This window comes from Sabethes cyaneus, chromosome 3, assembly GCF_943734655.1.
Source record: "Sabethes cyaneus chromosome 3, idSabCyanKW18_F2, whole genome shotgun sequence".
Classification (NCBI taxonomy): Eukaryota; Metazoa; Arthropoda; class Insecta; order Diptera; family Culicidae; genus Sabethes; species Sabethes cyaneus.
The window spans coordinates 22,357,376-22,415,862 of NC_071355.1; the positions used below are offsets into that span (position 1 = coordinate 22,357,376).

The 58,487-nt window shown below is 40.9% G+C and overlaps 1 protein-coding gene across 2 annotated transcripts; it reads right to left on the reverse strand.

Annotated features, from left to right (window-relative positions):
- Positions 1-343: 343 nt before the first annotated feature.
- LOC128742569 (ATP-dependent Clp protease ATP-binding subunit clpX-like, mitochondrial) lies at positions 344-58,196 on the reverse strand. Of its 2 annotated transcripts, none has more exons than XM_053838969.1 (7): positions 57,921-58,196; positions 40,157-40,383; positions 8,922-9,885; positions 8,580-8,856; positions 8,355-8,504; positions 1,391-1,612; positions 344-1,321 (listed from the first exon to the last, which is right to left on the reverse strand). In XM_053838969.1, the coding sequence occupies exons 2-7, from the start codon at positions 40,227-40,229 to the stop codon at positions 1,106-1,108; spliced, it is 1,902 nt and encodes a 633-aa protein (XP_053694944.1). In that variant the 5' UTR covers positions 40,230-40,383; positions 57,921-58,196; the 3' UTR covers positions 344-1,105. The 2 variants fall into 2 exon arrangements, with proteins under 2 accessions (XP_053694944.1, XP_053694945.1); XM_053838970.1 differs by lacking the exon at positions 57,921-58,196 and adding an exon at positions 40,983-41,022.
- Positions 58,197-58,487: the final 291 nt, after the last annotated feature.

Genomic DNA, 58,487 nt, shown 5'->3' on the forward strand with positions numbered 1-58,487 from the left:
TTTGTTTGCAATTCTTTTTATAAATTTATCACATGTTTTATCACATTTTTCACATCAATAAACGATATTCTTCAAATTTTCGTTTCATTCGTTCGAAAAACAAAGACGGATTACTATAGCAACCACAGCAGATTTGAATCATCGAAGTAGGCTTGGTTGTCCGGAAAAACTATTTTCGATTTTCCCAAATTCGCGATTTCCGCGTTCCCAGTTGGAATGCCGACCATCAATAGGCAGTGTTGCCGATTATTTTTTTAACACAGCCAGCGCGCGGAGTGGCATTTCTCTATTCTTTCTAATCTTAAATCTTAATTCAAAATTTCGAAACATTTCGAATGTATTTGTCAGTTTCAGGGAAATTGTTTCAACCTATACGTTACCGCTAGCCTAATACGTTCACTTTTGTCTATTTTTATGCAGTTTTTAATCTGCTTTTTTTCAAACTTGGAACTTACTAGTATTTACTATTTACAATTTTTATACCTTCTAGAAATTTTTTTGTCTTCTTTTCTATTGTTAAGTAATAATAGGTAAGAGATAATAGATATAGAACTGCATCCGTGTCGCGAGGGAGAGCAATTGTTCGAATGTACAATCAATTACATTTTACGGGTACGGGAGGTTGGAAAATTTTTGCTTTTTCGTACAGGTTTTGCGTTTCTGGCCAACAACAAAGACGGACAGTAGTATCCCGTTTGGAGGGAGGCCGTCAGAGAATTCATCACATTTTCTTTTTCATCGCATGCTCATTAAAAGGATAATGATTTTTACTTCAAACGATTCGCTCAATAATTAAGGAACCTAAACACCACTTGCTTCTTCTCTTCTTACACCTACGAGTGATCATAATTTACTATATTTTTGCTGTCTCGTTTTTTTTTGTTACTCTAAAGTAAAAGCAAGACATTTTTATGTACAATTTTGCACTTTGTTTACGATTCTTCTGTGTCTCAGAACACTATTGCTGAGACAAAATCCATATGCGTTAACATCACCAGCGGATAGGAAGAGGAAAAAATATAAGCTTTATGTTCTAAACTAATACTTCCTACCTGTAGTGATTTTTAGTTGTAGCAGTCGCCCTACGGTTTTATCACACGAAATTTCATTGCTTCACACGGAGCTTGGTGTTTTCCTCCTCTTCCGGTGCCTGAGAACTGTTGTTGCTGTTGGGTGTGTCTGGATCACAGCTCGCTGAATTCGGTTGATTCCGGCGAATGTAGGTCGGTTCCGCGTGACCCCGCACGCAATCCTCATTAATGTGAACGGTCTTGACATCCGAGCCGGGTACCTCGAACATTGGCTCCAACAGAAGTGTTTCCTAAAATGAGAATTGAGTAATTATGTATGCATTTCAATAGCACAGCTTCAAATTTTTGTTTCCCCTCACCATTATGGCCCTCAGACCGCGAGCACCGGTTTGCCTTTCCATTGCCAGACGAGCAATCTGTACGAGTGCATCTTCCGTGAAAGTAAGCTCCACCTGGTCCATACTGAGCAGAGCTTTGTACTGTGGCACGAGAGCATTGCGGGGTTCCGTGAGAATGCGAACCAACATTTCCACGTCCAAACTGTGGAACGGAACCAGAACCGGAAACCGTCCAACAAATTCCTGTGGAGACAGAAAAACATTGTTAGGTACATCGTCGGACGTTTCATTGTTTCTGTTCAAATATTTATAAGCATAGTAAATCATAGCAACCACTGTTATCTAGTTGAATAAAATTTTCACTCTTGCTCAAATGGACTAAACCAAACGGATCTCGCAATTGGTCATAGGCCTAGAACTGGCCATATCCGAAAAAGAAAATATTGTCCCAAGGAGACGGAACCAGTAATGGACGTGCTAGCAGTGCAGTGGAAGCGGTGCAGTTGGACGTATCGATGCAGACCTGAAGGGTCGTAAAAATTACACCACTTGGGCCATCGCCATGGAAGTGACGCTCATCCGAGAAGGATCTTGTATATTTATTCGGGATGAGATAGAGGCAGAAATTTACGAAAAAAGCGAAATCGATGGGCTTCACCATATTCACTTCCAGCTGCTATTACGTGGCAAGCGTGTAAATTGCTATGCGATCTATAGACCGCCGTCGTTCGAAGGGAAACGTTTTCTCTCTGAGTTAGAACGAACTCCAATGCAGCCAATGCTAGTGGCCAAGAAAGTATCTTGGCTGGTAACACTGCAGTAACGAGACCGGCCAGCAACACTATACTGGATCATGTAGTCTGTAGTGAATCGCTGGCCAGTAAAATCGTCAATGAAACCATTTTCAACGACCTAAGTGGTCACTGCTTGATTTCCTCAAGCTTTGAAATACGAGCGAGAGTAAAAGAGTAAAAGAGAGTGGATGACATTTGATTTGTGGAAATTAATACAAATTAAGGAGAACGCACTGAAATCCGAACGACGCAATCCCAACAACCAAGGATTAAACGATCTTTAGACGCACATTTCCAAAAAAGAACACTAAAAAGCTGCCTGTAAAAGGAACTATTACGCCAATCTTCTGTCTAATGCAGATCAAAAGTCAGCCTGGAAACTTATAAATGGTGTTTTGGGAAAGCAGCAGTCGCGCATCTTCCTGAAAGAAAAACACAGGAATGGAAACACCATCTCGAATAGGACTGAAATTCGCCAGGCTTTTAATGATTTTTTCTGCGGAATTAGGCGGAATTGCGGAATTCGTGGAGAGCATCTGCGACCTGTAGGATACCTGTTTATTGATTTGAAAAAGGCCTTTGATACTTAATAGACCTGGGTTTGCTAATTGATAAACTGGATGTTTATGGAATTAGAGGGATCACAAAATCGCTCATTAAAACCTTCCTCACAAAAAGAACTCCTAGTTCGTGTCTGTTGTAGACTGCTCGCTGGGAACGGTGCCTACGGGTGTGCCCCAAGGTAGCAATCTGGGACCAATATTGTTTCTAATATTTATCAACGATCTAGCCAAACTGAACCTCCGCGGAAAGTTGCGTCTCTTTGCCAATGATACATCAATTTTCTACCAAGGAAATGATTGTGCTACAATACAGCTTCAACGATTTTTTTGCAACCAACCTGCTATCGATGAATCTATCGAAAACCAAATATATGCGAATTCATTCACCCCGCCGATCTCTACCATAGCGAGTTCCAATTGTAGTCAATGATGAAGTTATCAAGAAAGTACAGGATTTCCCATTTCTTGGTTTAACGTTAGATAGCAAGATGAACTGGAACGCACACGTTGAATCGCTAAAGCGGAAGTTATCGTCCTTGTGTGGGATTTTGAGGAAGGTTTCCTCCTTCCTGCCCATAACCACGTTAAAAACGCTATATTTTTCACTGATTCACTCCCGACTCCAATATCTGGTTGCCAATTGGGGACTTGCCTGTAAGTCACTACGAGAACTCCAGGTGATACAAAACAGATGCCTAAAAGCTGTTTTCAGAAACCCCATTATGTACCTCACAAGACTGCTATATCAGAATCCTGATGATTCAATGTTACCAATCCGGGCACTACAAGAGTTCTAAATGTTGGTTTACTTGCGGAATACGCTTGCTGAATCCTCTTCGATATCGAGTAGAATGCACGAAAGTCGCTCCAGTAGACAAATGGGCCACCTTTACCTCCAACCGCTGCACGTCGCCAAACATCACCATTCGTCGCCGCCCACCATCAATGACTGAAGGATAGTAAGTCGAAACGTCCGCGGAAAGCATCATAGTTTTTATTTTCACCGAAAAAATCAACTAAAGTGATACATAAAATTCACGGTGATGTACTCTACCAATAGAATAACCAGAATAACTATCAACTATAGTTCGATCCTCGATGCTAAGGGTACTAAGGAAGCCTGGGAGAAGTTAGTTACGTTATGTTTTTCGAGACAACACGGTCAGCTTGCTGGAATTGGTTTCAAGGTCGATGATTCATGGCTTGCGGCGTTGTTGCTTATGGGACTTTCGGAACACTATAAGCTCATGATTATGAGACTTGAAGCATCAGATACTCAGTTGACGTCTGACGCTATGAAGGCTAAAATTCGGCAAGATGTAAACTGCAGCTACTCGCATAACAGTCCCATTTATAAAGGAAACTCCATAGAAAATGGGACTGTTATGCGAGTAGCGGCAGCAAACGTGCACACAATAAGTTTTGAAAAACATACACACGATTTTCAGCATAAAGTTGTATAGCTGTATGTAACTGGTCGCGCTCAATCGGATGCTATCGTATTGAAATACCTATATAAGTGTATCGCTCAAAATTATTCCTCAGTGCGTATATCGCCTCCAAGATGGTACGGATAAGCGGCTTTTGCGCGTCGAATACGATTTTGTTGGATACATATCAGTACGTAACTCTTATTTGCAATCTAATTATACATATGAAAATGCTGACTGGGAACTTGTTTCCTTTCAGAAGTTGCAGTAATTTCCTAGTTGAAGGGTTGCTAGATTTATTGCACCCCTTGAATTCAGTCGGTCCGCTGTAAATGCCTTCTCTAGATGGTAGCCGACTTGTAATGCCTTTTATTGATGGTGCAAGCAGGAAAGTATTTTTGTAGTTTTTAAAAACCCAAAAACCCCCAGGACGAAAGCTAAAAATTCTAAATCTTCGGAGTACGCCAAGTATACACACACCTCAAAGCGTTGATCTCCGCTTCTAGCAATTCTGCCAACCTATCTGGTGATCCAGGTTCAGGACCCTCTCAAGAACTTTCGTATCCGATTGCTCAGGATGTTCTTTCCCTAACAACATTCTAACAGAATGTCCGTAGATTATGAACGAAAACCAAGGATTTCGCATGGCACTCTCCTCTAGCGATTATGACGTCATCGCGCTAACTGAAACCTAGCTTAGCAGTGTTAAACTCTGAGTTCTCGTCCGACTACAAAATTACGGTCTAGACGGAAGATTCCTCTACATCTCAGCTACTGCGGGGCGGTGGGGTGGCGTGCTGATAATCGCATTGGGTGACCACAATCTGCCTACCCGAGTAGGGTTTAGAGCAAATTGAAAACAAAATTTGATATCTTGATGTAACGGATTTTGAATACTCGGTGTGATTTCATTTTGGTCGACTTAGCGGTTAAAATATCAAAATTGATTGCAAAAATTCCACGCCGTGAAATTAAATTGAATACTACTTTTGCTATCAAAAATATCAAACGGAATACTAATCTTGCTGTCACACAATATTAATAGGGAAGCAGAATTAGTTATCATTTTACTATCACATCATCATCATTTTGCTATCGTCATATAATTTGAACCAACCATTTTACTAGAAAAAAAATTAAGTGAAAATAGATTAATTTAAATATTGAAGGTTTATTTACATCATATATAGAATCTGCCAACACATTTTCTTTCAATAAAAATGAAAGCAAAATGATAGCAAAGTATGATACATCATAAGTGCCATTTTGAGTTGGTAACAAAACATGTTTTCTAGTTGATATCAACAGCAAAATATGTAATAATTTTGATAAGCTTTTGTTGTCAATCCTTGCTCGGGCCTATAGGCTTCAGTGGCAATTTGGCGCGGACGTACATTCTTATTTTCCGATCGACGCTTCGTCTGAACAAGAAATGTAGGATGTACATAATGCGAATGATTATGTACTTGACCCGGCTTTCCTAAGCAACACTGACAAGATCGAACTTTTCGAATCACCCTGTGGAATTTTAAATAGTATATCGTCAGTATATAGTAAGAGTATAGAAAGGAGAAGACAGCTAGATGCAATATACATTGACTTCTGAGATGCTTGGGCTTACCAAACTGGACGTCACTGTGGATCCAATCTTATCTTACCGAACGCTCCGCTTTTGTCAGTATCAAAGGGTATCAATTCGTCTTGTTTCAAGATACCATCTGGCGTACCCCAAGGTAGCCATCTAGGGTTTTTAATATTTGTACTTTTCGTTAATAAGCTGGACAGCCTTTGAAGAAGCTGATCTAAGCTGACTTAGCGATGACTTAAAGATATTCCGTGAAATTTAAACCAGACTTGACTGCTGTACTCTCCAATCCTTTGGCCGACTACGTGAGCCCCGGCAAAACGAATACTTTATCGCCGAGTGCAGACCATAAAGGACGTGGGCGTTACTATTGATTCCAAAGTCAGATTTAACGAACACATTTTAACGATCACTGCTAAGGCCTTCGCAATGCTTGGTTTCGTGAAAAGAAACACCAACACATTCCAGGATATCTATTTTGGAGTACGCAGTTGTTGTGTGAGCACCATATTAGGCTATGCTTATCAACAGGACAGAGACCATCCAAAAGAATTTTTTGATATATCTTCTGCCCTGGAAGAATGCCGCAAAGCCATCTGCCTACGAGGAACGTTGCAAGCTTATTGAGCTGCATTCGTTAGCTGCCAGAAGAAAATTACTGCAAAGATTTTTGTCTTCGGATTACAGAGTGTAGATGTCGATTGCAGCTCTCTCTTAGGCCAGGTATAAGCATTCATGTTCCCCGAAGGCAGCTCCGAAATCGTATCCCACTCTAGCGGGTCTTTCAGCGCCCAATGGGAATTGGAGGCTGTACTGGCTTTGAGGAGCAAGGCGATATCAGAACAGATCAACGATACTGGTCGCAGTGATGAGTCCATACAGGAAAAAAGGAAGCTGCCGAAGTAGTTCAGGCGAATCGACTTCCGAGGTGATGATCTTAGTTGCAAAGAGGAGAGCTTGTGCAATAAATTTTCTCCTTTCTCCTTTCGCACTTCAACGAAGTGCGTAGCAAACAAACATGCGATCTCTACATAGTTGCAAGTAGTCGCAATCATCGGTACTGTTAATGATGTTGTATATTTTGACGTCGTCGGCGTAAACCAGGCGGCATCCGGATGGCATTATGACAGAAAGTTCGTTGATAAATAGCGAGAACAAGAGAGGACCAAGATTACTACCCTGGGGGACGCCCGAAACATTCGTAAACACCACAGAGCAGGAAGCTCTGATCTTAACGCAAAGCGTTCGGTTTATCAAATAGGATCTGAACCAGGCATTCAGGTATCTTTGGATTCCAAGTTTCTCTAGTTTGCTTAACAGAATTTCGTGATCCACTCGATCAAATGCTGCCTTGAGATCAGTGAAGACAGCATTAACTCGTCCACCATTGTCCATCGATGCGTTCGCACGATGCGAATTCGGTCAAATTTGTCGCAACAGACCGCTTGGGATAGAATCCATGCTGAGCAATTGAAATGTGAATCTTAGATGAACAGAAAAGCGAGAGATCATTGATAATGATCTCAAAAACTTTTTAACAGCAGCATAAGGAGGTGATGCCTCTGGAATTCCGAGCGTCTCGTCTCTCGTCTCGTCGATAAGTGTTGAACTGGCAGCAGATAAAGTCATTAGGGAGTCGACCTGAAATGTCCCATAATCTTACACCACCGAAGCTGAGGCTGATTATAGTCGCCAAACTGCAGAGCATAATCACTGAGCTCCAAATTGGAGACAACAGCACCGATAGAGTCCACGTGCTCATGAATGCTGCTAATATCGTTACGACGATCCGGGGGCAAATAGATGACACCCACACGCACAACTCAACGAAACCTAGCGATTCTAACCCATAGCTGCTCTACAGCATTCGAAATAGGCGTTGAATCGATATAGCTGTTCCAGCGAGTTGAAACAGCAATCAGAACACCCCCGCCACAGGTTTTTCCACTGTTCGAGGGGTTACGATCGGCGCAATGGACAGCAAAGCCATTGCCGAACAGTTGCGCACTGTATAAACATTCGTCCAGCCATGTAGTCGCACTCGCTTGCAACCAGAAAGAATGGATCTACCATTGTCCGTAATCCTCGCACGTTCTGGTAGTGGGGTAGCGCATGGGGCGGTATCTTCCACATCGCTAGTCACTACAGTTTCATTGTTCAACTCTAACGTTGAGGTACCAGGCCTAGAAGCGCAGAGCCTAACTCCAATCTATTTTGTAACCGATCTGGCGTCCCGCAAGGAAGCAATCTGGGACCTTTGCTGTTTTCAGTATTCTTCAATGCCGTATCAAGACCGCTGTCGTTTGCTGAATATGGACACACTGGGCAGAACGATGAAAGATAGAATGGGTTCTCTTTATCAGCAAGGTTCTAGTGGGCGCATTGGAGTGCCCCCCCCCCCATCCTGGCTCAAATCAACATTAGTGCCATCCCACGCTCTCTACGAAATAGAGAGTTTCTTTGACCGAACTTCAGACGCACCAAGCTCTGCTGCTCTCAAGAGCTTTCAGCTGAGTTATTTATAAATGTTATTTAAGTTTCTATTCATGTAGACAACAGCGTCAGATGAATCTTTGAACAAACAAATAAACAAATTGTTTCGAATCAACTCACCGGAATCATGCCAAATTCAACTAAATCCTTTGCCGTAACTTTCCGCAAGTTAGCATCCCGTTCGATCTGGTCGTTATCCATGGGTGCCGCCGACGCCTGAGCCGCTCGTCGACCCTCGGAAGAAGTGGCTGGCATTCCGAAGCCTAAATACTGCAATTCAAAGGGAAAAAGTATGTTATGTTTTCGCAAAGCGAAAGCTGCTGAAAATTTGCCACTACTATGTACCTTCTCATTCAATCTCCTAGCGATCAATCGATCCAACCCGGTGTAGGCACCGGATGCCACGAACAGAATGTTGGTGGTGTCAACCTGTACCGTTTCGCCGCGCAATTTCCGGGGAGAGTTTCGCTCTGGCACATTCACGACGGTACCCTCCAGCATTTTGAGCATACCTTGCTGGACGCCCTCGCCGCCAACGTCCCGCAGCTGGTGGATTCCGGGCACCGCACCGATTTTGTCTACCTCGTCCAGGAAAACGATTCCCGTCTGGGCACGTTCGATGCTGCAAAACACAAAAAAATGATTAAGTTTTCTGGTATTTTTAAATTTTGATTCGTAAAACCCTACCTATAGTTGGCATCCTGGAGCAACTTTGCGATGACACTCTCGATATCTTCGCCCACGTAGCCGGCCTGCGTCAACGTGGTACAATCACAGATGGCAAATGGAACATCCAAACACTTGGCAATCGTTTGCGCAAGCAGCGTTTTGCCCGATCCGGTCGGGCCGAGCATCAGGATGTTGCTTTTTTCCAGCTTAAGCTCGTGCACTTTTTTGTCCAGCAGATCCGAGCCCGACTGGTTGGCGTGCGAGACGTTGGCCGACGCCGGCGGGGGTCGGGGAACCTCCGACGGAGCGGAGCTCATCATAGTATGGCCGATACCGGATATGTGCAGCAGCTCGCTGCTGCGAGACATTGAATCGATCTGCTGGGACCCCGTCTGTCCGCTGCTGCTGGCTGGAGGCGGCAGGTTGTGGTAGATTCGCTTGTAATGGTTGTAAACGGCCACCGACAGCACCTTTTTCGCCACATCCTGCCCGACCACGTGCCGATCGAGGTATTCCATTATTTTCTTCGGCGGTGGCGGTGGTTTTCGCTGACCTTTGGTGTCCGTATCCTTGATGGTTTTTTTAGAATCTACTTCGCTCAGCACCACGAAAAAGTGATGGCATTTCTCACACTTCACGAACCGTGTCGAACTGACAAACGTTTCCACGTGTGTGCACGGATCGCCACATTTGGGACAGGACAGAACGTTCTTTTTATTGGGTGGTTCATTTCCGTTGCCATCTTTGCCGCTGCCACCGGAGCCGCCGGATGCTGAGGAGCCGCTTCCACCGCTGGATCCTGTGGGTGAATTCGAGCCGCCTTTTGATGATTTCTCGCAAACTGCTGAAACATGGAACCGTCTGTAGCTGTGTTCTTTTAGTTGCGCGTGGCTGCCGGTGCTACCGCAGCATTGGCTGTGATCGACGGAGGCACAATGGAGCTGGTGGTTGTTCTGGTGAGACGCTAACAAGCAGACCAAACCTGCAAAAGGCAGAGAAAAAAAACGCCGAATCAATATAAACTGCGTTTGGACAACAAAAAATTATTCGTCTGGCAGAAATGATTTAACTGAGGATTGACATTTCTTCGAGCATCATTGATTGAACAGCGTACGTGAGCAAACGGAGCAAACCGGCTCAGTAGGTAGCGGACCAAAAATATTCATCAATTTGCACCAGTTCCAGCAGTTAGCACACGGTGGTTGGTGGCTTATCGACCAATCAACCATTCCTTTGACCTTGATCGTGCTAGAGATATGGACCAACCGGAGCAGCTGATTCGAAACCAAAACGGGCGCACGTGTTTATAGATTTTTTCTGACATTCGTACTTACTAACAGTTCCCAACCTTCAAAGAGTTAATTGAACTCTCGGGGCAAGCTCTCACTTTGACGCCTTCTTCGTAGTAGAGAAACCATCCCAACAAACTGCCGCCTGCAGGCAAATTACGCAAATTAGTATCGTCGTGCCTAACGCAGCAGTTTACGCCACTTTACGAGAGAGAGAAAAGAAAGGACGAGACGGGCGGGTATGACCCAAATTAGCCACAAACTTAAGCCAGAGTTAGGCGCAAGAAAACAACAACAACAACTGTACTTCATTATAAGTGCGCTTCTCATTAATCGTATATGATCGTAGATCATAAACTAGATAAGTACCCTTCGGCGGAGAGATCATGATTAAAAACTTTTATGACTGGGCACCAAGCAAAGGGGAAGGCCCATGTTGACTCTTAGTAATGCTTTCGGTCGGTGGGTGAGGTCGGTCGGTACGCGATCATCAGTGCAAGTAAGATTATTATTACATCTTTACTCAATCCAAATTAGTTGCTTCAAGTTAATGTGAACCACGCGATGGTGTAACACACAAAGTGACGCCATAGAATGACATCTGAGAGGCTGGGTTGAAATTAGGAAATTGCAGGTGGGTGACTAGGTAGTGTTAGAGTAGATATTTGGGGACGCCAATGTCATTTTTACTCATTTTACTTTTTGATTTTGGCCAGAAAGAAAATATTTTAATAATTTATTGTCTTAATTGATAAGCAAACTGATTTTTTTTCACTTTTTAGATTGCGCTGACGGCTGTCTGTTTCTTGGAAACCTGTGCCTACTTGATCAGGTTGGTTCTGGCCCAATGCCATGTGATATTGAAAACGTCAGATAATAAGACTTGAACACGAAAAAATGCGGACACTAAAATCCTTTAAGAATAAAATTATCACATTGATTTTCATTTTCCTGTACACAATTCTGGTTTATATATTTACTAGCTGACCCGACAAACTTCGTATTGCCACAAATTAACCTGTGTTGTACATAAATCATGAATCTCGGATGATCTTTGTCACAATCTCGAGTTTTGCAAGCCCCCCAGTGGGCGGCGCTTCCGACGGCGGGTCACCGGCAACACTCGCGACCGTCTCGTCCTGAATGATCTAGTGTTACTATAGATAGTTTTTGTGGTCTTGTATTGACTAATGTTTTATGGAAGAGTCTCGAATTTCTCGAGTTCGATTAGTTTTTGAGTTTCGCAAAAATTTCTGTTTTATTTGTATGAGAGTCCATATCCCCCTACCACAGGGGTGAGAGGTCTCTAACTATCGTAAAATAAATTCAAGACTCCATAATCTCCCACATGCCAAATTTGGTTCCATTTGCTTGATTAGTTCTCAAGTTATAAGGAAATTTGAATTTCATTTGTATGGGAGCTCCCCTCTTAAAAGGGGAAGGGGTCGTAATTCACCATAGAAAAAATTTCTGCCATCTAAAACTCCCACATGTCAAATTTGGTTCCATTTGATTGATTAGTTCTCGAGATAAGAGGAAATTTGCATTTCATTTGTATGGAAGCCCACCCTCTTAAAGGGGAGATGGGCCATAACTCGCTTTCTAAAGAAGAGAGGGGTCTCAATTCACCATAGAAAAAAATCTTGCGTCCAAAACCACTTACATGTCAAATTTGGTTCCATTTGCTTGATTAGTTCTCGAGTTATGAGGAAATTTGTTTTTCATTTGTATAGGAGCCCCCCTCCCTCTTAAAGTGGGGAAATCCATAGAAAATATACCATAGAAAATATTCTTGCCTACAAAAAGACCCACATGATAAATTTGGTTCCAGTTCCTTGATTAGTTCTAGTTATGAGGAAATTTGTATTTCGTTTGTATGAGAGCCCCCCCCCCTCTTAAAAAGGTAAGGGGTCCTAATTCATCATAGAAAATATTTTTGCCTCTAGAAACCTCCACATGCCAAATTTGGTTCTGTTTGCTTGATTAGTTCTCGAGTTATGAGGAAATTTGAATTTCATTTGTATAGGAGCCCCCCCCTCTTAAAGTTGGGAGGGGTCCTAATTCACCATAGAAAATATTCTTGGGGGGGCCCTCCTAAAGTGGGTAGGGGTCTCAATTCATAGAAAAAAATTCCTGCCTCCAAAAACACCCACGTGCCAAATTTGGTTCCATTTGCTTGATTAGTTCTCGAGTTATGAGGAAATTTGTATTTCGTTTGTATAGGAGCCCCCCCCTCTTAAAGTTGGGAGGGGTCCTAATTCACCATAGAAAATATTCTTGCCCTCGAAAACTTTCACATGCCAAATTTGGTTCCATTTGCTTGATTAGCTCTCGAGTTATGAGGAAATTCGTATATCATTTGTATAGGAGCCCCCCCTCCTAAAGTGAGGAGGGGTCCCAGTTCATCATAGAAAAAATTTGTGTCTCCAAAAACACCCACGTGTCAAATTTGGTTCCATTTGTTTGATTAATTCTCGAGTTATGAGGAAATTTGTATTTCGTTTGTATAGGAGCCCCCCTCTTAAAGTGGGGAGGGGTCCTTATTCACCGTAGAAAATATTCTTGCCCTCGAAAACTTTCACATGCCAAATTTGATTCCATTTGCTTGATTAGTTCTCGAGTTATGAGGAAATTTGTATGGAAGCCCCCCCTTTTAAAGAGGAGAGGAATTATAATTCCCCTTATAAAGAGGGGAGGGGTCTCAATTTACCATAGAATAAATTCTTGTCACCGAAAACACCCACATGCCAAATTTTGTTCTATTTGCTTGATTAGTTGTCGAGTTATGCAGAAATTTGTGTTTCATTTGTATGGGAGCCCCTCCTCTTAGTGGGGGAGGGGTTTCTAACCATCACTAAAACCTTTCCTGGCCCCAAAAAACCTCTACATGCATACTTTCATGCCGATTGGTTTAGTAGTTTTCGATTCTATAAGGAACATACGGACAGACAGACAGACAGACAGAAATCCTTCTTTATAGGCATAGATTGAAACACCACTATTTTGCCTTAATGTCTTTACTTTGCTTGCTTTTACGATAACAATTCGATTATCGAATCAGTGACGAATTTAGAAGCTGTCTCTACGTTTGTCGGTCTTGGGCTGCCACTCACCAATCGGCCCTAGCAACCGCTGCACAGTGGCCCAAAAGGGCGAAAAGCGGAACTTCAGCACTTTTGTTCGTATGAATATTCCCCTTAATCTAGAACTGTCAAAAGTTAGTCATTGCTTACTGCAATGAAAATAAAAAAAACTTTTATGTGCTAGGAAATCTAGACATAGTTTCTTCGGCAAAGTTGTAAATAATGTAAAAACAAGCAACTTTGCTGAAGAAATAAAATTTCTATCTTCATCGAGTGTTGAACTACAGGGCATATTCGTTGAAATTTCTTTAAAAATTAGTTTTTCGTTCTTAGCTTTTGTTAGTTGCATTTTACTAGAACATATTGTTCTAGACAATTATCAAAGTTTTCAAAACACACGCTTTTGCAGAAGACCGCTAATCTCTGGATTGTTTACTTTCTAAGTTATCGCATATTCAAGCTTTAGATTTCCATAGCTTCATGAGCCCATACGGTAAAATGGGGCAAGCGGATTTATGAAATCAGCACTTCATCTTAAAGCTTAAGTCGAGTACTGTAAACTTGTATGGAATCCGTTTGTTCCCAACCACCCAAATGAGTGTACGACAAGCATACGTTTTATGTGTTTCGCGTTCGCTAAAGGCTCGATGCACGTCTATTTTTTTTCTGTTAGTAGATAGACACATGGTTTCTTCGGCAAAGTTATAGCAAATATAAAGGTAAACAACTTTGCTAAAAAAATGACATTTCTATTCCTATCGAGTGCAGAGCTATAGAGCATTTTCCTTGGAAATTCTTTAAAAATGAGTTTTTCATACTTAGCTTATGTTGGTTGCATATTACAAGAATATATGGTTCTAGGCGATTCTTGAAGGACTTAAAATACATGTTTTGGTAGAAGATTGCAAACCTCTAGGACCTTTCCTTACAAAGTTATCGCTTTTGGCTCGTGAAGTTAAGGAAAAATAAAGCTTAAATAAGCGATAACTTTGTAATGAAAGGTCCTAGATATTTGCAATCTTTTACAAAAACATGTATTTCGAGTCCTAGAACAATCGCCCAGAACCATATATTCTTGTAAAATGCAACCAACATAAGCTAAGTACGAAAAACTAATTTTTAAAGAATTTCCAAAGAAAATGCTCTATAGCTCTGTACTCGATAGGGATAGAAATGTCATTTCTTTAGCAAATTAGTTTGCCTTTATATTTTCCATAACTTTGCCGAAGAAACCATGTGACTATCTAGTAAACCCAAAAAATAGACGTGTATCGAGCCTTGGCGAACGCGAAACAGATCAAATGTATGCTTGCCGTACTCTCATTTGGGTGGTTGGGGACAAGCGGGACCGATACAAGTTTGTAATACTCGACCTAAGCTTTATGTGAAGTACTGATTTTATAAATCCACTTACCCCATTTCACCCCATAGGCTCGTGAAGCTATGGAAATTTAAAGCTTGAATATGCAATAACTTAGCAGGTAAAGGTTCAAGAGATTTGTGAACTTCTGCAAAAACGTGTGTTTTGAGTGCTTCGATAATTGCTTAGAACATTGTATGCTTGTAAAATGCAACTAAGGAAAGCTAAGTATGAAAAACCAATTTTTAAAGAAGTTTTAAAGAATATGCCCTGTAGTCCAGCACTCGATAAAGATAGAAATTTTATTTCTTCAGCAAAGTTGCTTGTTTTTATATTGTTTACAACTTTGCCAAAGAAACTATGTCTATATTTCCTAACACAAAAAAGTTATTTCTTTATTTTCATTATAGTAAGCAATGACTGACTGGTATTGTTTTCTTTATTTTTTAACGACCTTTGTTCTGTACTTCCACGAGGACCCAGATTGCTGTATGCTAATGATCTTAACATGTTTGTGCTGGTCAATTCTTTTGAAGACTGCTGTTAACTGCAAAAGCTAATCGACATTTTTGCGAGCTGGTGTCGAAAGAATGAATTTTCCATTAGCGTGCGGCGCTAGTGTTCGGTTATCTCTTTTAGTCGCAAGAAAGAACCTAGTGTATGGAACTACCGCATCAGCAACGAAGTACTGGAAAAAGTATACGTAATTAATGACTTGGGAGTGCTTCCTGATACGAGCCTCTGATTTCGGGAACACTACTCTACTGGTGTGTAATGCACCACATGCTCAGTGGACTTCCGACGAACTGAGTTACGACCAAAACGAGCCAGTTAGAGCTATGTGTTGCTTGTCTTTTTGATTTTAATTGTCCTACTGATAGTTTTAGACGCCGCTTACGAAGATTAATTGTACTATGGTTAGCTGTAATGTAATGTTTTATTCATGCAGACGTTATGGTCAGATAAATTAATGTAAATAAATGATGATTCTTATACGCCGCGAAAAATTAACCGCATGTTATTAGAAACATAATTCGCCACAGTTCGTTTTGTTTAACTGAATCGTTCGCCGCCCTAAAATCTATAAACAAATGGTGAGTCTGCAAGTTGAATTGCCCGAATTAATCGGAGATTTGTCGCAAGGTGAGCATTTGGTCCGCCGTGGACCGTTCCTTTCGGAAACCAGCACCGGTTTCCTGCAGCACAGGTCGGCACTATCCGGTTCCTGATTCCGTGGAGCGTTCTAAAGTACCGTGAGTTTGCCATTAATCAGCAGCTGTGATCTTGAATTCCTCATTAGAGCTTGTAGTAGATTGAGAAAGCCTTCGTGATGTTCATTTTGCGCATAGTACTGAAGAGATTCATACTTAGTTAACCCGATCGAATGCACTGCTCAAATCACAGACCATGGCTTTTTTGGGATTTGAAGAATGACTTGAGCTAGTCTTTGACAAGTTTGACCCACCATTCCGTTCACGTCCTTTATTTTTGACATAAGCGAATCAGTATAGGAAAAAAGATGACATAAGGGGAAGATCCAAATAAAGGGGGGTTCAAATAAAAGAAAAAGGTTCTGGTTCTATTCCATTATTTGAACTTTCGGGCCGATAACAGACGTACAAGTCGTTGGGAGACAAGCAGAAGGGGTGTATTTTGACCGGAGCAAAGCAAAGCCACGGGTATAAACGTCCTTAAGAACTTGACCTTTCCTTATCGACAAGAAAATTGCGGGGCTTTGCAATAGATCCTATTGACTTTAACAGCCTCTCCCAGCCGAGATTCGAACATACGGCTGGCTGGCTTGTTAGACCAGCATTGTGCCTCGAAGCCAACTGGGAGGCCGCTGGAAAGAAAATAACTTTAAGTCTCACATCCCACATCCCACATTTATTTGCCGCGCTGAACTGGATTCGATAGTGTTCCTTGCTACGTAAAACCAGCTTACGGTGAAAATAAATAATGTTTGCATATTTTCAATGCTCGAACAATCAAAATCAAAAGCAAAAATATCTAGCCAATTTCAGGTTCAATTATTTACATAGGTTGCCATCACTTCATTTCCATAAGCATTGATTGCCATGGTTACGTGTAAACAAACCGATGCCGGTGGATTCGCGATTTCAATCGAAATGAATTGAAGTTATTCCAATTAATACAAGTGCATACCACCATGAAAAAATCATTATTGTTTCTTTCTAAAAACACTTCAAGCGGTAAGACAGCCTTTTGTGTGCTCTAACCAGATCTTGCAAGCGTTTCGATCAGTGTAAGTGTTGAATAAAACTAAATTATGTTAATAATTGATGGTAAAAAGATAAAACTATAGTGGGGAATTTTAATCGACCACAATTCTTAGTATTTCGTGGAATTTGTGACCCAAACTGCAATGAAACCTATAGTATTAATCACAGAATTATGCGCTCAAAAACCTTAAGCACTCGTCGATCAGCTTCGGGATTTCGGTTGACTACGTAATCCGTAGAAAGCCCAATTCGTCGTTTCACTTTGCGGCTTACATTATTGTCACATGTCACGACCGGTATATGAATTTCTCAACTCCTTCATATCGTTCTCCATCCAGCTCCACCTCGGCACCAACACTATTTGAACTCTCACGTCCCCTACTAGCGACAATGAACTGAACAATGAACAATGAATGAGCAAAACCGTGTTCTAGCATCGGATCTGCGACAGCTCGTTTCGTGTTACTGAATCGTACGCCGCCTTAAAGTCCACAAACAGATGATGAGTCTGCAAGTTGTACTGCCGGAACTTCTGCAGTAACTGACGCAGGGTAAACATCTGATCCGCCGTGGAGCGACCCTCACGGGCTAACGGTCTCAGTACACAGAACAGAATAAGGCAAATGAGACCATCCAACCTCTCCTCCGGCATTTGTTCTTCCTCCCAAATCCTGACAATGATACAATGAATTGCGTCGTATAGCGGCTCGCTTCCCGCTTCTAGAAAGTCAACCGGAATACCGTTTTCCCATCAGCTTTGCCATTTTTCAGCCCACTTTTTTTATTAACCTCAACAGGTAAAATATCATCCCAATAACAGAATTAACTCACTAACGTATTTACAATTCTCGTCTGTATAGATTATTAACATGAAACACGTCTAAAATTACACTTGTATGTTTCTCGAGACACATTAAAGTCAAATACATGGTAACATTGATTGAATAGACGAGACATACTGCGAACTGGTTCATGTAGACCATAATTCGTCCTAGCTGGAGTAATACTGAGAAACGAGTGATATCCAGCATGCTGAGGAGCATTGAACAATCAACGTTACCTTGCAGAAGATCGCCAATAAAGCATACTTTGGCCACATTGCGTCTTTCCTCTAGTAATTCCAGGCCGATCAACATGCAAACTCTCAAATCCTTAACACTGTGGATTCGCGCAGTAAACGTACGCCTGCCAAGGCATAGTCATAGTGGAATAGTGAATATTTTCATCCAAATGAGATTACCGAGTACTTAGACACATTCAGTGACAATCGGTTAATTTGACACCATTCAGTGAAGTTTTTCAACTGCTCCTGCAGAAAACTCATATCCTGTGGTTGCTTTATCGTATGGTACAGCTTTAGATGGTCAGAGCGTATGAGAGTTTCGCGCATTTCAAAATGGAATTAACGTCGTTCATATACAGCAGGAATAAAAAGCGGTTCTAGGTGGCTTCCTTGTGAAACACCAGAACAAACAGGAAATGGCGAAGAAATGTGATCACCAATTTTCACAGACATGCTGCGACCGCATAGGTAAGATTGAAGCCAGAGTAGCAAATGTTCGTTCATGCCAAATCGATACAATTTGGTAATTGCAATTTGATGATTCATTTTATCAAATGCTGCAGATAAGTCTGTGTATATCGCGTCCATTTGATGACCATCCTCAATTTGGCGTTCCCGCAGTATAACTTGCAGACTTATCATCTGTTTGTGGACTTTAAGGCGGCGTACGATTCAGTAACACGAAACGAACTGTGGCAGATAATGCTAGAACACGGTTTTGCTCATTCATTGTTCATTGTTCAGTTCATTGTCGCTGGTAGGGGACGTGAGAGTTCAAGTAGTGTTGGTGCCGAGGTGGCCCGACTCTTTACATTGCTCATTCACGTAGCGCCAAAAACTTTTTGGGTTTGCCTTGAGACGGCGTTGCAGATTGTTCTGGTGGGCGGTATACAGGCGATCATTGAGTTGTTTATAGCTAGTATTTATTTCTACGTATCTTATTCTCGTGGCAGCAGTGCGGTACTTGCTGTGTTGTCTAAGGGCTGCACATAGAATCGTTTTAAGGCGCTTGAGATCAGCGTTCACCCAGGCTGGTTTAGGCGGTACGCGCTTAGACTTGACGGGCACGAACTGGTCGATAGCATATGCAAGAATGCTAGAAATGGTCGATGCAGCGAGACTAGCACAATCGCGGAGAACCTCCTCCCAATCAACGTGACCCAGAAAATCGTTCCTACCGTTGAAATTGGTTTTTACTAAACTCATGTGAGAGGCATTCGGAAAGATCCCGGAAACGTTGCTGTGGCCTGATCTTCAATTGCTTTAGTAGAGGAGGATAATGCCTGCAGATTTTTACGAGTGGTACCGGAGCTTCTGTAACCGTACAGTCTACGCACAGATCCAGCGTCCGATGATTCTCGTTTTCAATCCCATTCATCCAATTCAGTCCAGCGGTGCTATATGTATCAAGCAGTTTTCGCGGGGCTATGCCTATGGACGATCAGGAATAGAGAACCGTGGGAATTACGCTGCCAAGAGATCGTGCTTAAGTTAAAATCACTTAAAATTACGATTTTATCTCTAGGCTTTAAGGACAAGGTCGTCAAAGTCCATTTATGACAGTCAGTATGGCACCGAATATCACCCTTCCCTTCCCTTCTTCAGTGTACCAACATGCTCCCATAGACTCGGGAAACCATCACAAAAAAATAAAATTAGTTCAACTAACCTGCTAGTCGAAATCAGATCTTGCAACTCGAAGCACTAAACATTGCAGTCTATAGATTCTATTACTTTTTGGGACATAACTTACACTAAATACTGAGATTTCTGCCCTATTAAAATTCATCACTATATTTTCACTTTTTCACCCTCGATTTTTCTTTAATTTTTTTCGGCCGTTCCATTCATCACATCACTCGCGAAACTTAACTTGAAACACAGAAAACTTTTATTTACCACCAGAACAGTTATCTGGTAAGATATAATAATGATTTTGCCCAAACTGTTCACTTGAATTGATATGAAAAACTTTACTTCATTTCGATTGCAATTCCGAATCCGCGACCGTCGTTGTTGATACGTTACCAAGGAAACGGGAGTGATGCCATATTTACGTTGAGCGTGAAATTGGCTAATAATTTTCACTATTCAATTAACGGTCGTAAAGTGTCGAAAATATACTTATAAAATTTTCTGATAATAAAATTCACCGTAAACAACATTTTATGTGATAGAATTAATGACGGATCTAGTTCAACAGCAAAAATAGATTCGCGATTCTACGTTTCATAATTGTTTATAACAGATTATTACCTACTACTAGCAACTTAGCATAAACTTAGCATAAGCAAAACGATAGTGGGAACAAGTACTGAAATCAGTAAAAAAGCAGCTTGACCCTGACGACCTTCACCTTAATTGCGACACAACCCAATTGATAGCTTCAAGATGGTTGCCCATCGAGTTTTCGTCGTTGACTCGACTCGAGACTAAGAACTGAGAACGGATCAACAGTGGGGCTGGGATTAGCGATTCCCAACTTGCCTGACAGGCGATTTGGGAAACCCCGTTCCCCGCACCCGCCGTAAGGACCGGAACAACTTGTGGTCGCTGGCTGGAAAGGCTCGACTGCGGCGGGGAGGTAGGGGGCGTCCATAATTCCATTTACAGTGCGTCCCGGTATCACGTTAGGCGATGAGACATGCGATTGTCTGTAGTCACGGTCGTTCTGATGGAATATCCGAAGTCCAGCAGTCGGAGCGTCGTCACTTTCAAATTTCACTTAAATTCAATTGTCACACTGTGTGGTTCTGATTCACAGAACTGATTCGTGCTGATTTCCGCCACGTTTTTCCAACCAATACACGCGATCGCGTGATCCATCACCATCCATCCATCAATCGGTCATTGCGCTTAGAGTTAACGGCAAAAATGCCTCCGATCATTGCCAATGTGCCCACTTGACAGCACAGCCGGTCGGTTGGTTGGGCCCTACGAACGAACGAACGAACCCACATGGTCGGGTGAGCAGACGTGAAAAAATTCTCACCACACTAGCTTTCGCCTTGCAAAAAAAAATAACCCATCGGAGGTCAACGAGAACAAGATCCTTGAATGGCATGTCTGGTCTGGCCTGCTAGCTCCGTTCGTTGTGGCGAAAAGGTGCACTCTTCTGATGCACATAATGCATATATTTGCAGAGTTATCCACACGCAATCGCTTGCTCGGAAAAGGAAAACCGGTTTAGCTGCCTGTTTGCTACTCTGTCCGTCTACAAAGCGTATGATCACTTGCAGTGATGCCTGACCGCTGCCTGCTGCTGTGGTGCATTCATTGGTATTTTCCAGTTTGCATAAAATTCAACGGTCACTTGCACTTCAATCACCAATCAATGTCGATACGGGTTTCCGTCTCACTTGTATATTAATTGAATGTAAAAATATTGCCGCGAGATCATGCGTTGGTTGGTTGGTTCAAATCTCCGCTTGTTGTTGGAGGTTTTTGATAACAAGACAACAAAGCGAGAGAAATTGAGAACATTCGTTTGACCTTTGTTGTTCTGTGATTAAACTTTCAAACTGAACATTTGCAACGCGATTGCTACTTAACATATATTAACCTATTCCTGTCAGATTTTTCTACATCAAAAGGTGACCAGACAACCCCCTGAATGACGAAGTTAATCAATCCTGCTCGATACATTGCCCCCGTGCTGCCCCCTGTTCAAGTCCGCTGATAACTGTCAGTATGTATATTGATTGCACGACATTCATTGCGTAGCAGCCAATGTCAACGATTCAACGGCCCTCAGTCAGCACAAACGAACTGTACCGGCTCGACCGACAATGGGGGCCAATGCAATCAGGAAGCGGACGACATTGACCTGATTTCGCTGCTTTATCTGTGGGAGCAGTTGACCACCACACCACCGTTGGTAATTGATGAAGACGTATTTAAAAGACATGTTCGCTCTGCTGATGCCATTCACTGGTTGCACTCGAACTTCCCAAAAATGATTACCAGCATCCGCCGCTGTGCGGGTTTTGCTGTAAGGAACAAAAGGAGAAAAATTCACTTGATTTTTTAACCATACATTTTTCGTGATTTCCTGGAAGCAGATGTAAAATATTGCACGGTGCTTGAAGTTTGCTTTTTATCACCATTGGCAACCAAAACACGTGTTTTTATTTATTGGTTAATTTCTTCTTCAGCAACTTTTCGATTGTCGTTCCAGTATCTATGGGAGTGTTTTTTTTTGCTCATTTATTATTTTCATTGGCGTCATTTGTCAGTCATGATCGCATCCATCAACAGCAGCAGTCTTCATTACGCAGGTAGGGTGACAAAAACAACGATAGATCGCCTCTGCACCTGGGCTGGGCAGGCTCCGAGCTTATTATTGAGGCTTGCTTGAGGGAGTTCGACGAAGTGTATGGGCATAAGAGCACAAAAGGTAGGTCATCAGATCATCAGCGTTGGTGCGTCGGTTGATGCATCACAGCGGCCGTTTTAGCATTGTTTGTTTACATCGTAGACACGACTCGATTCAGGGGCAGTCGGCTGAAACGACGCGCGGTGAATATATACGTATGCTCAAAAAAACAGTAGCCGTAATATAGGTTGAACGTCGTCGCACCATAAATGGAGCTACCGGCCGACCGGCCGTTTGGGGAGGCCCCCGATATCACGAATCACGATGTGCGATGCTGCTCGATATGAGCTTTGAATATAAATTATTTTCACTCAGTAGGCGGTGGACAGAAGTAATCACGGGCGGTCACGTTGCCGTCTGAATGGGCGTCGTGCCGCCGTCCACTGTCCGTCTTTTGACTACGAAAGGTTAAAGATTATTGTGCATTCGGCGGACTTTTATTTTGCAATCCTACCCCTATGAAGAGTGCCGTTTTAGTGACGCCAGGAGGGACCCTGAACTGCAAACTGCGCGTATCACGTGATACGAGCGAGGCGAGACACAGTAGCGACTAGGTCAAGGATGTGATTATGGTATTTTGGGTGATTGTTTTTTTTATTTTTCGAAGGTATCTCGCCAATTATTCTATCAAATTGTAGCGCTAGGTTGAAAGGAGAGCAGCCATTTCCGTTTGCACCAGTCAGTAAATAAATCAAGCAAATCTTGCAAGCGGCAAACAATATCAGATCATTAGCGTACACTAAAGCCCCAGACACAATGCATACGGATCTTACTACGTTGCGGCAATTTGACAGTTTTCCATGGGTTTTCTGTCCTATTTCCGCGACGTAGGAAAATCCGTATGCATTGTGTCTGGGCCTTAAGGTGAAGGTCGTCAGAGGCCAGCTGCTTTTTTACTGATTTCAGTACTTGTTTCCACTATCGTTTTGTTTATGCTAACTTGCTAGTAGTAGTTAATAATCTGTTATGAACAATTATGAAACGTAGAATCGCGTATCTATTTTTGCTGTTGAACTAGATCCGACAGTGATTCTGTCACATAAAATGTTGTTTACGGTGAATTTTATTATCAGAGAATTTGATTACTATATTTTCGACACTTTACGACCGTTAATTTAATAGTGAAAATTATTGGTCAATTTCACGCTCAACGTAAATATGGCATCACTCCCGTTTCCTTGGTAACGTATCAACAACGACGGTCGCGGATTCGGAATTGCAATCGAAACGAAGTAAAGTTTTTCATATCAATTCAAGTGAACAGTTTGGGCAAAATCATTATAATATCTTACCAGATAACTGTGTTTCAAGTTAAGTTTCGCGAGTGATGTGATGAATGGAACGGCCGAAAAAAATTAAAGAAAAATCGACGGCGAAAAAGTGAAAATATAGTGGTGAATTTTAATTGTGCAGAAATCTCAGTATTTAGTGTAAGTTATGCCCCAAAAAGTAATAGAACCTATAGAATGCAATGTTTAGTGCTTCGAGTTGCAAGATCTTATTAGGGTTAGTAGGTTAGTTGAACTAATTTTATTTTTTTGTGCTGGTTTCCCGAGTCTATGGGAGCATGTTGATACACTGAAGAAGGGAAGGGAAGGGTGATATTTGGTGCCATGCTGACTGCCATAAATGGACTCTGACGACCTTGTCCTTAACTTGCAGCCAGCCACGCAACATCGTTAAAGAACAGGAAGAAAAGCAAAGGTCCCATGTTATTTCCTTGAGGAACTACAGACCTAAATCCGGTTAAATCCGGTGAAACACTGCATCCGAGTTTCACAGGAAGCACCTAACCACTGAGGTATGAGTTCATTTTTTTTAATCAATCTAGTTTCCAAACAGCAGCTGCAGCACAATACATTAGGTTCATACTGGTTAACGACGGTCTCGTTAGAGTTTCGTGAAGTAGTGATAAGGACGTGGAGCAATATATGTGAATTCAACAAAACCGAGTAAATTGCACAACGGGACTTACTCAGGATGTGAAAGTTGAGAATTTAGAAAAAAAATGAAATTTTTGTGACGAGACATTCAATGGAGTTTTTCCAGTGCAGAGATTCGTGATTTTTACGAATTTACATCACAAAAATAAACATTAGGCAGAACCCTGAAATACAACTGTACAGAGGCGAATGCAAAATTAGTCAAAGTCTCTTTAAGAAAACAACTGTAATGTATCGTTTGTTTGTAAACAAAGAGTGAATTTACAACCCGTATCAACGCTCACTTTTTTGTAATATTTCGCGATAATTGTGCTACGTATGTAAATTTTGTTATGTGCTAAGTGTTCCTAAGCCGATTTGACACCAGTGGAATATCGAGTTTTTATTAGTGACCATCCGGATTGGTTAAAATTAACCATGGAGCATCTTTGCAATGCCTGCGCTAATTCCATCTCTGCGGATGATAATATGGTTACTTGTCAAGGTTTCTGCAAGTCAACTTTTCATATCACTTGTTCTAAGCTAACCCCCGCACTGTGGTCAGAAATTAAATCCAGTTCTGCTATTTTCTGGATGTGTCAGGCTTGCAGAAAACTTATGGGCCATGTTCGTTTCCGAGACGCTCTCAGCAACGCGAATGACGAGCTTCAAAGCGTTCTGGGGGAGCAAACCAAAATGCTCAATGAATTAAAGAGTGAGATCAAAAACAATGCAAATATGATTAACCGTATAGCACGAAAAATTCCGTTGACCCCAGTCTGCTCTCAACCACCTCTACCAGTTCCCGTTACCGATAGAAGGCCTTCCAAACGCCCTCGCATTTTAATTGATACTTTACATGACGAAACAAACTCACCGCAAGTGCTTTGTGGAGACAAAGAACCCGAAACGGGAATGTCTCTCCCTATTATACCACCAGTCGCATCGCGTGCGCAAAAATTCTGGCTGTTTCTATCTAGATTTTCGCCACACGCCACTGTGGATGAAATTTCTAGATTAGTGCAACAGAATCTTGAGACTGATGCTCCGGTCGAAGTAGTCAAATTGGTACGTAGGGATGCCGACTTGAACCGTATGACTTTTGTATCGTTCAAAGTCGGTATCGATTTGCAGTTTAAAGAAAAGGCGATGCAGCCCTCGAGCTGGCAAAAAGGGATTTATTTCCGTGAATTTGTGAACGATATTGGAATACAACCTTTTCGACTTAGCGCTAGGGATAATGATTCCAACGCAGACAACTTTCTCACTCCGCCAGCCAGCTTTCCACCAAGACAGTGATTTTGAACCAACGAACGCATCTGGAATCGAAACTGATTGTAATGAAACTGTAACAAACGATGTAAAACATGATAATGTACCTGAAACGACGCCCCATAATAGCGAAATTTCTGTCAATGTACGCTTGTCCACGAAAAACGCTGTGGAAAGGAAAGGAATATTAGACATTTATTATCAGAACATGAACAGCATAAGAGGTAGCGAAAGGCAAAAAAATGTATTTTTATCTTCGCTAGAATTGGACATAGATATATATGCATTTTCGGAAACTCACCTGGACGACACAGTGTTAGATTCATCATTCTTCTCGCCCTGCTTCAACATCTACCGCTCCGACAGAAACACTACGAATAGCGACAAACAATCCGGCGGTGGTGTATTAATTGCCATACACAATCGCTTCAGAAGCACCGAACACGCAAAGGCTGAAAGTAACGAAGCAATTTGTGTGAAATTATCAATAGCTAATGGTGCACTTTTTTTGTGCTGTGGCTATATTCCACCTACCTCCAGTATTGAACGCTATCGCTCGTTCTGCTCATTCGTCGAATCCATCGTCGAATCAGCTGGTCCTGATGATGAAATTATTGTTGCCGGGGATTTGAACCTGCCGAATTTGAAATGGAATCAGTCGAATTTCGATATGAACAATTTATTCTACTTACCCGACCAAGTCAGCTCCCAGCGAGAGATTGCTATTGTTGACGGTTTTCTTTCTGCTGGTCTGCTGCAAGTGTGTAATATTCCAAACAATAACACCTGTTTTCTCGACTTGGTGTTCACTACGGCACCGAACATCTGTCAAGTAACATTAACGGATCCATTGATAAAGAATGAAGTTCATCACAATGCGATGTTATTGACCGTCTACGCAATCGAACCGATAGAGTGCAAACAAGGGATGCTCGAAAATCAACTGGATTTAAATGCAATGGATTTTGAAAACGCCCGTTTGGAACTTGCAAATATCAGTTGGCATGATCTGTTTATATCAGAAGAAATTTTTCACGGCTGCGAGGAATATCAAAGACAAGCGGAAAGAATGCGCGAGTTTCTTCGATCAATGAACATTTTAAATATTGGCTGTGGAAATACGGTGGTTATCGAGAATTCAATTGATTATAATGCACTGCTGTTTTATTATACAATTTTTGAAATATTTTCTCGTCATTCTCCGGTGATGACGAAACGGCAAAAATATTCACACAGTTATCCGGAATGGTTCACACCAGCGCTTATAAATTTAATGAAGGAGAAAAGAGCAGCTCTGAAACGAATGCGTCGGTCTCCTTCAAACGAAAACGTGACAAACTACAAACAAATACTGAGAATGTTTAAGGCTGCTCATCGGGAATCGTATCAGGTTTATATCGCAGACATTCAGTCTCGTTTGAAAAGAGACCCCAAATCGTTTTGGAAATTTGTGAACAGTAGAAGAAAGAGTGCTGGCGTTCCGGATTGTGTTAGTTACAAGGGTGTCACATCTGCTGATGTTCAATCATCGACTGAACTATTCGCAAAGTTTTTCGAAAGTGTTTTTACTGCAGCAACTGGCAGCGTCCCCGGATTGCCCGTTAATACTGACGATGTACCATACCAATTATCCAATACGTGTGTAGAAAACGGTATTGGTGAGCTCGATGTCAATAAGTCTGCAGGACCGGATATGCTGGCAAATAGAATCCTGAAAGAGTTCCGTCTAGAATTTGCGGTGCCTCTTGTGCGCTTGTTCAATGTGTCATTAGCTACTGGCCATTTTCCGGGAATCTGGAAAATCTCGCACATCACTCCAATACATAAGAAAGGGGCCAGAGACGATGTGGAAAATTATCGTGGAGTTGCTATCCAGTCAGCTATTCCGAAGCTTTTCGAGTCGTTAGTTTACAGTCGCCTTTACGACAATGTAGTCAACCGTATTTCTCCTGTGCAACATGGATTCCTGAAGAAAAAATCAGTTGTTACAAACCTCTGTGAATTCAGCTCTACAGTTACAGATCACATTTCTAAGGGATTTCAGGTGGATTGCATATATACAGATATGAGCAAAGCATTTGATGCAGTCGACATTAATAGTATCTTGGAGGCTGTTAAAGATTTCGGCATTCGTGGCTCGTTGTACAACTGGTTAAAATCTTATCTCAAGTACAGAGTACAATTTGTAAAAATTCGTGGCTACAAATCTCGTTCGTTTACTGTGCACTCAGGAGTACCACAAGGCAGTCACTTAGGACCATTGCTATTCGTGCTTCTGATGAACAAATTGCCAGATGTTCTCTCCCATGCAACTATGCTGATTTATGCAGATGATGTGAAAATCTTGTTTCCGATCAAATCTATTGATGATTGCGTGAAATTACAGCTCGACTTAGGTCATGTAGGAACGTACTGCGAAAACCGTGGTTTGAAAGTAAACACGAGTAAGTGCTCTGTTATGACTTTCACCAGAAAAGCTAATCCTGTGATTTTTGACTACGCATACCGAGGCAATGTAGTTCCGCGAGCTGAATTTGTCCGCGACCTGGGGGTAACTTTTGATCGCTCACTCTCCTTCAATAGGCACATTGACAATGTCATCAATAAGAGTCTGAAGCTTTACGCACTTGTCCGAAGATTTGGCCGTGATCTCGATGACCCTCATGCAGTACTAGCGATCTACAAAGGCCTCGTCAGAAGCAAGCTCGATTTCGCTAGCGTTATTTGGCGCCCGCTGTATATAACCCACATACACCGCATCGAAGGAATTCAAAAGAGATTTGTAAGATTCGCTCTCAGGAATCTCGGATGGAACGGAGAACAACTACCGCCTTACCACGATCTCTGTTCTTTGGTGGATATTGATACGGTCCATTCGAGGCACAAGATTGCCGATATCATATTCTTCACAAACATTCTCTCAGAACGAACAAACAGCCAAGCTCTGACCAGTCGATTGATATTTAATGACAGTGCAGTCACGCTCCGACGACGTAGGATTTTTGACCCACCTTTTAGGTCTAGAAATTACTCACAGCACGAACCGACTTCCCGATTCATGAACGCCTTCAATGCATTGCAACATGTTATAACCATTGGCATGAGCTCGGATGTGATAAGACATAGACTCAGTTTATACTTTAGAGGACAATTACGATAAATCGAATACTTTTAATTTTTAAGACAATTGTAATTTTGTGCGTATTGAAATTTATTTATTTGTAAGCCTATGTTGTAGTATATATTTAAGAATGGGTAAAGGGCTTAAAGCCTATATTCGAAATACAAATCAAATCATCATTAGTACATAAGTATCAAAATTTAATTGCAGTTGCATGATACTAGTTATAAGTTTTATATACACACTATAATTTGAGGAAAATGGGTGCTGTGTCTTGATTGAATGAGAGACTGTTCAAACTATAGCGTCTTATGTATTTACGTCTATTTCTATTAACTGACCAACCCTAGAATGAATTCACTGTTAGTTGTTTGCTAGCCTAGATTGCCATGATACAACGTTTTTAAAGGAACAGGTCGTTTTGGACAGAAAATCGGTTTGGCATTTGATTTTAGAAAAAGCCTTACCGTCATTTTCTTGCAGTGTCCAGGTGAGTCTTTGAAAACGTCTGCATGTCTCGCTCGGAATTCAAGAATTTGTTGATCGCTTTTCACTTGTACTTGATTGCAGCTGGAGTCGATGGGAACTGACCATAGTCCAAACATTTCTATCCAATCAATGCCCAGAAGGTTGAGGTTTGGAGTCATTGTGACGAAACATCTTCCTTGATAGGTTTTACCGTTGATCTGGATTTCGCACTGAAACTTGCCGATTAGTTTAAGTAGCTGACCTGATGCGTTGACTGCTTCAATCGTCGAATTACTGATTGCAGGTTTACCCAAATTGTTCCAGGCCTGTTTCGAAATTACCGTGATATCGCTTGCTGTATCGAGCTGAAGTTTGGTTTTTACACCGTTGATGCTGATCGGTATAAACTTCCGCTTGCTGGATTGGTAAGCGATTTGATTAACAACGAAAATTCCTCTTGATTTGGCTTTCTTTCCCCTTTTCCTGTATTGCTTTTTTCCCTCTTCTTCTGACTTAAAGTTGCTAGCTGACTTGGAAATGCAACTACAGTAGCCTTCCTTATGGCCAACACGGTTGCATGTCTTACACTAATGACTCGAAAACGGACAATCGCGAACGTAATGTATTTGACCGCATTGCCAACAAGGTTTGCGTGGAGATTTACCAGCCGTTGAGTGATTCTTCGAAGTATCTTTATCACGAACTGTGTACACCATTTGCTTCGAGCTTGATGGTTGCTCGATTAATGTGGTGTCCGCTTTAAGATTGACCAGTCGTTGATACTCCACGATAAGATTTTCAAGTTTTACTGGTGCTTCAGCTGTCTCGGTTTCAATGCGGGAAAGTATCTGCATAACGTGGCGCTTTGCGACCACAAACGAAAATCAGACATTTGAATTGGTCTATCGTAAGTTTTTCAAATTCGAAAGCTTCGCAGGCGCAATTCACCTTCCCTCCGTAGCTGATGATGTCGTCTGCTTCGGACTTCAATAGCCGTAAGCACTGGTAACGTTTGTTGAACACGGTTGTCTGGGTGCCGAAAATTTTCTTCAACGTTGCTATGGTAACGTCAAAACTTTTCATGCTTGGTTCTTCCGGAAGGATGAAATTGATGTACCGGGTGTGCGAAGGCGTGTCCAATTTTCGTAACAGGAGTCGTACCTTTGCTGGCTCATCCAATTTCGCAGCATCATGTTCGAAAAGGTCCTTGTAACGATTGTACCACCGGTCAAAAGTGATTCCGTTTTCGGGATCGAACGAAAATTCGGTAATGTTGCTTGCGAGATTTTTGAGAACTTGTTCGGTATTAATTCGTGCTGGAGCTGGCTCCGCCAATTTTTGCAGTAACTCCATTATCCACAAGATCGCTTCATTAATTTCAGTCATTCTTCCGGAATTTTATAGGCTTTATCCTCGTCGCCAATTTGTTGTGTCTTGATTGTATGAAAGACTGTTCAAACTATAACGTCCAATGTATTTACGTCTATTCCTATTAACTGACAAACCAAGAATGAATTCACTGTTAGTTGTTTGCTAGAGCCTAGATTGCTATGATCTAACAATGGAGAACGTCATTCGCCCAAAGCTGCAGTTTGCATCGCTGCAGTTCAAATCTGTTGGCGGCGCAACGCAACGAATGGTTGCGTTTGCTATGTTTTAATGACTCCTTATGGTACTCTCATTAGGTACCTTGCTAAACTCCTGCAATAACATTTTATTGCATTTTATATGATTTAAAGTAAATGTACCCTAATCAAGCCTCTTGAGAAATTTCAAACAGCATGAGATATCAGCTGCACTTTAACTGCACATTTATATGCTTTTAAATAAGCTAGCTTTTACGATTGCTTGGTTCCGAGTTTCACAATGCTATCTTATAACCGAAAAGTGCGCAGAGTGGGGAAGGTACATTAAACTAAATTAAAACTCTTAGAGGAAGCAATAAAAACTCTCTTAGTGCAAAGTATGGTATAAATAACAATACTGGAGTTAAACCATTGAAAAGTATATAACATATTCATTATTTTTATTTTGAAAGTTTTCCTGTGCATAGAATTGTTTTTACGATCGTATCAGCAACAGGTTTCGCTGAAATAAGAGAGTGCACAGCAACGAAAGCAACGAACAGTGCCGTTGATATTATCGATTGAATTCAATTATTACCGACTTTTAACTTTCATCTATGCAAATTAGTGACAACAACATACATACAAGCATGACTGAACTAGAAGCGATCCAGTTTGCCCGGCCCCCGCCGGGGGTTCCGAAACACTTTACGGCTGGATGGGTTCGGGGTTCGGGTTTTAGGTTTTTTCTAAACAACGAATGTTGGAACAGAATTAGGGAATTTGAATTCAAATTTTTACGAGTCCAGCTTGAATGGCTGCTGCAGGACATCCGCCCGCACCTACATCCGATAACCGGTCTATACAAGCATTTATAATGCGTTGAGCGCGCTACTGCTAGCTGCTACTATACTAGAAATCTTATAAATAAACGTAAAACCTGTTAACTATGTGAGATATCGTTTGATTATCATTATCGTTTAGCGTACCGCGTACGTGTCGATACCTATAGTATTTAATTACAAATAGGTGCAAGGTTAAGTTAATTTTCCACTTGAGTGCACACCAGATTTTGTGAAGGGTAAGAAAACAACGAACAACTGTTTTGATTTTCTTAACCTAGACCCGTTCGTTGATGGTCTCTAGTTAGAAAACATATGCAAACCACAAAACAATGTAATTCTACGAACCAAGAGTAAGAATGAAGCTGACTATGTTGTTGATTGCTTATCTACGGTATGTTGCTTGTAAAATTGCGATTAACATATCTTATCTATTATTGTAAACAAAACTGTTTTTCAGTCTGGCTGATTGTAATTTGGTTGCTCTAATCCAAGCTTTGCAATTCACCGCAAACATACGGTACATTGCCAGATCAGCGTCAGAGAATCAATCCGAGAAATAACGACCTTGGCTGATGATATACATATTTATTCATCATTCATAACCAAATATGTCATTTCAAATGGTATTCAAATTAGGATTTGAAGAGACTCAGAACCGGATGGACTTCGAAGATCCCAATTGCTACGAAATCATTCACGGATTCAGTCCCAGCTAAATCGCTGCATTCCAAATATGGATCTAGCTTGCGGCTGTACGTCAATTTGCACCGATTTGAAAGAAACCTTTGATTATATTTCAGCTATGCTTTTGTATTGAGAAAAACAGTGTAAGAAAAAGCTGTTTTGTTGACAAAGCAGTAATAATTTCTTTCTGTAAAATTGTAATCCAAAGAACCATGTAATTAGTTTAGTGTTCCTCAGGGAAGCAATACTGGGCCATTGCTTTTTTATGGTTTATGGTTTTTCTATGGTAGCAAGACAGAAGACTCCGCCAATAGCCACATCCAGAACCAGAGCTAAGAAATTGACGATGCATGGTCACTCTCTGGAGGTTTCCACCATCGATAAACTTTTTCGATGTTGAAGGTATTTTTTCTGGATTGCTTGATTTTGCGCTACTCATCGCCTATTTTCCAGGCGCAAGTCGCTTTAAATTTGGTCGAGCCATCGCTCCACGCAGTACCTGTAGTTCGTGATTCATACGCCCCACCGCTCCCTACCCAATTAGCCCAATTCTCCTAGACTCCGCCGTCAGTCTGGCGTAGGTTGCCTCCGCCGTCACAAGGTTCCTAGCTTTGATATCAGTCATCCGTGAAGCCTAAGATTTAACTACTTTTGCTAAATGGGGATTGGGTATGACATGGGGAGAGTTCCCTAGAAGGAGCGTCCAATATAACTCTGGCTCTCTCAAGCCTTCTTGAAGATCGAAGTCAATGATGACGATCGATGGCCATACCTGGAAATGCTTCATGCGGCTAAGCTAGGAGGTGCGAACTTGAGCGCCTGTTCCCCAGGTAACGGGCGGCTCAAATAGCGTGTCTCGGAGCGAGCGCCTGAATATGAAATGCTATTTCCCGCAAGATACACCTAAGATGGCAGACCCGTCAGCGGGATGTAGATATCGTGACCCCGGTAAGGTAGTATACCGAAACCGTCATTAACCACGAAAATGGAAATATTCCAATGGATTAATCGGCAAAGAACAAGGAATAGGAAACGATCGGCTACATCTACGCGGAGAAAGCCGCGCAGTAGACTCTACTGCGGGCTCTTCTTCCAAGTACCTCATGTACTACAGTACAGTGGGGGTAGAAAGATAGAATATGGAATCGGTTTAATCGGAATATGGAATCGGTAGAATTAAGGGCAAATTCTTCAACTACAGCCTAATCAACGTATACACACTGACACATGAAAAATCCGATAATGATGAGAACGAGTTCTACGATACACTACGATACGAGGAATTCTTCCGTACAGTTATTGGAAGACATAGCCTTCATTTGTCGACCAATGATAACGGTCTGAGGCTTATAAATTTTGCCGCGGCCAGAGGAATGACCATCTGTAGCACCTACTTTCCACGTTAGAATATTCGGAAACACACCTGGAGGTCATGTCTTGATTGACGGTCGACACTTTTCGGAAGTTGTCGATGTACGGTCTTTTCGTGGACCAAATATCGACTCTGACCACTATCTCGTAGTGAGTAAGATTCGCGCAAGGCTGTCGAACACGACGAAAGCTCGCACTGAGAGGACGCTGCGTTTCAACATCCAGCGGTTAACGGCAGACGGCGTAGTAGTGGAGTACGCCAGGAAGCTTGACCAGCGAATCGCAGAACAGCAGGTAGAAGAAGAAGATATAAATGGCCTGTGGAGGAACATCCATGGTGCCATCCAAACAGCAGCGAGAGAGGTGGTAGGCACGGCGCGTGGAAGACAGCGTAACAGCTGGTTTGATGCCGAATGCCAGAGAGTGACAGGTGAAAAGAACCAGGCCAGGAGTCGCACGCTCGTTGCGGCAACGCGTCAAAACAGAGAGATATATAGAGAGACTAGAGCTGCGGAAAAAAGAATCCATCGTCTAAAGAAACGCGAGTACGAGGAGCACGTGCTCGCCGGCGCAGAGGAGCGATACGCTAGCAACGACACACGGAGTTTCTATAAAACGGTGAGATGCAGGAATTTTGCCATGCCTGTGATGTGCAATGATAGTGCTGGCAACCTGCTTACCGACAAAACGGCGGTAGCAGCCATGTGGAAGGAGAACTTTCAGACACTATTGAATAGAGAGGTAAATGCGGAGATCAACAGGGACAGGATAGAAATTGTAAGCGATGGTCAAGCTGTGGAGCTACCAATACAGGAGGAGGTTAAGAAGGCAATCAATGAGCTGAAAAACGGTAAGGCTGCTGGGAAGGACGGTATCACGGCTGAACTTCTAAAAGCGGGGAGCGAGCAGCTGTACGAAGCAATCCACCGGATCATTGTCAGGATTTGGGAGGAAGAACAAATGCCAGAGGAGTAGTTGGATGGCCTCATTTGCCCAATTTTCAAAAAGGGTCATCGACTGGAGTGTAAAAACTATCGAGGAATTACATTGTTCAACTCTGCCTACAAGGTGCTTTCCCGTATCCTGTTCTGCAGACTGAGACCGTTAGCGGAGTCCTTCGTCGGCGAGTATCAAGCTGGTTTTTGTGAGGGTCACTCCACGACGGATCAGATGCTTACCCTGCGTCAGTTGCTAGACAAGTTCTGGGAGTACAACTTGCAGATGCACCATCTGTTTGTGGGTTTTAAGGCGGCGTACGATCCAGTTAAACGAAATGAGCTGTGGCAGATAATGCTGGAACATGGCTTTCCGACGAAACTAGTTGACTAGTGACGTTGGATGGACTGAAACAAGGGGATGCACTATCTAACCTGCTATTCAACATTACCTTGGAAGGAGCATTACGAAGGGTAAACGTGGAAAGGAATGGAACTATCATCACGAAATCTCCCATGCTTTTTGGTTTTGCGGATGACGTCGATATCATCGGAATCAACCGTAGAGCAGTGGAAGAGGCCTTCAGGCCCTGTAAAAGGGAAGCGGCGAGATTGGGACTTACCATTAACACCGCCAACACGAAGTGCATGGTTGCTGGTAGGGAACGTGGGAGCCCAACTGGTGTTGGTGCCGAGGTGGAGTTAGATGGGGAACGATATGAAGTAGTGGAGGAATTTATATACCTTGGAACACTCGTGACATGTGACAACGATGTAAGCCCCTCCCCGCACTAATAGGGGACATTCCCATAAAAATGAAATAAAAATTTCCTCATAGCTCGAAAACTAGTCAAGCAAATAGAACAAAATTTGGATTTTTTTTCTTCTTTTTTTATTATGGTCGATTCATCTGACAATTTTGATATTATCTACATGAATATAAACTTAAATCTAGAACAAAACTATTGCAGCATCCTAGACCTTGTCAGTCTTCTACTGAAGGCGCGTGAAGAAACGTCTCCAAAGTCAAATAATTCTTCGACCAGCGTGAAGGTGCGGATGCATGACGTCAGTGGTTCATAAAACCCGTACATATTCCGATGGAATCTGATTGTCAGTAAATTTGATGAGCGAAGCTGTCTACGTGAAGCACGAAAATCAATACGGGACAGCAGAGCCGGGCATCTATTTCATTGTTAAGCAGCTTGGCCACAAAAGTTGCCTGTTGAATCCTTCGACGACTCTCTAATGTCTCCAAATCCAAAAGCTGGCATCGGTCTACGTAGCGGGGAAGATTGTGAGGTAGACGCCAGGGTAGATGTCTCAGGGCGATACGAACAAATCTTCTGGCTTTCTAATACAGGCTATGAGGATTCCAGATGACACATGCATTCTCAAGTATGGGCCGTACCAACGCGCAATACAATGCCTTCAAGCAATGGGGATCTGTGAAGTCTCTGGAAGTTTTTGTGATGAAGCCAAGTTGTTGCGAAGCTCTAGAGATGACAGCAATATAATGTTGATTGAACATGAGCTTATTATCCAGCAGAACTCCAAGATCGCTGATCTGATCGACGCGTCCGAGAATAACTCCGTTTATCCGGTAACCAAATGATATGGGCATATTACATCGGTGTAATGTTATAACTACACACTTGGCAATGCTTATTGTGAGCTTGTTTCTATTACACCAATCAGCAAAGGTGCCCAACAGCGCTTGCAATCGGTAGCAATCAGCGATAGATTTCACAACGAGGTAGATCTTTAGATCGTCGGCATATACCAGTGTGCATCCGGAACCAAGCAGAATGACTATGTCGTTAAAGTACAAGACGAATAGCAAAGGCTCCAGGTCACTGCCTTGCGGAACACCAGAAGTATTACTGAATGCACGTGAAACTGTGGAATGCAGCTTGACCCGTAAAGTACGGTCTGTTAGATATGAGCTCAACCATGAAGTCAATCTATCAGATATACCGAGTTCAGAGAGCTTGTGCAAGAGTATTCGATGATCTACTGTGTCGAAAGCGGCCTTAATATCTGAGTACACAGCGTCAATTTGAGTTCCAGCTTCTATCTGTGAGATGCAGGTACTAGTAAAATCCATCAAGTTCGTCGCCACAGAACGACCGGGCATAAAACCATGCTGGTCGACTGATATATAGTTTTTGGTGCTGTTCAGAATTATACCACTTACGATGATTTCGAAGAGCTTTGATCCAGTAGACTGGTAATGCCACTGTAGTTCCTTACATCTCGCTTTTCTCCTTTATTAAATACGGGAAGCATATGAGGCTGTTTCCACAGCGTTGGAAACTTCCGTTGCTCAAACTATTTGGTGAAAATTCGACTGAGACGCGGCAAGAGCAGTAGCGCAGCGACAGAAAATAATAGCCGGAACACCATCGGGACCAGGCGAGTAGGAGCTCTTCAATTTCTTTGCACCAGAAATGACCATGTCGGGAGTGATGTCAAAAATGTCCAGATCAACAGCACCATCGGGGACACCTGATGCAGCTATTCCAGCATCAGACTGCGAGGTACATCCACTGGTGAACACAGAAGAAAAATGATCAGCAAATAATTCGCAAGATTCAGTAACAGTTGATGATTCCGTTCCGCCCCAGAATACACTAGAAGGAGTAGAAGATCCTTCCCTCTTAGAGTTTACGAATATCCAAAAGCTTTTTGGATTAGTTCGCAATTTGAATTGTGTCCGCAGTACGTGTGATTTGTAGAGAGAACTATTCAGCCTACGGTATGCATCGCTGGCAAATTTGAAAGCGTGTTTATTCTGTGGTGTTCGTTGCTTACGAAGTAGTCTCTGCTTTGCATTTCGATGCCGTTTCAATCTGTGCAACTCACTATTACTCCAGACAGGGTTTGAAGGAGGTCTAATTCTGGGAAGATTTTAGTTCAGCCAGGTGCAAATAGCATCGCAAAACCGCAATGCCATATCATCCACATCGATCTCGTCTAATAAAGCAGCCCAATCCAGAGACAAAAGGTGATTCACAAGAACATCAAAGTTAATACGACGATAGTTCTGAGGTGCAATTTCGAAACTGACACCTGGAACTTCAACGGGACTTTAGCATGGGTTAATTCTCAGGCCCCTCATCACCCTTCCCTCATGTTGAATTCTATGTTATCCCGATGAAGCCTATTGACAGTGCAAAAATGTCTCTCTCTCTATATTTGGGGGACAGCACTGTCATGTGGAATGAGGTGGGCAAAGTAGAGCAAGCATTGAAGGAATACACACAAGCACGGATAAAAATTTATAAGCCTATCGTTCACTCAATTGCGATAGTATTATCGCTATTCTCCACCCCAGTGGCAACTGCAATGTCTCCCAGCTGGCCTCGAGGAATGATCATTGGTTTAAAAAAGCCAGTTGCGCGCATGTCCCAACTTCAAAATTCAACTGAGGGAGGCTGTAAGAGTCAATAGGATCACTGCACTAGTCCTGAAACTGCACTGTACTTTAACTGCTGGCTGCGAAGTCTGTCGAATATGACACACAAAACAGAACATCAAGTTATTGTTTTTAACTTCATGTGTCTTATCTTTCCTATCAAGACCAAAGAAAATATTTATGCTAATGCTATTGATGTTTGCGTCAGACGGATTACCTGTTTGTAAATTCTAACCAACAATGCATATTACGAATAATTTAACTTGCATTCAAGAGAATTGCCCATTTGAGCCCAAATTTTCCTTTCGTATGCGATAAGCTTTCACGCACTATGATTAAATGATTGAAACCAGTTATATTTAGCAATACGGATCTGATCTTCTTTGTTCCTTTTTTTTCGGAGCGCTTAATCAACAGTCGTCGCGTACTCATCGTACGATTTTAACTTCAGTCAGTTCAAAACAAACAGCAACGTACCTACGTCATTCAATCGGTTGTCATCTTATACTTATTTGCAGAGAATCGATTCACCACACATGACTGCACTGGAGTCGTTCGATGTGGCGCATTGTCGTTGTCGTCCATAGTGATATGATGTTTGTTTACCTGTCAACTGAGTGAGGCGGCTACTGGCGAGGCGCAGTGGCACGTGCGTTATCATATCAGCAGTGCCTACTGTGAACATGAACAAGTAACGCGAAATAATATTATGTAGGTAAATATATTACATTGTTGATTGCAAATCAAGCGGATTTCCCGTCGTTGTTAATTGTGTCGGGTTGAGCAGCGCCTTTTTATAATTAAATCCAATCTTGAGAGCATTCTGTTTACAGATGCTGCAAGTTTGTAACTTGTAGTTTTATTGTCGTTGTTTTTTCGATTTTGAAAAGGGATCGTTTCGGTGAATATGAACATATCGAAAATCGTCTCAATGCTATCTGCCCCCGCTAGCATCATCGAAAGGATCGAACTATGCGGAAGCCCTCGAGCGATGAGCAAGCACCATTTATGTACATTTCGCTGATATTAGTCCTGCAGCAGCAGCAGCAGCAGCAGCGTCAGCAAAGCATCGACCACAGCAAAAAGACGACCTGAAGCTGGCTGAGCATCTGATTTGCCTAGGTATATAAGCGTGCGCCAAGATCAAGGTCAGCCGGCATTTTTCTCGTTCAAATATTGAATTGATTGTTCAAACTTGTTTTCGACTGCTGCTAGTGTGGCTAGTGGCGGCCGCCCTCATCCTACCTGCTGCCTGCCACCGACCAGTGGTGGTCTTCCCCCCTATCGACAACGACGACTATCGTTGGCCATTGCTTTCCATCAAATCCAGCGCCCGATCGACTCTTCCTCGTTGTTGTTGATCGGTGTTATCGCCGCATGGAATCGAACCCTGTCGCCGCACCGCACCGGTCGGTGGTGCGACGAGAGTTAACCGCGAATTTAAATTTTATGGAAATCGACGTATTTTTTGTTGTTGTTTTTTTATTGTTGCCAGATGAACCTGTTCTCTTAACGCCGCCGCCGTCGCCGCCACCGATAACGATGCGAGTGGTTGTCGGATGAGGTCAGTTGGACGCCTTTTCGTTTCGCATATATCACTTGAAGGAAGCAGGTCTCTCAGTTCATCCAGTAATGTGATCTGTCGTTTCTACTGACACTATTTCAAGTATTTTTAACAGAGAATTTTTTACACGTAGCTTTGTTTGAGTTACGAATTTTTAACACTTCCGGAATCAATGTGACAAACTGTATTCCAAATTTACCTTGCCGTTAGAAAAGGTCTGATCCCAGCTTAGCGGAAATTGGCTTGCCATTTTTATTGCTTTGATTCTGAGCTGCTGAAGGACGTTCAGCAGAAGATGATAAATGGTGCTGACCCAGGCGCCAAGCATTTCGGATGCAGAGCTGTGTGACAATTAGCACCAAGGTGACGATGCGAAGTGGCGATTTTTGTTTTGACCAAAAAAATCTACAGTTTTATGACCTATGATGAATTGGGCATTCGCAAACATATGCTGAGCGATTTTGTTTCGAACAACACACGCGCGTTAGCGAAAGATCACGATGCGCGACACCGTCTAGGGACGCTAATTGGAATCGGTGCCAGACGCTGGCAATCAAACACACAACAACCATTCATTATTTGTGCGACTACTAGCAGCAGTTAGTACTGATAAAATTGAACGCTGGGTAACCTATAGTTGTCATCAATGTCAAGGATATGATCTAAGGTACTGACCTGTTCGAATGTTGGAATTCCTCGGATAGATGGCCAGTCGTCCGATGGTAAGACTGCTTCTCACGCTGCGCATTTCGATTGAAGCTCGTTAATCCTGTTGACCTTTGTCTATATTTCACTCGTCTCACAATGTAAATTCACTCTCACTTTGAATCACTATGATTTATTTCTTAAAAAATTCGATCAACTATAGAAAGCCGTTCTGTTTCCAAATGCACAATTAATTTCTGAAAAAAACAATAAAAAGGAATCCAATATTAGTTGAACACGTATAAATGTTGGAACCATTGATTCAAAAGAAAAAACTATTATTGGCTAATGGCGTTCTTCTGAAGGCAAAATCACCTTCCCGCACTAAAATAAAACTAGCTTATGTCGTAGTTCTCTGCTTGTTCACTATAGTAGTTACGTCAGCTCCTTCTCTCGATCAAGCTAAAGGTAAACATATGAAATCTCAGCTCAACCCGCGCACCAGCCGGCCGAATGGATTGGAGGAAAGTTTGGTCTGGTAAACTATAGAAGAAAAAAATCGTGTGTAAAACTTGTTCGCTACAATTTTTCGTAATTTTTTTGAACCCTCTAGTCACCATCATCGCGCGGTAGCGCGAGAGTAATTCGACATTCAATTCTACGCTATAGAGGCCTAGCACTAGTTCATAATTTTTCACACGTTCACTTTCGATTGCTTAGAAAGCACCGTCAACAATTACGACTTTTCGTATATGGTACTGTTATTGTGAACAGTGCAATGCACTACACTTCTGTATGTTTTCGTTCTATCTCTTGTTTTATTTTCCTGAATTAAACTCGTACCACGATACTGTACCACGATTTTCCGAACCGTCCGTCCGTCCGACTTGACGGTTGAAGCACGTTTACTCACTCACTGTGTGGAGTGGACAGCATCGCCGTCATCGCACAGCGAGCCAGCCAGCCAGCCAACTAGAAGTTGGCTTGTTTCTCCCGTGAGTAGGTACATTCACCATGAAGCGCCAACACAGAGGTAGAATTTGAAAAATAAAAATATAAATAAACCCCAGCGAGATGGGATATGAAGAAAAGGAATAAATTCACTCTGAAAATCATTGCATTGGGTAGTTTATAAACTCAGAACGAGTTCTAATATAAGCACTAATTTATAAAAAACATCTTTTTGAGTCTAAACGCAAGTGTTTTCAATATGTAACTATATCGATCAAATAATGTTCGTCCGTGACTTATGTAAATTTTATTTAACTCGAACAGGAAACGCCATAAAAGATACCGGAACTCGAATTCGAAGTCACAGTATAGTATATTATCATATTTTTGTATGGAAAATTCACACTGGATATTGGACAATGTGTGTTTATTGGGGCGATCCGAGTAATGTCTACAGAAAGACATACGATACAATATCGTCAAAATAAATGAATGACGTTAAGCTGCTTCTTTCAGATTAATTTTCAAAACACGTCTGAACCTTCTTTTTCAAACTTAACTTTTTCAAGCGAATGTTTCATGGCGCTAATGGCTGTTTGAAATAACGACAATTTGAAACAATTTGAAAGTACGATTTATTGATGTTATAATGCGATGAATCGCTTTGCAATTATTATTCAATTTTGATCTATCTCCAATCAATCACTGGCGTGCCCAGCTTGGATGTTAAATTTCAAGTTTTTTTTAGCGAGTTGATGGGCTGCAGAGCGTATTGCTAATTGGTTCTCGGCCCGACTCGCGAGTTAACCATACAAACTAAGCCAGCCGAACTAACCATAGCGAGTCAATTGAACGCCGCTCCTCGGACCAAGAGGACTTAATTTGACTGAGTTTAGCTCGAGATTTTTCTACCGCGCATCATTCATTTCCCATAGCGTGATGATTCTGTTCACTCTTGTCCTATAATATTTACAAAAAACCGTAATACAAAATATGTTTTAATTCAAAAATCGTCACAAAATAGACCGTGTTGATTCAAAGTCGTCGAAAAACCGCTCAAATTCAAAAATCCCAGAAAAAACCGCGTCAATTCAATGATGCAAACAAACCGCGTTAATTCAAAAATGGTCATAAAAAATGTGTTAACTCCAAAATTGTCATAAGAACCCGCGCTAATTCGAAAATCGTAAAAAAGGGTATAAAGAGGCTTGAGATGTAAGTATGAGACAAACCTAGATATTCGAAAATTTTCTTGTAAAGCCAGTACCACGAAAATGAAGATCACATTTTTTTATAAATCTATACCTATAAAAATGGATTTCGGTCTGCCCTATGTTCCTTATAGAATCGAAAACTACTGAACCGATCAGCGTAAAAATTTGCATATAGGGGTTTTTGGGGCCAGGAAAGGTTCTTATGATGGTTAGAGACCCCATCTCCCACTAAGAGGGGGGGCTCCCATACAAATGAAACACAAATTTCTGCATAACTCGAAAATTAATCAAGCAAATGGAACAAAATTTTACATGTGGGTTTTTTTGGAGACAAAATTTTTTCTATGGTGAATTGAGACCCCTCCCCACTATAGAAGCGGGGGCTCCTATACAAATGAAATACAAATTTCCTCATAACTCGAGAACTAACCAAGCAAATGGAACCAAATTTAGCATGCGGGTGTTTTTTCTATGGTGAATTGGGGCCAGGGAAGATTCTTATGATGGTTAGAGACCCCTCCTCCCACTAAGAGGGGGGGCTCCCATACAAATGAAACACAAATTTCTGCATAACTCCAGAACTAATCAAGCAAATGGAACAAAACTTTACATGTGGGTGTTTTTGGAGACAAGAATTTTTTATATGATGAATTGAGACCCCTCCCCACTTTAGGAGGGGGGCTCCTATACAAATTTGTTTATTTATTTGTTAAAAAAGTCAACAGATTTCTGGATCCTAATCTATACCTATAAAAAAGTATTTCTGTCTGTCTGTCTGTCCCTATGTTCCTTATAGAATCGAAAACTACTAAACTGATCGGCGTGAAAATTTGCATGTAGGGGCTTTTGGGGTTATGGAAGATTCTCTAGATGGCAAAAGACCCCTCCCCCCACTAAGAGGGGGGGCTCCCATACAAATCTATGCCTATAAAAATGGATTTCTGTCTGATTTATGTTCCTTATAGAATCGAAAACTACTGAACCGATCGGCGTGAAAATTTGAATAAAGCGAATGAACCTCCGCTGTACTGCCTCGATTCGGGTGACGCCGTTTTGATAATACGGGCACCATACGGGTGCGCAGTATTCAAGATTAGAACGAACTAACGCACAGTAGAGTGATTTCAAGCAGTATATATCATTGAAGTTTTTGGCGATACGCATGATGAATCCCAAATTCCTGCAAGTCTTGAGTCTTGTCGACAACGAAGGAAACGTGTTGTTTTGTTTGAAGGTCAGTTTGTAGTCGAGTAGTACACCGAGATCTATGACACAATCTACACGTCGTAAAGATATGCTTGACAGTCGGTATTCGAAGATTATCGGATTCAGCTTTCTGGAGAACGTAATCACTTCACACTTATCGGGGTTCAATGTTAGACGAATGTTTTTACACTATTTGGCAAATATCGACAGCTGGACCTGGAGTGCGAGAGTATCAGACGAGTCATTTACTTTTGCGAACAGTTTTAAATCGTTGGCAAACGCAAGCCGAGGACTTTTGAGCGTTATGTTATCGTCGTTAAAATAGATAAGGAATACCAAAGGACCAAGATGGCTACCTTGCGGAATTCCCGAGACGGCGGTGAAAACCTGCGAAATGGACCCGTCGAGATACATTGACGAGACGATTCGACAGATACGATTTAAACCACTGGAACAGCGGCCCTCCAATGCCGAGTTAATCCAGTTTAGCGATAGCGATTTGATGATTCAGCTTATCAAAGGCAGCAGAGAGGTCCGTGTAGATGACGTCTGTCTGAGAACGGTCGTCGAAGCAGACGACGGATTGGGGCTACCAAGGCTTCAATACAGTTCTTCAAAAAAATTGGAGATATGCCGTCCGGTCCACCGGAGGAAGAGCTTTTTAACTCGTCACTCGACACATTCCGGCGTGACGTTACAACGTTTTGACATTTCTTTGCACAGTATTTGTGTTTCAGCTAAGCAAATCGTTGAGAAACCCCCAAATATTATTATATATTTGGAAAGAGCATAAAATTTCCTATTAAAAATAAACAAATTAATAGCATTTGCCTTACTTAGATTGTTTTGAAAAGCAAATATGTAGCGTGACGTTACAACGCGCCAGAAATTCGTCTTTTGGTTCTTCTGTTAAAAAATATGAAAATTCTGCTCTCTTTCAAATTTTTTCTAAAGACTTTCTTCTATGATTTGATAAGAGATGAATACTGAACAACTTGCTATGTTCAGAATTCCGATAATTAGTCAAGTTAATTTTTAAACAGATTTTACTTTTCGTGACGTTACAACGCTCTGCTCTACACAGAGAGGGTCGTAGCTCCGTTGTAACGTCACGAAAAATCTGTTCAGTTAATATTCGTTAATTATCGCTGTTGCTGCCTTCTGTACATAAGGGATAATCCAAAACCGTGTTGTTAATTTGTCTTTTCACTACTTTGCCTACGTAATTGTGGGGTTCTTCACAAATTACGTCGCGCAGCGGGAGGGATTCTAAGAAAGTGAGACATAAGTAATAGCATCGAAACCTTAAAACATAGCATAATAGTTGCTTCAGAAAAGTTTCTTCATTTAAAAAGCACTTTCTAGTGGTGAAAAAATATTCGGACATTAGGGTGTCCTCAAGCAGATACAAAAAGTATTTTCTCTATTTCTCTAAGTCAGAAATGATTGCTGTCTACAGAAAATTTATAGAAAACTAATTTTAAGAAACTTTGTTGAATGCTAGAGATTTATATTTTTTACCTGAAAAAAGTTATAGAGCCAAGCTCTTAGGGACACCCTTAAAAATATTTTTTTAATATTTTTAAGCTTAGACAGCTTAGAGTATAATGTGGAAAATCTAAAGAAAAGTTATTATGAAGACAACCGTAGGTGAACATGTATAAATAAAAGAAACAAGAGATAGCTCCTAAAGGAAAAAAGATAGATCTCTACTATCTTCGACGAATATGTGCAGGTTAATTCTATTACCAATTTCTTAGAACATCTAAAAGGCGTACGAAGCGTTATTAAAGAGCTAGATAAAAAAAAACTATTTTTAAGGTGGCCCTAAGAGTTTGGCTCTATAACTTTTTTCATGTAAGAAATATAAATCTTCAGTATTCAACGAAGTTTCTTGAAATTAGTTTTTCAACAAATTTTCGGTAGACAGCAATCATTTCTGACTTAAAATAGAGAAAATATTTTTTGTATCTGCTTAGGGACACCCTAATGTCCGAATATTTTTAATCACTAGAAAGTGCTTTTTAAATGAAGAAACTTTTCTGAAGCTACTACTATGCTATGTCTTAAGGTGTCGATGCTATTACTTATGTCTCACATGTTTTGAATCCGTCCGGCTGCCCGCCGTGACGTTACAACGCGAGCTTCAATCAGTTGTAACTTACACACTTAAAATAAAGTACCGAAGTCGGCAAAATTTTGCCGAGATTTGGACAGCCGAGCGTTCGGTAAATTTTTTTATGATGCCAAACGTTAGTAAAGATCCGTAAACGTCGATTTGCAAAACCAAAATTTTCACCGAACGCTCGGCTGTCCAAATCTCGGCAAATTTTGCCGAGTTTTTTAAGTGTGTAGGTTCTACTTACCTTATCTTCATTCTTTAGGTACCATTTTAAAGGTATTTTTGAGTACAAAGAGAATACGGATCATTAGATTGTTCGAATTTGTACTTTTCTGCGAAAGCGGAAAACTACACTTTTTTCGTAACATTACACGCAAAAAAATGGCCCTATTTCATCCACTTGAAATACAAAATAACTGCAAAATTGCATCCAAACTATTTTTGTAATGGATTCAGCATATATTCCTTTGTAAGTTGGTCGAAAACAAGTACTATTATAAAATATTTTAGCGCACTGTAGCAGCATTTTTACAAATATCGCGAAAAATCATTTATTTCTTGTAAATTTCATTTATTTTCGACACACGTTTTAAATAACTTCCGAAAATGCTAGAATACCAGTTAGGGCAGTTTTGAAAGGTTCAAACATTACCCAATCATGAAAAAATATTTAACAATGCTAAAAGCAACTTTTATAAAATGTCTGGTTGGTATACCGGCCCGCGGAATGTGTCAAATACAAATATACTCATAACTCGAAAACTAATTAATCAAATGGAACCAAATTTAGCATGTGGGTGTTTTTGTAGGCAATTTTTTTCTATGGTAAATAGAGACCCCTCCCCTTTTTAACTGCACGTTAAATTTTATGTCCGACGTCAAACTTAATTTTAAGTCACATCTCATTTTCAACTTCAAGTCCAATTTTAAGTCTAAATTTAGTTCCAATTTAGTGTCCCATTTTAAGTCCAAATTCAAATTTCGTGTTCAATTGAGTCATTTTTAAGTCCGATTTCACGTCCAATTTAATTCCGATTTCCCCTTCGATTTCAAATGTAATTGCAGATTTTCAAATGCAGTTTTAAGACCAATTGAGGTCCAACTTTAAATCCAGTTTAGTGTCCCGTTTAAAATCCAAATTCAATTCCGATTTGATATCCAATTTTAGACCTGATTTGAAGTGATTTCAAGTGCGATTTCAAACCCAATTTCAAGTGTAATTTCAGAACCAATTTTAAGTTCAATGTAGTGTCCCGTTTTAAAACCTAATTCAAATCCAATTTGATTCCATTTTCAATTCTGATTTGAAATCTAATTTTAAGTGCATTTTCAAACCTAATTATATAACTAACTAGCTGATTACCCGATTTTACTCGAGGCCCCTTTGCCTCTCAATCACTTGCACATCTGTTATTGTAACAAAAATTCTCATAATGCAAAAAACAAAACCCTTTTTTCATTCTAATGTGTCTACTCTCTTTGTCAGGTTCCCTCATTTTGTCCCCCAACCACTTGTAAATCTGACTTCTTCTCGGTAATTCCTATAAATCGACAAAAAACCGTTTTTGATCCTTCCCTTTGTTAATGGCCACCCTATCCCCATTTTCAGAAATCCAGCAACTTGTACAACTACTATCATTCCAAAGAGAAACGCGTCCCTTTACCCATTTGAACCTTTCTTTCCCCTTGTAAGAGACCATCTCCCTCTTCTGTCACGTAGCTTATGTCAAGTGTGCCAAGTTTCATGAGTAACCATCCAGACGTTTCGGTCGGAGTTAGGACCTCCCCCCCTGTTATGAACCCCCTTCCCTGTTGTCAACCCCTTCAATTCTGATTCGCTTATATCAAGGAACATGTATGCCAAGTTTGGTGAAGAATCGTCCAGGCATTTCGGAGTTATGACCTCCCCCCTATTACGATCACCCCCCCCCATCTTATCAACCACCAGTGCTGATTCCCTTATATCAAGGAAAATTTTCACGCCGATCGGTTCAGTAGTTTTCGATTTTATAAGGAACATCCCGACAGACAGACAGAAATCCATTTTTATAGGTATAGATTTCAAATGTGTGTTTAAGTTAAATTTCGGGTCTGATTAAATCTCCCACTTTAAGTCGAATTTCGAGTTCATCCAATTTTACCTCCAATCTCGAGTGCAATTCCAGAATTTCAAGTACAATTTCAAATCCATTTGAGCTTTAATTTTAAGTCTACTTTAGTGTCCCATTTTAAGACTAAATTCATATTTAATTCCAATTTCGATTCCGATGTGAAATCAAATTTCAAGCCTATTTTCAAGTGCAATTTCAGGCCCAATTTCAAGTCAAATTTAGTGTCCCATTTTAAACCTAATTCAAATTCAATCCATTTCCGGTTTCAACTCTGATTTGAAATCCAATTTCAGGCATAATTTCAAACAGAGATTAAAATCTAATTTTAAGTGTGTTTTTAAGTTATATTTTATTGTTCAATCGAATCCATTTGAAGTCCACTTGAGTGTCATATTTTTAGCCTAAATTCATATTTAATTCCAATTTCAATTCCAATTCGAAATTTAGTGTTTTGCTTTAGGTCTTAATTTGAATCTAATTTCGTTTTAACAGTTTCAACTCCGAAATACAATTTCAAGTTCAATTTCATGTGTAATTTTGTATTCCATTGAATGTCCCATTTTAAATCCAATTGATTCCAATTTCACCTCGGTTTTAAAGCCCAATTTCTAACTTTAAGTAGAATTGGAATTCAATTTTGTATCCATATGGAAGTGCAACTTTACATCTGATATCAAATCCAATTTTATGCCACAGTCCAAATTCCAGTTTAATTTAATTCCAATTTATGACCGACTTAAAGTCCTATTTCAAATCTATTTTTCCAAGTGAAAGATATAGTTTTATGTTCTAATTTTGAGTGTTTTCAAACAAAACATCAAGAATTATAATTCCAGTTAGAAAACGAACTTATACATGAACAAGTTCGAATTCAAACTTCAAATTAAAATTATCTAATCTAATATCAAGTCAAATTTGAATTTTAACTAAAATAGTAACTGAGTAACATTTTACGCCTTCTCCATAATTTTTTTTGTGAAAAGCTCTTCATTGTGGAACTCAAAAGCCCGGAGTTTTGGACATCATCGGGAAGTATTTATGTAATAAGTTAATTAATTGCGTAAGAAAAATCTTACGAGTAGTTTATAGTTTTCAAGCCAAATATGCTTTTGAAAAGTCGGTGCCCCACCTTCTGTTAATAGGTAGTATAAATGAAACAATTTGCTTTGCTTCTCCCGTGTGTATCTAATAGGAGAAGTAAAGCAAACTCTTTTATTCTTACGCCTGGGAACGCCGGTGCAACCAATTGCATTCATTCAACTAATATAAAGCAATTCAAAAATAAATAATTCTTTCGATAGATCCCTTTAAAACATTAATAAACTCTTTCTTGGTGCATACCTTGGAAGCTACAGTGACGCCATTGTCGTTGTACCACTGCACAATGGAGATTTTATGAAGACAAAAACTGTTCATCTCATAAAGATATCCAAAAATTGTTAGGCTAGATCATTTGATATCAAAAGAAAGACATTTTCATAAGGTGGTGCTTGTTTACGGCATGAGCGTTTACCTAGCAGTTTTAGCCGAATGAAAGATTGTTTTTCGCAATAAAGGAATATAAAATTTAAAATCTCCAGATTCCCACGGGATAAAATTTACCACTTTTCGTCATTAGGAGGCGATTTTTATGAGGAATCTAATATCAGGGTATTTGCTTACGGCAGTTTTTTTACATTATCACTGTGACCAGTATTTTGTTCTTTTGTGATTTCGTCCAGATTTTTTTTGTAATCTCCTCTTTGTTCTTTTTACTAATTGTTCGTTGGCTAAGCTGCGTCACTAAGCCACTGGGTCCGCCTCTTTTTCATTGTCTTGGCAGATTCCAGTCGGGTGTAGCTCTGCAGGCCTCGTTGGCTCCTTTCCTCAAGGGAAGGTGTGTCCGATCCACTTCCACCTACGTTCTCGAATTTCTGTCGCCGTCAGCCGTTGATGACATAGACCACTGGTGCCGAGACATAGGCATGGTACGGGCCAAATCAGATTACCCCATGATTGCCGCGGGTCGCAGGGACGTCTGGCCATTCCTGAGCATAAATCACGTATCACCACAGGAATCACCACAGGATTTAAACCGGAAAGCATTCAGATGCACGACATGCACGAAGCATTACGACTAAGCTGAGTGACCCCTTTATTAGAAAAATATTTACTCAAAAATGCATCATCCCGCGGGCCGCACGAATCATCTTGAAGGGTCGTATGCAGGCCGTGGTTTTAGCAATGAACGTGATCTGGTATGAGGTTTGTCATAATCTGTACAAATCGCGACAAAGTATTTGTCGCTTAAAAGTAGTAAAGTAGTAAAAGTAGTAAAAATGAATCAGAATCTGATCGCTCCTATGTTCTTGATCGCCCCATTCCGACTTGAGATGAACTGAAAATTCATAATTTATTACCCATTTTTGTCTGCAAAATGTTTTTTAAAAGTTCATAAATTTTTAACGAATGAACCGATTTTTCTAGAGAGTTGAAACTTGTTTGTATAGCATAGAATCGATAAATTCTAAAAAAAATATAAGTGCTTAAAAGTAAAACCAAAATATCACATCATCACACAGTAGGTAACCAACCTCCATTGGTTGACTTTCCCCGCCGTTGTACAAGATATTCAAATGACATATTTTCTGTTTATAGAACGTATAGTGAACTTGTTCCAATTAATTTTTTTTATACGACTCTAAATATGGGCGCAAATTACGAACACAACAAACCTATCTCCTATAATGCGACGTAGCGCCAACGCTGATTGAAACTTCAATTAGAGGTAAACCATGTAATGCTAATGCTTATCAGTGGACTGGACATCCTTTGTGGTGTTAGTTCCGTACACGCTCGCTATAGCTTTTACTCTATCAGCTGACAGCGCGGTGGTAGGTATTGCATCAGTTCTATCAGATTATTTCAAGAAACGTTGACGTAGACATAACTGCGTATCAGTTATGAACAAAACAATTGAATTACCTACTGGACTCAGCTGTTATTGAAATAACTTATTAAGTAGAATTATCCAATAAAACTGCCAACACCAAAACAAAAAAAAAACGGTATGCATTCATATGGGCTGTATAAGAACTTGACTCAGGACTACTATTATTTTCTGAATTGGTCTGGATGAATTGGAATCGAACTGATCTACCCACGAAAGATTGCCCTAAATCATATCCTTAAGACACAGCTGAGTCAAATCAAAACCCAACAGAACAAACTAACGAAAGTCCAATATCATAATCTCAAGCGATGGGATTGAAAATAGCCCAACCTTCTCGTGATTCACCAATTAGAGAAGTTGAAGTCAAGAAGTACAATCTGGAGGAGGCATTATATTTAGGCAATATATTTAGAGAAAACTCCATTGAGTAAATTTCAATTCGCATATCAGAGCAACAAATCTACAGTAGATGCATTAAACATGTTAGTTGGCAAGCTAGAGAATTCTATTGATACAAAAGAAATGTCACTGACTGCCTTCCTCGATATAGAGGGAGCTTTTGATAACACTTCTCATAGATCAATGCAAGAAACTGTTGGCAACTATACAACAAATTTCATAAAGGTAATGCTGGTAATTCGCGATATTACTTCCTTGCTTGGAAACACAACCCAATCGATGAAAACAACAAAAGGCTGTCCCGGAAAGGGCTGTCGGTATCGGGCATTTTTAGTGAAAACCGAACGGCTCTAAGCGCATCAGAATTTTTTCTTTTATTTCTTCAAATTTATAGTAGGGAAAACCGCTTTTAACTATTTTCAAAAATTCCGCTATTCTAGCTTCCAGCATAATAAATGCTCGGTCTCTTACAGTCACGAATTTTTCTACTATTCCCAAACTACAACTCAGTTATCAATCACACTATTCGAGGATAAAAGTTTGAATGAAATAAATGAAGCTGACTTTCTCTTACATGAAGTAACTTGTTTCATTTGTTGAACAGAACGTTTTAAGAAAGCTTCAGCTGAAGTTAGTGACTGTTTCAAAGGACGACCACTGACAGTCAGGCACGATTTGTCGATGTGAGTAAATTAATTAACTAAGTTGCTGGCCTTCTTCTGAATATTTGATAGAAAAATACAAATGAAACTTAAAAACCGGTCGTCATGATGAAGTGAAAACCATTTAATTGACGCTGATTGAAGCTACTTTTAAAATGTAGCGGCGCTGCTTCAGTTGAAACTGAAGCTTCATTACTTCATTGTCAAGTGACGTTGCCGAGTTCTGATCTTGTTTCCTAAATTCATTATTTGAGTGCTTCGACTAATTTGGTGGCTTTTAAATATCAATTTGTTTAAAAATAAATCGAAACGCGACGTCTGGCTCATAAACATTTTTACAGCAAAGCTGCAAAAAATGCCTTAAACGGGTTCAAGAGCTATAATCCTTTGAGTTATAGTTTCACCCTTTTCATTAGTAGTAGCCGAAGAATCTCGTCAGCAATAACAGCAAGTTGTTTTTCTTTGAGTTTTACAATATACTCTAAAGCTTAGTTCTTCTTCGAATAACGAATAAGGAGTTTGAAAAACTGGGATATTAGAACATACCGAAAATACCGGTTTTTTGCCTTTCCAAAACCGGTAATTTGGTATACAAAAATTGATCGGTATTACCGGTCTCGGTACTACCGATTAGACAGCCCTAGTCCCCAAGCAGGAGTTCTTTCTTCACTATTGTGGTTGCTAGTTGTGGACGATAAAAACTAAAAACATTAACTGAAAAACTTTGGGGTGGTGGGATTCACTGACGACGTTGCAGTGAGAGGTAAATACGATGATGTGATTTTTAATAGGATACAGGCCTAAACGTAAATCCCTCAAATATAGGTCCGTTCACTCGTAAGAAGTATACTATGCAGAAGTCAAATACTTAGGCGTCATCTATTAATATAAGAGGCTTATGTCTGTACCGAAAACCAGGTCTCTGACAGGACGTCATAAGGGGCTTATCGGTAACTAAAAACAGGTCTCTGACAGGACGTCATGCTTTCGTAGCAATGGGTTGTATTCTCAGTCACCCCATTGGTCAACTGCTGGACTACTCGATTGCTCAACTGGTTGACTAGACTGCTCGACTGGACTGGTCGATTAGACTGCTCGAATTGATTGCTTAACTGAACTGCTCGACTAAACTATTCGATTCTACTGCTCGACTCAACTGCTTGATTGGACAGATCGACTTGACTGAACCGCTCGATTTCACTGCTCGAGTGGATTACTCGACTTAACTACTCGATTCGACTGCTTCACCACACATTTGCTTGACTTACTACTCGACCAGACTGCTCGACTCAACTGTACAATTGAAGTGCTCGACTGGACTGCTTGACTGGACAGCATGATTCATCTGCTCGAATCAGCTGTTCGATTCGACGCTCGACTCAACTGCTCGATCCAACTGCTTGATTCAACTGCTCGATTGGACTACTCGACTCGACTGTTTGATTCAACAGCTCGACTGTACTACTCAACTGAACTGCTCGACTCAACTGTTTGATTTAACTGTTCGACTGAACCGCTTGAACCGACTGCTCGATAAGATTGCTTGACTAAACTGTTCAATTCGAGTGCTCGACTCAACTGCTCGACTAGACTACTCGGCTTTACTGCTCGATTAAACTGGTTAACTTGACTGCTCGGTTCAACTGCCCAACTCGACTGCTAGACTCAACTGCTCGGCTGGATTGCTGGACTGAACAGCTAGATTTAACTGCTCGACTAGACTGCTCGATTTTACTGCTCGACTCAACTGTTTGACTACTGTGTTGTTTGAATCGACAGCTCGACTTAACTGCTCGATGCAACTGCTAGACTGGACTACTCGACTCAACTGCTCGACTGGACTGCCTGACTGAACAGCTTGATTTAACTGCTCGACTAGACTGCTCGATTTGACTGCTCAACTAGATTGTTCGACTCTACTGCTCGACCCAACTGCTTGACTCGATTGTTTGATTCGACTGCTCGACTCACAACCTACTCAACTCGATTGCTTGTCGCAATACCATATGGTCGGTGTGTTAAATCAGACCAGATCAAGTCGCAAAATTTTAAAAAATGAATTAATGATAGGAAACGATCAAGAATTTTCTAAGCAACATTTTACTCTAATCAGACTACTTAAACGTTGCAAACAGCCAGATTTTTTTTTATTCAATCTAGTTTATTGATACGGCTCAGATGCGGAGCCAAATATTTGGAGTAGGGAAATAGGAATACGTATAGTTTTGAGGAAGATATATATAAGGGACATATAGGGAAGGTCTAAACTCGCTAAGATGTCACAAACAGAAACATCAGATTGTCTATTTCCAGCCCGAAGGGAATCTTTAAGTTTGGACCTAGCGGCATGATGCATCGGACATAGCCAAACGACATGTTCGATGTCGTGATAACCCTCACCAGAAGCACAAAGATTACTTTCTGAGAGTCCAATACGACGTAGATGTGCCTCAAACCAACAGTGATTTGACATAAGCCGAGACATTATACAAATAAAATCACGACTTACATCCAAATCTCCGAACCACTGTTTAGTCGATACTTTAGGAATAATAGAATGTAACCATCTTCCTAGATCATCAATGTCCCAAGAATTTTGCCAATTGATTAATGTTCTCTGACGCAAGGAAGCAAAAAATTCATTAAAGGCAATAGGTCTCTCATAAATTTCACCGCTCATTGCACCCAACTTAGTTAATGTATCAGGTTTCTCATTCTGAATTGCAGCTAATTCAGCGATGTAAACAGAGGCAGGATTATTGAGTTTGTAAGAAGCGGTGAAATTAACGTTGAAGACACCAAAGCCAGTGGATCCATCCAGAAGTGATCCATCTGTGTAAAACATGTTAACCCAAGCAACAATGTGAGTTTTATTGTACTCTTATGGCGGTCTTCACGACCAATTTTGGTCTTAAATTCCATCATAAAAGTGTAATAAAACCCAAATTGTTACTTGGGAATGCTGTTGATATTTTGGAATTTGTTGCAAAATATTTGTGGGATTTGCAGCATGCGTAAATGATTGGGAATACTACGAGTATCTTCCAGCATCGACGTGTCGAAAAATACAGTAGAATCGTAAATATTTGGCAAGTTCGCGGAATTCGAAGAGTATGTAGGATTAATATTTTGAGTCATGTGATTGTAATAAATAGTCATAAAACGAGTTTGAGGCTGAAGCTCGAGTAGTCTTTCAAAATTTTCAATTACCAATGGATTCAAAACTTCGCATTTAATTAGAATACGAGAGGCAAGATTCCAAAAGCGGTCTTTTAATGGGAGAAGCCCTGCTAATACTTCTAAACTCATGGTGTGGGTTGAGTGCATACATCCTAAGGCGATACGTAAACAACGATACTGTATCCGCTCAAGTTTAATGATGTGGATGTTTGCAGCGGAGCGAAAACAGAAACGACCATATTCTAACACAGATAATATCGCTCATTTGTAAAGTTTGATGAGGTCTCCTGGATGAGCTCCCCACCATGTTCCGGTTATTGTACGAAGGAAATTGATTCTCTGGTGACATTTCTTAATCAAATACCTTATATGACATTTCCAAAGGCATTTTGAGTCAAGCCAAAGACCAAGATATTTATGTACTAAAACCTGAGAAAGCATTTTATTCATCAGTTGAAGTTGTAACTGAGCTGGTTCACGTTTTCTATAAAATACTAATAATTCAGTTTTTTTCTGCAGAAAACTCGATACCTAACTGTGAAGACCAAGTTCATAAATTGGCTAAAGAATCTTGCAATGGTCTTTGTAAATCGCTGGCTGTAGGACCGGTAGTGGAAACTACAGTATCGTCTGCAAATTGTCTTATTGTACATGAGTTTGTAAAATTATAAAGTAGAGGGGTTAAGCACGAGCCCTGCGGAAGACCCATGTAACTAATTCGACACGTTGACAAATCTCCATATGAGAAATGCATGTGTTTTTCGGATAATAAATTGTATAAAAAATTGTTTAAAATTGGGGAAAATCCTTGTTGGTGAAGTTTATCCGTAAGAAAGTCGATTGAAACTGAATGGAAGGCCCCTTTAATATCTAAGAACACTGATGCCATTTGTCCTTTGCGAGCATAAGCTAGCTGAAACTCTGTTGAATGTAATGCAAGGCAATCAAGTGTTCCTTTGGCTCTGCGGAATCCGAATTGGGTATGGGATAATAAATCATTTGACTCTATCCAATGATTTAAACGCCTTAGAATCATTTTTTCTACCAATTCTCAAATGCACGATAGCATTGCAATCGGTCGAGCAAACAGCCAGATGTTTTTATTCAGGTGTACGGATTTTGAATCAGACATGGAAAAGTGTACGGGTTTCGAATCAAGAGCTGCACATTTTGTCCTCCATTTTTTACAACTAGGACTAATTTTAGCGTCCTGTGATTCCAAACAATGTTTAAATAAGCAACAAGCTGTCAAAAGAAAGTGAGATGAATTGCACATTACAATTCCATAATTTTATATTGACTATTTTAAATAGTCTAGTTCTTAGGTGTACGGATTTCGATACGGCACGGTACCTTCGCTACCTTCCTGTAAAACGTATTCCTAAGTAAAAAAACGTGTTATTTTCAGTGCACTAAGTTTGCTGTTTTTATTCCGAAGTATGATAAAGGTTACTTAAATGACGCGGTGGATATTTTTTTGGTGATGGGGAAACCCAAAAAATGCATTATAATTGTTCTGGATTATCTTTTAATCTACAAGAATCAAAAGTAGCACGACCAGCTGATACTATAATACTATCTTGTCTGAAATATGTGTATCGAACAAGGATGTCGTGTTGCGTGGATATGTTCATTTTATCGGTATTAAATTAAATTTAGCAAGCGCGTTTTTTCTCTACAATGGTTTTTAGCCGGTGGCTTGGCTATGCTCCGATGTCGTCATTACGATGTGCCTTAAAACTCAGGCTAACAGTTCAGGAATGGGTTTTGAAATAAGTAAACAAAAAAAAACATATAATTCTATACGTTGATGAAAAAATGATGCAATATTTTTGTTAACAGCTGTTAACAGCAGCCTTATTTTGACCACACTTACACATTGAACAAACCACCAACACAAGCACTGTCACAAAGATCAATGATCTTGCTGGCGTTTATTTCACACACATTTTGTTACTCATACATACTTAAGACAATAGTGCTAGGCACACTGTTGTAAGCAACCAAAAACTGACGTTATCACAACTTGCAAAATTGTCGTCAAAACCGGGAAGGTACTGTAATTTTTTTTTTTTTTGAAACTAATGATATTTAATCAAATTGTATTAGAAATTGGCTTCATTCAAGTTTTCTATTTTTAAGCAGAACTTAGAATGAATCAAGTCAAGCCAACATCAGTTTTTCAATCAAAAATCATTTCAATTACGTAACGAGTCTCAGTAACCTATTAACTCGAAACGAAGCGCAACAAGATTTTTGCAAATTTAGCCAATAATTAGACCTCCAAACCAGTACAAACCTGTGCCAACAAACTTCACAAAACGTTGTTTACAAATAAAATACGCAAGAAAAAACATCGGAAAGTTTCCGCCCTTGCTGCCAGGCACGGCGCACGGGCACGGGCACGAAGACTGCGCGAAATCCAACGCAGCAGCTGAAGTAGGCTAGGTTACGAAATACTTATTTACTTTCGCATCACCTATAAAGCAGCTCGGCTCGGCGCAATTGGCTTTGGCTCAGGGCTCAGCTTCCACGGGCACACTGGCATGGCAAGTGGCAACGCAAGTTAGTAAAACGAGAAACGCCAGAAAAGCTCGCCGATCAACGCGAGATACCTACACGAAACGGCAGGAAAGCGAAAAGGGAAAATCAGGCATTAAAAATAAAGCATATGGTGGGACGAAAATTCGTTCCGTTCCGGCCACGAAATGGACAGGCAGGTTCTCCCCTTGTTCCAGGTTCCAGCTATGCCTTCACGACCGGGTCAGATGATCCGGCAAATATTAGATTCCGGTGACATTTACCGGACCGACATTCATGATTATTACGAAATCCAAACCCATCTGCGCTGTCTGTCCATTTGATATCGGCAGACATTTTATTTTTTGCTTTTTTATTCACATCAGCAGAACGCAAAAAGCTAACAAAGAATATTTTTTCCTCCTGCTCGGCCGATAGTAGGCCTCCGCAGCAGTATGAGTAGGCAAACTGGATGGAATAGAGAAAAATAACCATACCTTCGATCGTAGCACTTCCTGCGGGTTGCTCCCGAATTCGACGTAATCCACGATTAAGGAGGCACAGATTATCCACACCAGAAAAAAGCGTACGACACTGAAATTCCGAAACGACGAATGGCGATTCGATTTTCACCCTTTTCCTTGCGCTGAAAACACTCCAACTATTACAACAGCTCACAAAAGACGGGAATTTGAAACGCGAAAAGCAAAACGGGGTGCGAGAGATCCCAAACACGATACTCGATTAATGAATGATTATTTTTTTCCTATCTGATGCAAAGGTGGCCTGTTCTCGCGAGGCGAATGACAGCTTGCATCATGACGTTTCATGTTCGCCCACAGCGAGGGATTAAACAGCGGAGTTTGACAGTGTGGTAGCGCTGTGCTCCAAGGCTGTGTCACCGTATAGGGGAATTTGGACACCCTAAGCAAATCACCCAAGTTACAATTTCAGGCTGATCAAACAGTATCGACCTTTTCGCGTGCGTAATGGCGGCTAGTGGGTACAACTTTCGGAAAACGTTAGCATGCCTTTGGAAACTTTATTCACGTCAGGAGGATATT

Bases quoted from the DNA above. Each gene is read 5' to 3' on its own strand.
- LOC128742569 (XM_053838969.1), bottom strand. From the start codon at position 40,229: ATGCGCAGCGTGAGAAGCAGTCTTACCATCGGACGACTGGCCATCTAT. The intron at 9,886-40,156 runs GTCAGTACCTTA...TGCCTTTTGCAG, and splicing joins GAATTCCAACATTCGAACAG to GTTTGGTCTGCTTGTTAGCG. The intron at 1,322-1,390 runs GTGAGGGGAAAC...TTCTCATTTTAG, and splicing joins GCGGTCTGAGGGCCATAATG to GAAACACTTCTGTTGGAGCC.